Here is a 70,000-nt window from a genome sequence, read left to right as displayed (position 1 = left end):
TTGTTCAGGAAACACTTCAACTAGCACTTCTTTCTCTATTTTTTGCATTTATATAAATATATATATAAATACAAAAAAGGTTTTCATTGTAACTTTGAACAATGTTTTAAACTCATGGTATCTTAAGTATGTAACTTAGTGAACCAGCATTAATGTATCCAATGTTAGAGATTTAAGCACTTATGTACGTCGCTCTGGATAAGGGCATCTGACAAATGCTGTAAATATAAATGTAATGTAAATGCTTTGCGAACAGAATCAGGGGATCTCTCATCAGAGCCCACTGAAATTCGCAAGCAGACAGTAAGGTTCTACTCGAAGCTATACAGCAGTGAGCGGTCAGAGGCACAGTTAGTGGAGGAGAGATTCTTGATGGGTCTTCCAAAGCTCTCTGAGCAAGCAGCCAGGGAGCTGGACAAAGAGCTGACACTGGAGGACCTTCACAAGGCTCTTGTCCTCTCATGCTGGATGTCCTAAGGGACAGTGTGAGGGGAGGTAAACTCCCTTTGAGCTGCAGGAGGGCCATCCTGACACTACTGCTGAAAAAGGGAGACCTGATGAACCTGAGGAACTGGTGCTCGGCGTCGCTATTGTGCACTGACTGTAAGCTGCTCTCAAAAGCATTAGCCTCGAGATTGACCAAGAGAATGGAGCAGCTCATTCACCAGGACCAGACATACTGTGTATCTGATAGGTCTATATTCGACAATGTACATTTAATTTGTGACATTTTGGACATCTCCAGACTATTGGGCTTAACTCTTCTACAGACCTCAGGTCAATTTGACCCGGATGGAAAGTTTAATGTGTCATCACTTGAGTTTCCTTCCACACATTTGTCTGAAATTTTCCAGGATTGTTCCAAATTATGAATTTTGCAAGAAAAATTAATTTTGTCTATTTTCGTTGAACTTATGTGTTCGTAAAATCAATACTTTCCTCCTCAAGTCATCCAGGGCCAATTTGACCTGGCCACATTTAGTGGGGCAATAGGTCACACTTTTGCCCTTTTCAGCGCAATGAACATACATACAGACACAAAAACGCACACATAAAATGTCCACTAACACACGCACCCAAAACACACACTTACACACCACACACACACACAAATAGGGCATTGCATTTCATTAGGCCTCCAGAAAAAAAAAAGCTACACATTTGTAAATATTTTACACTTTTGATATGCCTTTGCCTAGCAGAGGGCAAATATGATCTACCGAAATGATGCTACACACACATGCACACACACACACACACACACACACACACACACACACATGCACACACACACACACACGCACACACACACACAAGCATTGGGCATTGCATTTCATTAGGCCTCCAGAAAAAACAAAAGCTACTCATTTGTAAAGATTTCACACTTGTTATATGCATTTGTACAGCTGGGGGCAAAATCTGATCTACCAACAAGCTTCACACACACACACACACACACACACACACACACACACACACACACACACACACACACACAAGCATTGGGCATTGCATTTCATTGGGCCTCCAAAAAATATTTCACACTTGTTATATGCATTTGTCCAGCTGGGGGCAGTATCTTCTCTTCTCTTGTGTGTGTGTGTGTGTGTGTAATGTGATCAGATGACATCTGGTGGGGAAAATAGTCATTAAAAGTGCAAAATGTTCACAGATGTAAGGCTGATCACACAGAATGGTGATAATTGTATAATTTTTGATTTATAAGCATTCAAGTCAATTTGACCTGGAAAACAAAAAGGCTTTATTTTTTGATGACATTAAAAATGGTCTTAAAAACAATCTCCTGGCTTTGAAATATACCAGCCTGTAATTGTGCATCAATTTTTGTGTCTCTATAGTGAAAATAATTTTTACTAGAAAATGAAGCATTTTGCATATTAATGAGGTTTTCTTATACCAAATATTAAAAAAATCTTTGCAAAATATATGTTAATATGTTGGTAACAAGTTAGACTAAAAAGATGAAAAAAAGGCTATCATATATACTTCATTTTGTATAAGCAGTCAAAACAGAATGGTCCTGCAGAGGAGGAACACTTTCCACAGCCGAACATTGCTCCTGACCTTGATGGATGTGAAGGTACCCTCCTGGAGTGCCGGGGTGAGAGGGAGATGAACTTTGGGACAGTGTCGAGGAAGCTGCTCTACAGAGTCTGAAGCTGAGTGGGAGGGTTGACACCCCATGGAGAAATGTTTTGGGTTTTAATGCTGATAATAAACCAGAGTGGAGGGCACTGTTACCAAAAAGAGCTGCCGACCTCCAGTGGAGTGTTTTACTATTGTATTATCTCTGTGAACTCTTTTATTTCTGTTTTAAACCCTGATATTACACACGACTGTCCTTTTTGTTCACAGAGAGAAACAGTTTTTCATGCTTTTATTCACTGCTCCAGGTTACAGTCACTGTTTGTGTTTTTACGGAGCATTTTAAGGTTGTTTTATGTTGTTTTTACTGTTCAGTGTTTTATTTTTGGTTTAAAGTACGTTAGGAAACACAGGTTCAGGTGCCAACTGGTCAACTTTATCCTCGGTCAAGCGAAGATGGCAATATACCTGAGCCGGAGAAACCAGATTGCACAGAACGCTGACTGTGAGGCCACAAAAATGTTAAAAAGGCTGATAAAATCAAGAATTATAATTGATTTTAATTTTTACAGAATTATAAACGATGTAGATGTGTTTAAATGTGTGTGGTGTTGCTTTGTGCACTGTGGAGGAAGGAGAACTAAACTTTGCACCAGAATTAATGTGGTCATTTAATGTGGGGGATGTGGTAGCTCAGTGGCTAAGGCGTTCGACTACTGATCTGTATGTCATTGGTTCGAATCCCAGGTCCCCCAAGTTGCCACTGCTGGGCCCCTGAGCAAGGCCCTTAACCCTCAATTGCTCAGGTGTATAAACTGAAATAAAAATGCAAGTCACTCTGGATAAGATGCTGCTGTAAATGTAAAATTAAAATAATACCTCATGTTTTACCATAAAACCATCTTAACACTTATTTATTTATTTTTTTTATTTACTTGTGAAAATAAAGTATTGTAAAAAAGTTTTAAAAAAAAAGTCTCTCTCTCTCTCTCTCTCTCTCTCTCTCTCTCTCTCTCTCTCTAAATAAAGCAGATATATGTGTTTACTCAGTGTGGATGGTAACAGACAGAAAACCCCTATGACAGAGGTGACATGAAGGTCAGAATGTGTTCCTGTAAAACCATGTGCACTGTGTTTCACACCGAAACAGAACACACTCTGTGTATTTATTCAGGAAAAGAAATGAGAGAGAGGAGATTAATTGGGGAATTTTAAGATAAATATTGCTATTAAATCTGAAGAGAAATCTCACTAATGCCAGAATCATCAGACAGCAGGCTGAACCCTGCAGATAAAACTCATTACCTACAACTCCTGCTGATAAAGTCACTTCCTCCCAAAATAAACTCTTTGTTTAAAAGAAACCTCGAGTAAACTCGTTTATCTGGTCATCACTGCTGTCCTGATATCTGTTACAGGACAGATGAGTGACAGAGAAGAGAAAGACTCTGAGAAACTGATAGTGTAGAAGTCTGAGAGATGACAAGAGGAAACATGAGACACTGGGAGAGTCTGAAAGTTGATAAATTATGCTTAAACACACAGGAAGAGAGATGCCGTAAAAATGGTCTGGTGTGATGCGGTGTGAGATGTGATGACATGCTTTTAAGGTGTGATGAGAGGGTAATTCTCACTTTAACATTCACAATCTTTTTTTTGCAGACATTATAGAAGATTATTGTATCTATAAAACCAGGTTTCTCTATGTACTAATCTCTAATCCCGATGCAGGCTGCAGTGTGCTGTGGAGGCCAGCAGAGGGAGACTCTGATCTCAGTATGATCCAGGCTGATCTGATTATAGCTCATGGTCTCGCTCATTCCTCCAGTTTTCAGTGGATATCAAACCTCCTTCATTTCTGGTGGTCAGTGAATCCCAGCCGTGTCTGATTCATTCAGCAGCAGGCAGCAATTTTAGCACGTCTACAACGATTTAAGTCCAGACTCTGATCGCTGTGAACATCTGAATGATCTCCTGTGTAATGTGACCTCATCACTGTGTCAGGGGTCGCAGAGTGATGATGTCATACCGCACAGACAGTGAAGGAACACACAATGTCCTGATTAACATTGTCATGCATCTCAAAAGCAACTCATTACCAGTTATTCTGGATGTAACACAGATTTTCCCGACAGAACATGGGACTGAAGTGGTGTGTTTGATTTTGGCCCAAAAATAAATAGTCAGTGTGTTGAACTGTGTTATAACTGATAATGTGCCACACAATTCAAAAAATGACTCAGCAGAAAGTTATTTGTGGATGAGGTTAGATTAGACATCCAGTCAGACATTTTACACAGAGTTTTCATCCTGATCTTTTCAATGTCTTATTCTCCAAGCAAAAAAGATTGAATTCATTTGGAAACAGATGTGTAAACACAGGCACGGGTTAAAGGTTTAAAGAACAACAGCCTTTTATTTACTCCATAAAACCAACAGAGAATTAGTGAAAATGACAGGAGTCCAGTTCCTCCCAAAATAGATGGACTTACAGAATGGCTTCTCATGCAACTTCAGTTTCTCCAACTTTTATATCCATTTGTCTTCTGAGGATTTATTTTTTGATTGAAATCAAGTCAATCCGAAATTCCTAACATTTCGCTTTCGTACTCTGGTGTGGATTTTGATAAACTCTGATCAGCTTCAACCTCCAAATCAACACCAATTAATGCACAACCTGATGTACACTTAGCCACGCCCACAAAACTACAGACGTAAAAAACTCTATAAAGGTTAGGGTTTTGAATGAGCTAAATATGACACAGTGGTGTGTAAATGGTGAAAGTGGATCTCCAGATCACAGCATGCACTCGGGTGTCACCCTGCAGTATCAGGGTGTGGTGTTCAACTGATCAGCTCACAAACCGACAGGATTTATGTCTTTATCTTGTTACAGCTTGTATGTTTATCTCATCTTATCTCATCTCATCTGGATTTATGTTGTCTTACCTCATTACAGCTTACCTGAATTTATTTGATCTTATGTTGTCTTGTTTTGCCTCATGTCACCTCGTCAGTGTATCGTCTTATTCTCATCTTATTTCATCTTTTCATCTCATCGGCTCGTCTCTTGTCTCATGGCATTATTGAGTAACACATCCCACATCTTCTCTGGTTGCATTATTTGATCTTTTTGCTACGCAGCACATCTAAGTTTCTGAGATCCACATTGGGAGATTAGCAACACTCACCACATGTCTAATGTCTCATCTGAACATCAGACTGGAACATCTCAAGACACAGTTACACACACACACACACACACACACACACACTGCAGGAGAAGGAGGTCAGATATGAGCTGTTTCACTCGTCCTGCAGTCTCACTCTGTTCCACATCAAAGTCCTTTAGCCATTAGTGCTAACTAACAACCCCTTCTTCACCCCTCCCCACTCATCTTTACCTTTCTTACCTCCCTCCACCCCCTCAGATTTGCTCCGTCTGACATCGAACCCCCACGAACACTCAGACGGCTAAATTGAAGGTCTCTGGGACTCTGTCTATCATTTCAGAGAGCAGATTTTAGGGGACATGGTGACAGATGGAGAAAAATTAAACTGCAGCCTGATGGCAATGGGACAAAGTGTTTGGTCTGATTGTCTGATTGTCTGATTGGCCCACACAAGACAAAACACACAATTTCCCAGAATTCTTTAAAGGTACATGATGTGTTTTAAACCACACTTTTACATCAGAGTCAATTTCTTTATTTATATATAAAACACATTAAACTCTGATATCAACAGGTTCCTGCTTATAGACTTGTTGCTATGGTTACCCCTGAGAGGTTGTATGTTGCTAACGTTGTCTAAACTATTCCTTTCTGTGTAATTTAGGTCATTCGTTTAAGTGTAATTACTGGTCTAGACCAAAGTGTTATTCATGAGCTTTGACATGGTTACCGTGTATCAGGATCTACATTAGACATCAGTAAATAACACACACCTGTCAGCCAATCAGAAACAAGTCTAATAATAATAATAATAATTCTAATAATAATGATAATAAACTTAATGATGTCAGAGACTTGCTGCTGTTCCAGATGTTTATAAATGTGTCCAGTGCTAATGAGTACCTATAATCCTGTGTGTGTGTGTGTGTGTACATGTGGGTGATCTCACTAAGAAAATAACCCCTAACTAAAGAAAATTACAAACCACCATTTCGACGATTGCTTTCAAACATTTAGCCCTTTTTCTTTTCGTCTTCTTTTTTCTTCCCTCAGCTTCGAGCTCTGAGACTTTTTTCACAAACAGTTTCCCCGCTGTTTAGTTCATATTGGATTTGACCAGCAGATGAAAAGATCTAAGGCTGTTTTGTTAAAACATCTTCAATGTTCATCAATTTGACGACGGGAGAATAATAGGAAATAACTCCAGCAGAGATTTGACATAAATCTTAGAGGAAACGAGAAAATGTGTTTTGAATCATGTTCAAAAGTGTCATGAGGTTAAATTACACACACACACACACACACACACACACACACACACACACACACACGCACGCACACACACGCACGCACGCGCGCACACACACACAATATATTATATATATTATATATAGTTTAAAAAGTTTACTGAACAAATAAAAGTTATTATTTTACGTTTGTTATTTTGCTCTGAGACATTTTATTTTTTATATTTTTTCTTGCCATGATTAATGTAAATAAGTGTTATTTATTTTATTATTTTATTTATTTATTTATTTATTAGAGTTTTTTTCATTTGTTTCAGAACTTTCACATGGTGATTTTTCAAATTCAAACTATTATTTTACTTTTTATTTAATCCATGTACTGTTTATGTTGTTATTTTTATTATTTAGTTTTTTTTGTCCTAAATGAAATATTTATTTACATTTAGAAAGTTTTGTTTGATTTATTTATTTTCATTCTTTTTATATTTCTGTCATGTTTTAATATCGATCCAGATAAACCTGCCGTTATGAGCCCAGTCATCATCCAGTATAAATGCCACGTGGTCCATCGTGACTGATCAGTATCAATGTTTTATTTATACACTGACTGATAGAAATCGTAGCCACGGTTACAGTAAACTGAAACCAATCTCAGAAGCTTATGGTGTCGCTACTTCACCTTCATTAGAAGAGTAAGTCTGAGGCTCTGAGTGTGAGAAGGAGCTGAGAGAGGAACCCGTGGACTGTCTGAGTAATATTTGCTATAAAGCTCTTGGTCAACATGTGATAAACATTAGCGTGTGTTTAGCGTGGTCCACAGGCCTGGTCCAGACCACAGATCCCTCACTGATCTGCTGGAGGACTCGGTGAGATCAGGGCCATCTGTGCCTGTGGTGGAGACGCTGCAAAGGAAGTCTGGACTCTGTTGGCTTTATTTAGACCTGCATAAAGCTGGAAACCTCAGCAGGCCTTAAAGTCCTGTCCAATGACCGGGTTTACTCCATCACTTATCAAACCCCGAGTCCCACTCTGTCGTCCTTAATGAGGAACAGCGCAGCAGGGTGAGTTACTGGCTGAGAGCAGGAGAGATGAAAACACTCAGGTGTTATTCATTAAAAACAATAACAGTCCAAACTAAACAGGTTCCTCTTCAGAGAACGAGGCGATTATCCTACAAATATTGTCTACATCAACAGTGTTTGCTGAAGTTTAGGCGTAGAAGCTCCGCCCACTAGATACAAAGTGGCAGATATCTTCAGTACACTTTTCTGGTCTCGGGGTTCAGGACCCATCAGACTGACTGTTAACTCGCCAGTTTCACAAAAGCTGTGCAAAATCTTCATAAAATGACTTTCACAGGAAACCTTTTAAAAATGTCTTAATTATTTTTCACATTTATTAGAGAGTTTTGTGTATATGAAAAACTGCAAACTCTCAGGTTAGAAAGAGTTAGAGTCTGTCAAGTCAGTCTGCTTTCTCTGGAAGCTGCTGTGTGATATTGTTAAAAGTTCCACAGAAATATCAACCATATATTAATAACAGGACGGAGTATTTTTGTTCTCTTTTGGTTTCCATGACGTCAGCTGATAAAAGAAAGGCTTCCTTGAACATCTAACTTGATGTAGTTTAAAAGGTGAATCCAGGCTCAGTGAGTTCCAGCAACACATCTGAAGTGCAACTTAATTCCACTAAATCACAGCAAAACAACATCACGGTATATAATCAGGTCTAACGGTGGAGTGAAGATACGGTGATGTGCGCTGATGTGTATTCGGCCCAAAGAGTAAATAAATCAGAATTAATCTGCTTCATACATGACGATGTAACGACGAGTACATGATGATACATGACAAGTTCTTTGGATTTATTAGGGGGTCACGGTGTCTTAGTGGTTAGCACGTTCGCCTCACACCTCCAGGGTTGGGGGTTCGATTCCCGCCTCCACCTTGTGTGTGTGGAGTTTGCATGTTCTCCCCGTGCCTCGGGGGTTTCCTCCGGGTACTCCGGTTTCCTCCCCCGGTCCAAAGACATGCATGGTAGGTTGATTGGCATCTCTGGAAAATTGTCCGTAGTGTGTGATTGCGTGAGTGAATGAGAGCGCGTGTGTGTGTGTGCCCTGTGATCTGTTGGCACTCCGTCCAGGGTGTATCCTGCCTTGCCACATGCCATTAAATCATCAGAATTTAATGCTAGTTATAAATGAATCATATTAATGTTATTGATCACTTTTACTCAAACTTGAAGTTTTAATTTAATGCAATTTATAATATTCTCATGAGTAACTATTTTATTTTAGCAGTTCGTTCCCTTAATGGTCTCTCTCTCTCTCTCTCTGTCTCTCTCTCTCTCTCTCTCTCTCTCTCTGTCTCCCCACCTCTCTGTCTCTCACTCTCTCTCTCTCCCACTCTCCCCCCTCTCTTTAAGTTAACAATACAAACATTTCCAGCTTGTTATGTATAATACTGTGAGAAACTTCCAGCTCTCCCTCTGACTGAAACACAGTGCTGACACTGGAGACTCCTTCCACACATCATACACACACATTTCTCCTCACAGAAATCTTTACCATATCAACAGTTACACACATATTTAATCCGATCATGTGGACCAAACACTCTACATGTCCCTGTGATTGTACTACTTTGCAGCTCCACTACATTATAAATAAATAATTAACACATTCTGACCCTTCAGAGTTGAGTGCAGTTACCCCTGGGCACATGGCTAAAGCCTGCTCTGGACTGTAAGAAAGGCTGCTGCTTGACGGTGGAGGTTTTTCGCAGGAACACGTGTCATTCTTTTCATTCCGTTGTAGTTTTTAGAACAGTATTCTATTTCAACAAACATTATAACAAGGCAAGGCATGATGTTCAATAACATCAGCTGGGAGCACTAATGAACCGGTGAAAATGTGGAGATGAATGAAATGTTCTGCTGGTGTTCTGTTTGGGGTTGGTGTTCTGTCATCAGTGCCAGGTGATTAATAAAACACTTGCCAAATTGCCGAAAGCGTTTCAGTTTGTTCAAATAAATCTTTCAACTGATAACAATTACATTAACCACCCAGTGCAACATTCTTCACACACAGCCAAAGTATTAACCTGATCAACGAGATCACAAATATCTGAGCTTTTAACCCCTTCTCAGTAGTGTTAATTTCGTCACCTATATTTAATTTAGTCTTAGTCTTAGTCTTGTGCCAAATGTCCTTGTTAGTTTTAGTCATATTTAGTCATTCACATATCTTTTTTTGTTAGTCAAGTTTTAGTCGACTAAAAGTCTTTTAATTTTAGTCTAGTTTTAGTCAAAAAATTTGTACAAAAATTGTACAATTTTTGTACAAAATTGTAGTCTTTTTTTTTAAATAACACATTATTACTGAGATTATTACTGATAAACATTTCAGTAAAAAAAGTGTTTCACATCTGTTTCACTCGAACTTGACCACACATCACATTTTTTACTTTATTGATACTGCTTTTAATCGTAATGCAAAGACCGGTCATCGGGACATAAACTGTCATGTACAATAAAAGATCCTGTGCAGCGACAGGAAATATAATTTAACACAAAAAGCCTAGACCAGGGTGGACTTGCGCTCGGACGAATTGTTTCTACACACACACTAAACAGCGCGAAGCCGCGAACTCGTGCTGAATATTTTAAAGGCGTAACAGCTGATGAAAAAGCAGAGACAATTGTAGACGAAAATGAAGAGAGATTTTATCTTAGTTTTTATTTTATACAAAACATTTTCGTCTCGTCTTTTTTCGTCAACAATAATGCATGTTAATTTAGTCTTAGTCAGCGTTTTTGGACAGTGGTGCAGTCTCGTCATCGTCTCGTCTTAGTCATGAAAAAAAAGGTTGTTGACGAACATATTTCGTCTCGTCTCATCTGACGAAATTAACACTAATTCTGAGCTGGATCAGTGTTCCTTAGCATGATTATATAAGGACTAAACCACTTATATAATCATGACTAAGGAAAATTCCCTTAGTTGTTATGAAGCACATAGTAAGCAGCCTTGCACAAGATGGAAATCGATCACTAAGATTCCTCAAACCCACAGTGCTAGGAATTCCTTGGTTAGCCACCTGTAAGTCTTCTGTTTCTCGGACAGAATGCGAACCCTGCTGTCATGAGCTCTGTAAATCCTTCCTGTGTCTCTCTACCTGAATTGAATTCCAGAAGTGGAAAAGAAAATTTTAATTTCTGCTCTCTATGTAAACTTAGCCTAAATTGTGGTAAGGTCAAGGCATCTGAATTATCTCCCCTCAAGACAATGTTGATGTCTTTCCTGGGAGAACTTCCACTCGTAGCATAGCCACAGTAACAGAAAACTGAGCCATGGGGAAGTATGCTGTCACTTTGCTGCTCTAAATCCCATGTTGTTTCATTATGGAGAATAAAAAATTACTTAATGGAGTTACAGTCAAGGATCATTACCCATTACACTCATAGCCTGAATGTTCACAATACTTAATAGATTCAGTGCCTATATCCTCATCAGGATAGAGAGTGGGATGAGTAAAAGATAGTGTTTATTAGTCTTAACAGTATCTTTTATTATGTCCTATTGTTTGGTTTACACACCTTTGGCAATCTAAGCCTTCATAAATGAGTTACTTTGGGAAATGTTAAACCAGTTTGTTATTGTCTATATAGATAGCATCCTCATTTCATCTTGCTCATAACGTTAACATATAAAGCATCTACATTGGAATGTAAAGAGGCTCTGAGATGAGATGAGATGAGATGAGATGAGATGCAGCAATGTCAAAGACAATAAAGGGACTATGCAGACAATATTACAATAGATATAGGGGTTAAGGGAGAATGCAGACTCAACAAAAGCACACAAAAATACATGTATGAGTTTATATTTATTTAGCTGCATAAGCAAATAGAAGGGGGGGGCACGGTGGCTTAGTGGTTAGCACGTTCGCCTCACACCTCCAGGGTTGGGGGTTGGGGGTATGGGAGGCTACCCCATAATCAATGAGTAGCCTCGGTGTATTTAGATTCCAACAAGAGAGCAGAAGGGGTCAAGAATACTTGAAGCATGAAAAAGCTCTGCCCCCTGCTGTAGCCTTTTGTACTTGAGGTACTAACACAAATAGCCTGCACCTTTTTATCAAAGTAGGTCATAAAAAAACAAAATATCTCTCAGGTACTGTGGTGTGAGACCATTAAGTGATTCATAGGTTAATAATAGTATGTTATAATGAATGTGAAACTTGACTGGGAGCCAATACAATGAGGATAAAATAGAGGTGATGTGTTCATATCTTCTGGTTCTAGTTAGGACTCTAGCTGCTGTGTTCTGGACTAACTGGAGCTTGTTTATGCTCCTACTGGAACATCCAGACAGTAAAGCATTACAATAATCCAACCTAGAGGTAACAAACACATGAATTAGTGTTTCTGCATCATGTAATGACATCATATTTATTATCTTAGTAATATTTCTGAGACGAATGAAGGCTACCGTTGTGGTATTATTTATGTGAGCTTCAAATGAGAGACCGGTATCAATAATCACACCGAGGTCTTTTACTGCTGCACATGATGTAATAGAAAGACCATCCAGAGTTACTCTGTAATCACTCTGTACTCTTACTTCTGGCTGTCTGTGGTCCTGGTACAAGAACTTCTGTATGTCAGAGTTAAGCAGGAGGAAGTTAGTAAGAGTCTACTGTCTAATGTCCTTCACACAATCTTCAATCTTATTAAACTGCTGACTCACATCTGACTGAGCTGAAACATATAGCTGTGTGTCATCAGTGTAACAGTGGAAGCCAATACCATGATTACCAATATTTACACCAAGGGGAAGCATATATAGGGAGAAAAGCAATGGGCCTAAAACAGAACCTTGTGGAACACCGAACATTACTTTAGTTTGTTTAGAGCGGTCACCATTTAGATCTACGAACTGATAACAATTTGCCAAATAAGACCTGATCCAGGAGAGAGCTGTCGCTTTAACACCAACAACATGTTCTAGCCTATCAAGTACGATAGAATGGTCAATGGTATTAAAAGCTGCACTAAGATCGAGTAACACCAGCAAAGAGTCACAACCCTGATCACAGGTCAGTAACAGGTCATTTACCACTTTAACCAGCGTTGTCTCTGTGCTATGATGAGGCCTAAATCCTGTTACATTTCCTGAATATTATTCCTATGTAGGTCTGAACATAACTGCTGAGCTACAACATTTTCTAGGATCCCCGCAATAAAGGGGAGGTACGATATTGGCCTATAGTTGGAAAGGTGGCTTGGGTCGAGGTCAGGTTTTTAATGAAAGGTTTGATAACTGCTAGCTTAAAAGATTTCAGCACATAGCCAGTGCTAAGGGAAGAATTGATTATCTTTAGAGTGAGTTGGAGAGCTACTGGTAATATCTGTTTAAAGAAACATGTACCATAATTAATGCTTTGTAATTAATGCTGTATCTAAAGAAACAACACTCTTTAAAATAAAAAACACAGAGGAATTCTGAATATGGCCCTAGGGGTCTGTAAATAACTATTAAAGGAACTGATTTAGTAGACTTTAGTAGACTATTTATATTGTGTTTGTATAAAGAACTGTGAACATGTTGAATTGATATTTGTGTTTTTGTGTGACACGTTATCATTATAAATCATTATAAATCACTGTGACACCTCCTCCCCTGCCTGTTAGGTGACGATGATGTACTGTATCTAACTATATACCAGTGGACTTCATTTTATTCTATGTATATATGTTCTGTTTCTGTTGAACACAGTAAATTATAGTACTGATCATTTATAGTTTCGACCCAGGGTTCACAATATAGAATTTTATAGGAAGAAATCTGAGCCTTTATTCTACCTGGATGTTTTCACTTATTATTTTGAGTTTTTTTGTTGTTAAATTAATTTATTAGCAATCACAAAATTGACATACTCATGTACTAAGTGATCCTGGAGTATTAGTATTCTACAGCTCCACCGGTTGACAGTGAAATACAGTATGTACGGTATGTCTGAGCCTCTGTAAAACACAGGAAGAAGACAATTTTCCACACTATAGGCTCTATGGCATCCTTGGGGATAAACTTTAACCAGACGGCTGGTGATTTTAAATAAAAAAGATGATGGTAAAGAGACAACCTGAGGCCACAGCACTGCTACAACAAGAGGTTGAAAGGGAAGTGTCAGTTTAAGAAAATGCAGCAGTCAGACGCCTGCATTCCTGAACAAGGTGGAAGATCTTGGCCTAGGGCGAGAAGGTTGTGCATGCTTTATCACCCGCACTGTTACACGATACACTCCATTGTACAGTGACAAAACATTAAACACATACACACACACACGCAGAATGGTGATTGCTGTGCTGCTTCTGTAACTGCGGAGGGTCTGAGTATATGATGTAATATTCTAAAGTGCAATTGAAATAGCCGAACATTTGGAGATTGTGATGGAGGGTGTATCTCTCATGTGGATGGAAAGTCCCCTGTGCCGTAGGGGTCGAGACACGCCACTAGCAGCTGTGTGCCCACATGAGAGAGGAGTGTGTGCAGATAATGAGAGCCTCGCCGGCGTCCAATTACAGACTTTCAATGTCTTTCCTCCCCATGTACACTGCACACACAGTCTTTCAAACACACACACACTGGCATGCGCACATAATCATTTACATACACTCATTCATTAATTTATTTACATCTCTTAGAGGAAGACTTAGGTTACGTGTCCTCTCTGTGGATAAATTTAAACAGTGTCTTTGACCTTTACATTTGACAGACCACAAATAATGGATTGTTCAGAGAACATGTTTATATAAAAACTACTACTACAAATTATTATTATTATTATTATTATTATTCATTCATTCACTCATCTTCTACCGCTTATCCGAACTACCTCGGGTCACGGGGAGCCTGTGCCTATCTCAGGCGTCATCGGGCATCAAGGCAGCATACACCCTGGACGGAGTGCCAACCCATCGCAGGGCACACACACACTCTCATTCACTCACGCAATCACACACTACAGACAATTTTCCAGAGATGCCAATCAACCTACCATGCATGTCTTTGGACCGGGGGAGGAAACCGGAGTACCCGGAGGAAACCCCCGAGGCACGGGGAGAACATGCAAACTCCACACACACAAGGTGGAGGCGGGAATCGAACCCCGACCATGGAGGTGTGAGGCGAACGTACTGTACTAACCACTAAGCCACCGTGCGTTATGTCAACTTTCACTTTTACTCCACTACATTTCCTAGATAAAATGTAGACTTTTACTCCGTTATATTTCCACTAAGCGTCTTCGTTACTCGTTACTACAAAATAAAATCAGAAGAAATGTGTGCGACTGCAATAAGGGAGGTTTGGTGAATCACTGCTCCTAGATTACATTACGCTCCACACGCTCTGTTTCAGCGTAATGTTGCCAAAAGGAGGCGGAAACACAACTGAAACCACCATGGAAGCTGTCTATCTTAGACTGATGTAGTGTGATAAACGAGTGCAGGAGCTCATCCCCTTATCTTCTTTGTCCGACACATCAGAGCGATTTCTCCATCAGTCAAATGATACACAATCATTGAACATTCTCTGTTGTGGTTTACACCTGTGAAGTGAGAACATATGTGTGTGTGTGTGTGTGTAAGACAACACAGTGATGTCGTCACCACCCCACAACAAAGCACCATGTGCTCCAGATGTCTTTCTTTATTGTCTCATCTCACTGGCAGCCATTACAGCATTACATTTGGAACACACTTCTAAAGGGAGTTCACAGCATCAGGATTAACACCACCTCATCCTGCTACCACATGCTAACAAGCTAGCATTATACAATTACTTTGTGTAAATAATACTTACACCCTAACCTTTAAACTACAGGTATATTTTATATGACCTTGTGATGTGTGTTCAAACAGGTGAGTTTTTATCTGATGGACTGTTAGGATTGATCCTGATATGAGCATCGCAGGGATTCATGATAATACACGTGCTGTAGAGATTTAGGTGCTAATAAATAAATAATAGAGCAACTTGAAAGAAGTCATTGAAGAGACTTTGAGGAGTAAACGCAGTACTGCATAAAAACTAAGGTCTTCAGATATTTACAGAAGGGACAGAGAACTTGTACAACTACTGAGGAACCACTGAGGAACGTGCAAAATGCACTGAGGTTGAAGTATTTGCTGATCATCACAGAGTTTTGAATTTGATTTGTACTGAACAGGAAACTTTTAATGTTCCTTGGTATTGGATTCAAATATGAAAATTTTGAGTGATAAATACCAGAAAGTCGCAGTATAATGAATGATCTGGAGAAGAACTGGGGTATATGAAGAAAGACTACCAAGAAGACAGTTACAGTGATTTCTAAAAATAACAGGTTGTAAAGAATAAGTTGAGTAAAGATGATATAAATAATATAGATGAGTAAATCCTGTGGTCAGAAACAATCAGATTCAGCTGATGATGTGAAGAAGTTGTGGCGTTTTCTTCTGAGTACCATTTGACCGTGTAAAGCCACCTGTTGCAGAATTACATCATCACTTTTACCAATTTTAAAAAAGGCCTGCAAATGTTTTTTAAGACCACATTTACATAGTTAATGACTTCTGAAGCCTGTGGGGTAACTTGCCTATAACATTTAGCAGGTCTAATTTCCAGACAAAACATGCTGATCCTATTTTATCTATGTTCAGTGGTGTGAATTACATCATCCGTCTCATTTTCTTTGTCATGACATAGGGACCATAGAAACGGGCAGACAAAGCTGACCCTGGGACAGGTAAAAGCACCAGCACCTCACCACCAAGCACAAAACATTGCACCACCACCTTCTGGTTAAACTGGCACTTTATGCCTTTCTGCACAGTGGGTAGGAGGTCTTCCGAGTCCCCTTTAAATCCCCAGCAGGAGACTATTGGCCACAAGCGTCGCAATGCCACAGAGGTTGATGATGATGATTAACAGCATTGCAGGCAAATCTCACGGACATATTTTATTTACGTTACATATATGTATTTGCGTCTTGTTGGGCTTGTTGATGTTTGTTGAAGCAGAAGGGTCAGTCATGTGACCCCAAGTGTGAGGAAGACCTACATGAATTAAGGACATTATGATCAAGCGTTAGTGTTATTAAAGCAGCTAAAGGCTGAGTGCAGATGAGTGAGTGATGGTGCAGCATTGCTCTGTCCTGAGCAGACCTGCGGTGGTGTGACAGGCTGAAGGGGAACGAGAGGAGGAATGAGAGGAATGATTGTGGAGCTCAGAACTGCAGGTCTGTGCAGAGAGGTGGCCTGAGGCTCTTACACTCGCTCACCAGTATACTAGCTATTATTAATATCTGACTCACCGTGGCTAACAGTGCAGGAGAGGAGATCACAGAGTCGGGGGAATGTGGGGAAACTCTCACTTACAGTATGCATACACTTACACCCCTTCAGCAGTTCAAACACAGTTCAATTCCACAAGAAAACCACAAACCTGCATGTGGTAACACTGTAGCAGAGAACGAACTGGGAAGAAATGAATATACCTGGTGAAGTTGGACACGAGAGTGGATGATCAACTTTTGGTACAGTAGATCTCTTAGCTCTGAACTTTGTCCTCTTGAGCTTACAGATACATCACAATTTCGGAGGTGTGTGTTGGGGGATTTTGAGGTAAATGTTCTGTATACAGTAAGTGTAAATGTGATGAGTGAGTGAGGTGTGTTTGTACAGCATATACACACTGACAATATACCATTACTGAATGAGAAACCTGTACACATATGCTTAAGACAATTATTTAGAAAGCCGTTTATCAGCTTATCCTATATCCAATAATGATTCAGTAACCTGTTTGACTACACACACATATCCATACACTGAGTTGAGCTCTAACCCACGGTTAGGTGTGGAGATTAAATGGCCTTTCAATACATTTCTCTTTCCTCTTGGTAAAGATCTCCTCGTGTATGACGTGCCAATGTAATGTGCTCTAATAGAATCTGAATTATGACAGAGATTAAGACTTGTCATCAAATAATGCTTCATGAAATACCAGAAATACCATTTTTGTGCTGACGAACTATTTAGGACATGCTTTAAATAGCATAATAAGTGAAACATCAGCTGTGTGTGTGATCAAGAAGTGAATTTTCTATTTTATTTCACAGCTAAATGTAAAGTAATCATCTCTCTATCAGAATACACAGTTTATAAAATAACACTTGATCCAGCACAACTATTCATTTGTATTTCACTTCATGAAGTCACAAAATAACAAATTGAGACCCACAATGTTGTCCTTGTATGGGACATCAGAAAAAATGTGAAGGATCATCTGACCAAGCACTGAACCTCTACACTTCAACTTCATTTGTGGTTTTATCCGTAAAATTCACACATAATCGTCGTCACTGGTTACGTTGTGTCTCGTCTAATCTGCTCCATTAACTCAGACATCGTGTACGTTTTGTGAGCAGGACTAAGTGTTGAAGATTTATACTTAAATAATAATTCTTTTAAGGAGCTTAGCGACTGGAGTCGAGCCTCACGAAGTGGGTGGCACCTGTTAACTGTATTCATTGTAGTAGAAGTGAAAACCTCTAATTGTTAACTCTTATAATTACTCAGGAGGGATTCCAGGCTTGTTATGATGACTGTCATGGTCACAGGTTTGTTTTCACACAAATAAACTTCCGGTTCATAATGAAACCATAAACAGGTGCTAACATGACAAGCAATCATGTTATCGGACACCACACCCTACACACCGACTGCCTTCACACCAAGTTGATGAGCACTTGACATACACGGAACACAACACTATTCTGACACATGATTTACTTAAAACACACTTACATTTCAATATTATATGTGTTCATGTTAATGTGATTCTGTTACACTGTGGAGCTTCTGTACTAAGACAAAATCCTTGTATGTGAAAACATACCTGGCAATAAAGATCTTATAACACCTGAGACTGTTCATATAGACCATGGATTAGGTCTCCTACATCAGTACTGCATCTCAAAGTAGTTCACCATTATTTAAATCAAAGTCCTTTAATCTTCTAGACATTTTTATGACTGTTCCTAATAAATATATATTAACGGATTTTAACTACACATGTGTAATGATGCAGGACAAAGGCGAGTGAGGATCCAAATGCAGATTTTAGAGTTTTAATAATCCAAAACACAAAAGCAGCTGAACAGACAGGCAGACAGAACAAGGCAGCAAACAGGGCTAACAAGAAACGGGAACAGGCAGGCAGACAGACCAAGGCAGAGCACAGAGCTAGCAACAGGGACAGGCACACCAACATCCAACATGCAAAAACGACCAACACCAGGGAAGTGAACAAACAGTATAAATAACAGACAGGAACCAATCACAGCACAGAAACAATCAGAGACAAAGACAACATACCTGAAGGAGAGATGGAGTTCAATTAATGTCTGTGGTAACCAATGAGTGGGCGGAGCAAACAATTAACAGGGAAAGACAGCAGACAGAAACCAGTCCGGGAGGGCGGAGTGAAGGCGCAACAGGGTGGAAGGGCGGGTCGAGTTCGTGTTGTGGTAAGGCCGACTGGGCAGGTGGCCAGGGCGGAGCCGGCAGAGCAGGAGGCCAGGGCGGAGCCGGCAAAGAAGGAGGCCAGGGCGGAGCCGGCAGAGCAGGAGACCAGGGTGGAGCCGGCAGAGCAGGCGGCCAAGGCAGAGCTGAAGGCCAGGGTGGTGCCGCAGGCCGAGCCAGAGACCACAGCGAAGTCGGCGGCCAGGGTGGTGCTGCAGGCCGAGCCAGAGACCATAACGGCGTTGGCAGCCAGGGTGGTGCTGCAGGTGGAGACAGAGACCCGAGCAGAGCTGGAAGCCTGGGTGGTGCTACAGGTCGAGCCAGAGACCATAGCAGAGTTGGAAGCCTGGGTGGTGCTACAGGTCGAGCCAGAGACCATAGCAGAGTTGGCGGTCAGGGTGGTGCTGGAGGTGCTCTGAACCTATAAGTAGGGACAGGAGAGGGAGAGACAGCAGACAGAAACAGGGAGACAAAACTAGGGACTGACCGAGCAGATCAGCAGAGCAGTTTGGTACCAAGCCCTTCAGGCAGGACAGAGAGTCTACGGGGCTTGGGCGCAACCATACTCGCTGGTTCCGTCGACCCGGTCGGTTCCATCGGCCCGGCGTCTCAGCGGGTTCGGGTGCGTCGGCGGGTTCGGGTGCGTCGGCGGGTGCTTCAGGGATGCTGGTCGCCCGAACTGACACCATCGGGGTATTCGCCAGGTTGGTGATCCGCCGGTTCACACGGACCTCGACTGAGCTTTCCGGTCTGGCATCCACGTGGACAGGCTCGGTCACCGGCGTACACAGGCCTGGGTTGGGCTGAGGTACTGTAGGGGTTTCAGGCGTGTGTGGCTGGCCTGGCAACGTAGCCCATGGACCCCGATGCCTACCCCCCCCCCAAAAAAAATATTTAGGACCGGTGTCTGTCTCTGCCCTGCACATGGCTAGGGAGGACCTGCCCAGGAGCAATGCGAAGTTGGCCAGGTCTGTGAAAGGCCCCCACCTCTCAGCCCAATGGCATTAGGTAGTGTATCGAGTCTCGCAATCCATGCCGGAACATGTCCTTAAGGGCCCTCTCCCCAAAGTCCACCTGATTACACAGGTCCAGGAACACCTCCACATATTCCTCAAGTGGGGAATCCCCCGGACATAAACAGAGCAAGATTTCTGCTGGATCCATTTGTGCTTGTTCATTCTGTAATGATGCAGGACAAAGGCGAGTGAGGATCCAAATGCAGATTTTAGAGTAATAATCATCCAAAACACAAAAGCAGCTGAACAGACAGGCAGACAGAACAAGGCAGCAAACAGGGCTAACAAGAAACGGGAACAGGCAGGCAGACAGACCAAGGCAGAGCACAGAGCTAGCAACAGGGACAGGCACACCAACATCCAACATGCAAAAACGACCAACACCAGGGAAGTGAACAAACAGAGTATAAATAACAGACAGGAACCAATCACAGCACAGAAACAATCAGAGACAAAGACAACATACCTGAAGGAGAGATGGAGTTCAATTAATGTCAGTGGTAACCAATGAGTTGGCGGAGCAAACAATTAACAACAGGGAAAGACAGCAGACAGAAACAGGGCAGAAACACAGACAGACTCATTACAATATGTTTAATGTTTGTCAATAAGGAATAAAGAAAAAAGAAAAGTGGACGGTGCAGAAGGACAACGGAGGATGTGATCATTTGTCCCCATTGCAGCAGATTGTTGGCACTAACACACTGGTATTTCAGACAGCAAATAAACACTGAATTATCAGTTCTTTGTTCAGTTATGTGGTCATGTCACCTCAGATAGAAACAGTGAGCAGGTGAAAATGGGGTTATATTTTAAAGTAAATGTACGAACTCTAACACACTAACTTGGTTCTGTCCCTCGTGTGCTGGGGATTAGTATGAGATTTTCAGGTTTGTTATGTCTTTCAGTGCGTCCTCGCATCTTTCAGTGCGTCCTCACATCTTACACTAAACTGTAAACTGCCTGGAACTTTTCCTTTTTCAGGTCATACCTCTGTGTGCGAGTCTGGCTGCAGCTCAGCTGTTAGCCACAACGTTCATCACTGCTGCGCTCTGTGATCTGGGAGCGGATGCAGCTCTGAGCAGCTTGTGGCCTGTGTGGGTCAGCAATGGACAAAAAAACAGTAGAGAGAGAAAGAAAAAAGGGCGCAGAGAGAGGAAGATTAAAGAGATGAAGCTCCTGAATGCTCTGAGTTATTAATGCTGGAGAGACTAATTACACCGTCCACTTCTGAAGAGAAATTTAAAATCGTTTAGCAGAGATAACTCTGATCAAAGGGAGAGAGAGAGAGAGAGTGAGAGAGAGGGAGAGAGAGATAGAGAGAGAGGGAGTGAGAGGGAGAGAGAGAGAGGGATAGAGAGAGAGATAGAGAGAGAGATGGGGACAAAATAATTCAGTATTAAAGATAGTGATTGAGATGTTCTCCTGCTCAGCTGAACCCTGCACTACACCAGCATTCCCCATCTCACTGCAGAAATGTGTAGTTGAGGCTGCGGCGTAGTCTAGCAATGGTTTGTTAATGGAAGGCGGAGCCAGGAAACACGAATGGAAAGAATATACACCTGTGCAGGTTTGCTTTAAGTTTTGTTCAGTGTTTCAGTGAGTGGCAGCAAGGATAAAGTGGGGAGGGATGAGTGGCACAATAAAAAGCCTGGGAGCATGCAACTGTGTGTAAAGTACAGTCACTGAAAACAAAGAAAAAAGAAAGAATCCGTGGCCTGCCTCATGTTTCCTCTTTCTCTACTCAGTCCTGGACTCACACAGGTGCAGAAACAGGACATTGTACCACTTGGTGAGAACCTTTGCTGCCATCCACCAGGCAACACCGGGCCCTCCTGGAGCTGTGCACAAAACAGGAGCAGCGGTCACGGGCCCTGCTCCAAGCTCAGTATTCAATTCAATTCAATTCTAGTTTATTTGTATAGCACTTTTTACAATAGACATTGTCTCAAAGCGCCTTTACAGAACATAAACATAGAACAAAAGGTTAATGTAAAGAATAATATAAAGATTAATATAATAAAAAATTCAAGATTAATATTATATATATTTAAATGCTTATGTATTTATCCCCAATGAGCAAGTCTGAGTACTGATGGGTTCTCTAGAGCCTGGACCTGGTAGCCTCTGCAGCCCAGGCCTATGTCATGATAGCCAAAATAGGACAGTAGGATAACCTGGATGTGTTCAGGATATTTGAGCGTGCCACAGAAGTGTGAGGCTGGACAGCATCACAGCGGGCAGTCCAGCTGCTGCAACAGCTTTTAGGCACTATAATGCTAAAGTATGCAGACTTAAAGCAGACCATTTTGCAACAGGTTGGCCACACCCCCAGACAGCAACATCAACATTAGGGTTCTCAGATGCTTGCTAAGCTCAGCTGCCACCTTGCATTCACCCAACAGATCCGGGACACCAGATAAAGGTGGCTGCTAGCATTTGGGCACAACGACAAATTCGCATCCCTCATAAAATCTGTGCCAATATGTACAAATATGTGAACCAGATGATCGTCTGAGGTGACCCCTGAAAGAACAACAGCATTATTGTTATGTCCATGTCAGTATGTGGGTATGTCAGGGGTATGTGGTAGCTCAGTGGTTAAGGTGTTGGGCTACTGATCGGAAGGTCATGGGTTCGAACCCCAGGTCCACCAAGCTGCCACTGCTGGGCCCTTGAGCAAGGCCCTTAACCCTCAGTTGCAAGTCACTCTGGATAAGGGTTTCTGCTAAATGCCGTAAATGTAAATGAGCAGTTGGGGGGGTTCAGTGCCTTGCTCAAGGGCACCTCAGTCGTGGTATTGCCGGCCTGAGACTTGAACCTTAGGGTTAGGAGTCAGACTCTAACCATTAGGCCACATTTTCCCCATTCACTGCATCTTCAGCCAAACACGTCCTGAACCTTTTATTAAGTGGACATACAGTATGTCCCTCAGGTACATCACTACTATCTTCTGTAGCTGATTCGCTGAAACAATGCAAAAAGACTCACTGATGAAAATATTTCATTTTGAATATGTTTGTGATGTGAAGAACTGTGAGCTGTGGTGTCTGAAGGAAGGACATGAATCATGGATTGGTGAGAGAGCTTTTTATTCAAAAACAGCAGCTTAGCTAAATTTAATTTTCTTTATGTTAAATGGTTCTCATTTCACTCCACACAGGGTGGCCACGTCCTGTAGGCTAATAGCTAATACATTACGATTCACAAGCCAGTAAAAAACATTGTTCTTAAACAAACAAACAAACAAAAAAGCAAAGAAACAAACAAACAAACAAACCAAAAATTTTCTCTTATTGTGAAACACCTCAAAACCATTCAATAAAATCAAATCATAAAACTACACATTAAAATTCATTCACTCATTCATCTTCTACCGCTTATCCGAACTACCTCGGGTCATGGGGAGCCTGTGCCTATCTCAGGCGTCATCGGGCATCAAGGCAGGATACACCCTGGACGTAGTGCCAACCCATCGCAGGGCACACACACACACTCTCCTTCACTCACACACTCACACACTATGGACAATTTTCCAGAGATGCCAATCAACCTACCATGCATGTCTTTGGACCAGGGGAGGAAACCGGAGTACCCGGAGGAAACCCCCGAGGCATGGGGAGAACATGCAAACTCCATATACGCAATGTGGAGGCGGGAATCGAACCCCCAACCCTGGAGGTGTGAGGTGAACGTGATAAACCCCTAAGCCATCTTGCCCCCCCTACTTTGATCATGATTTTTGAAATTTTTTATGGATTCTGTAAACTCTAGACACTGCTCAGGAGATCGTAGTCAGGACTGAACTGCAGAGATCAGGACTGTGGGCTGCTCAGTGATCTACAGCTGAAGAACAGGGTCCAGGTTTTGGTGTAATGTAATGAAGGTCGACTGGATGGTGATGTGCCGATAGATGATATAATATTTTGGGCTAATTATTTGATGATGGAAACTGCTAGAATATTCAGGAAGTTTATTCAGGAGCTATAAATAGACCTCTATAAAAGTTAGTGTATATTTTTGGTATTTCTTCCTGCATTCATCGGCTGCCTTTAGTTCAGTAATCCGTATTGAGGAACATGTTTAAACGTCCTGCGAAGAAGGAAAAAGCTTTAGTGTTGAGTTAGATCATAATTATGCTGTCGCACCAGTTTAAGGACACAATGTTCCTGTGAAGATGCCACAGGTGCTGTGAGGACAGAATCTGAAACATGTCTCATGCACTATTCAGGAAGTGGAGTGTACTTCAGATCCACAATACGGAGCTAGCGTCTGTACGCTCGGGACTAGCCGCCATTTACAGCACACATGACGAGGAAATATTTAACCCCACTGATCAATATTTCAGCATTTTATCTCGTCTCTACTCTGCTTGAGTGAAAATGGAAGAGCTGGGCATGGTGTTAAAAGCACATTTTTAATATTTAATGAGGGCAACAAGAAGAATTAACCCACCGTTCTCCTCGAGCTCACGCTAATGCTAAGGCTATGAAATAATCAGAAGGATCAAACTGGGATGTTAGCATGGATCAAATGTTTGTAAAGGAAGCTGAGAGTGAGCAAGCTACGAGACCTCAAACAACCTCTTGTGAAGTTTTTTTATCTGAAGAAAACAAGCACTGATTCTCTGAGACACACATCAGAGGAGGATGATGCGATACCTTAAAACAGGAGCAGAGCCGTGGATTATGTAGACGTTTAGACAGAGAGGATAACTGTACAGCACAGGATGCTGGGAACAAAGTACAAATCAAGTCGTCACACCGCATTAAAGTGATGTGTAAGAGTGTAATCTGGAGCTATAAGTTGGAGATTAAAGTGATTAAAGCTTGCTGTGTGTGGCAGGGTTCTTCTGATCAGACCATGAAGGATCTATCGTTCCTGACTGTGGCTTATCTCAGATCTCCATAGCTTTGGCTCACTGAACTCCCATTTTCGCTTTGATAACAGCAAAAAGAAATGCAACATTTAACGGAAAGGAAAAAATATGCCGAAAAACCTCAACTAAAACGTGTCCTGTTGAAGATCTGAACACTGTCACAGAGCCTAAAGATCTGGAACTGAACACATCTAAAAAACCACTAACACAGAGCTAAAACCTACAACCTGAAATAAATCAACGTTAGTCAAGAAATTTGGCTGAAAAACTGAAACTGTTGGAGTCTGAATCCACTGACCTCATCTCTCTATCTCTGTCTCTCTGTCTGTCTGTCTGTCTGTCTGTCTGTCTTTGTGTGTGTGTCTGTGTGGATCTGATTGTGTGTCTGTGTGGATCTGATTGTGTGTCTGTGTGTGTGTGTGTGTGTGGGGGGGGTCTGATTGTGTGTCTGTGTGTGTGTGTGGGGGGGGTCTGATTGTGTGTCTGTGTGTGTGTGTGGGGGGGGTCTGATTGTGTGTCTCTCTGTGTGTGTGTGAGTGGGTCTGATTGTGTGTCTGTGTGGATCTGATTGTGTATCTCTGTGTGTGTGTGTCTGTGTGTGTGTGTGTGGGGGGGGTGTAAGTGTCAGGATGAGGAGACAGTGGAGGCTCCTTTTAACACTCAGCTCTTGGTAGTTCAGGGCTTTGTGACAGAAGGACAGGGACAAGGACAGGGACAAGGACAGGGACAAGGACAGGGACAAGGACAGGGACAAGGACAGGGACAAGGACAGGGACAAGGACAGGGGGACACTTTATTTCATGTGTTCCCTATAATTAATGGCTGCTTTTTGGATATTTAACTGTAACTGCTCCACATACAGTTTGGAGCTTTTCTGTGCACCTGTAGGATGTTTGTGCAGAACCCTGTGCTCAGGATTTCAGTTGGATGTTTGTCCCATTTTGCCCAATCAGTGTGTGTTCGTGACCCCACACCTCACTGCCATATAGTGCAATGTTCAGTTAGGGATTTAATATTTTGATCCAGATTTGAATTAGAATTGTTGTGTAAAAATCCTGTCTTTCTTTATCTCCGAGTTCATTTACAGCCGTGCAGACGTTTCCTGTGTTTGTGACTGTGAGCCTAAATATGTGGATTTGTGGATTCTTCAGCAGGATGGTTTCTGATCATAAACTGGTGCTGATTTCTCTGAGATCTGGGGCTTTAATCAGACACCAATATTTTGGCTTTTTGGTGGTTGACTGTTAGAGCCCAAGTCTGACAGAAGCAGAGATAGTTGCTGTTCTCTCTCTCTCTCTGTCTCTCTCTCTCTGTCTCTCTCTCTGTCTCTCTTTCTCTCCCTCTTTCTCTCAGAGTTAAACACACAGTTGAGATGAAAATACTCTTCCCTTTGCTGAGTTTTTAATTTGCGGCCGGTTTGAGGCTTGCTGTAGGGTCAGGAGTGGGACAGCAGGACTCCTGTTTACTGTCCAGTCACTGAATAACATCTCTGATCACACACACACAGACACAGACACACACACACACAGACACACACACGCGCAGACACACACACGCGCAGACACACACACGCGCTCAGACACACGCAAACACACACAGAGACACACATGCAAACGCACACACAGACACACATGCAAACGCACACACAGACACACATACAGACACACACAGACACACATACGCAAACACACACACACAGACACACACACGCAAACATACACACAGACACACAAACACAGACACACATGCAAACACACACACAGACACACATGCATACACACAGACACACAGACACTCACAGACACACTCACAGACACACACACTCACAGACACACACATGCAAACACACACACAGACACACATGCAAACGCACACACAGACACACACGCAAACAGACACACACACACACACGCAAACACACACACACACACACACACACTCATGCATACACACACACAGACACTCACAGACACACAGACACACACACTCACAGACACACTCACAGACACACTCAAAGTGTTTAGAATAGAGTGATATAAATCTGTTTGTATCTAAATAGAATTGTATTTAAAACTTTAGTTTAATACATTTTTTAAAATGTTTCAGAATTTAAAAAGAAATAAATTCTGAACTATTGTAATTATTTCAGTCATCTTCACTAAACCTTTTATCTTGTTCAGGGTGGATCAACGTACACTGGGTGTGAAGTGGGAATACACGCTGGATGCCGGTACACAAACACACAAAAACACACTCTCACACACTCATTCACATTGTAATGAACACGGAACAGAGCGGACCCAAACGCAGGATAGCAAAAACAAACAGGGTTCAATCCGTCCAGACAGTCCCGACGGGTCTGGGAGGGGGGAGCAAGGCACACGGCGAGGCAGGTGGGCGGGAAGCAAGGCACATGGCGAGGCAGGTGGGGGGGAGCAAGGCACATGGCGAGGCAGGTGGGGGGAGCAAGGCACACGGCGATGCAGGTGGGGGGGAGCAAGGCACACGGCGAGGCAGGTGGGGGGGAGCAAGGCACACGGCGAGGCAGGTGGGGGGAGCAAGGCACACGGCGAGGCAGGTGAGGGGGAGCAAGGCACATGGCGAGGCAGGTGGGGGGAGCAAGGCACACGGCGGCGCAGCCAGAAAGGGCCGAGCGAGGTCCACAGCCGAAAAAATGTAGACCGAAGTCACCAAACGTGCCAAGACCAGGTTACCGCTATCCCGCTGGGTCCTAATGTGGCGGCATCTTCTGTAATGAACACGGAACACAGCGGACCCAAACGAAGGATAGCAATAATAAACAGGGTTTAATAACAGAAAACACGAAACATGACACGGACTAGAGACAGGACAAAACCACAGTAGATGCCGCTCTGCACAAGGCAACGCGACACAGTTAAGTAGACAAGGTAATTACAATGGGGAACAGGTGTGTGGAAGCGGGCAGGAAGAGTCAAGGGGCGGGGCAGACACGTGACGAAGAACATAAACAAATGCACGTGGCCAGAGTCCGGGCAGAGTCCTAACACACACCTTGGGGCAATTTAACTCAGTCAATCTACCTGCCAGTGTGTTTTAGGAGGTTAGAAGCAACCTGACAGAATCTGGAGGAAACCAAAGATCCTGCAGGAAACCTATGGGAACATGAGGAGAAACATCTAACCCAGGACTCTGGAGCTGTGAGGCAGATATGCTTATTATTATTATTATTATTATTATTATTATTATTATTATTATTATTTAGTAGTAGAATTTGCTATTCTAATGTATTTATTTATTTATTTATTTATTTATTTATTTGTTTGTTTGTTTGTTTGTTTATTCACTCCATTATTTAACCCATAATATAGCCTAATAAAACTTTATGAATGTATATTTAATAAATAATATACCATTTAATAATATAAAAAAAATAATAGTCAAAGATACAGTATTTAATATGCTGCAATATAAATAAGAAACATAAATAAATTATTTATATAAGTTAAATATTAAGCACAAAAATCTTTCTTTCTTTCTTTCTTTCTTTCTTTCTTTCTTTCTTTCTTTCTTTCTTTCTTTCTTTTTGCTTTCTTGATATCCAGATTATAATAATATCTCCTGAATGATATTTAGTTTATAACATTTATGTGATATTAAGATTTCTCATCTAAATATTGCTATTTTTTCCTGACACCATAATGCAGGATTTAATAGTATTTAAATTTCATATTTAAATGTTTAAAAATATTTTGTGCATCTGTGACATTTTAAAGTCTTTGTTGAAAATTAGGGAGAGTTTAGCCCTGTGATGGGTTGGCTCTCCGTCCAGGGTGTATCCTGCCTTGATGCCCGATGACGCCTGAGATCCCCGGCACAGGCTCCCCGTGACCCGAGGTAGTTCGGATAAGCGGTAGAAGATGAATGAGTGAATGAAGAGAGAGTTTATGATGTCAAGTCGACAAGCATGTAGATGCCTAAAAGCACAATTAGGTCAGACTTTAGGACCCTGCAGCTTCAGACTGGAGTCGGTGTCGAGGATTTCTCTGAAGTTCCTGACAGGGAATCTGAGGACTGAGTAAAGCAGGAACATCTTGTTGGTGTTGGAGTGACATGAACTTTGAGGTGAGATTATATGTGAACACTCTATAAGGAGGAGATACATTTTCAGGTATCTGATATCATTCTGATTATCTTTCATCATCACTGAGCCACTTAGCGTAATGACTCTGATGGAGAATGAAGCACGTTCACAAGCTGGAGAAACATCTTACTTCAGTATCAATGACCTCATCACTGGTTAACCAATCACCACTCTTCTAATGTTCTGTTCTTCTAATGTTCTGCCATCCATCTATCAATTCCACATTACTCAAAAAATGTTTTATTTGGTTGGTGACACTGGAGAGTGTGTGAGAGTGTGTGTGAGAGTGTGTAAGAGTGTGTGAGAGTGTGTGAGAGTGTGTACGAGTGTGTGAGAGTGTGTGAGAGTGTGTGAGTGTGTGTGAGTGTGTGTGAGAGTGTGTAAGAGTGTGTAAGAGTGTGTGAGAGTGTGTAAGAGTGTGTGAGAATGTGTGAGTGTGTGTGAGTGTGTGAGTGTGAGAGTGTGTGAGAGTGTGTAACAGTGTGTAAGAGTGTGTGAGAGTGTGTGTGAGAGTGTGTAACAGTGTGTAAGAGTGTGTGAGAGTGTGTGAGAGAGTGTGTGAGAGTGTGTAACAGTGTGTAAGAGTGTGTGAGAGTGTGTGAGAGTGTGTGAAGTTTTAAATGAAAGTCTACTGTATGAAACTGGAACATTGAGTGCAAAAGCAATTCCAATCCTAAAGCTTTCAAAGGAAGAACATCTACATCCTTCAGCAGCAGTGAGCATCTCCAAGTGACTCCAACAACAAGCATCTGGATGAATCAGCTAAATCTGTAGATCCATTCATCCATCCATCCATCCATCCATCCATCCATCCATCCATCCATCCATCCGTCCATTCAGCAATCTATCAGAAATGACCACAAGTCACACCAAATCTCTCTCTTACTTTATTATTATTATTATTATTATTATTATTATTATTATTATTATTATTATTATCTTAAATCTTAAATTATCCACAAAATAAAATAACTTATACATTTCAACTTAAAACATTATACAGTTTTAAATAATAAAACAAAACTACAAAAGAAATGTGTATAATGTGTGGAGGCAGAAAGTGACTTCAGTCATGTACGGAGAGCTGAAGCTGCTGTGACTGTGCAAACAGTTCCACTGAGGATGACACGGTTCACGTGACAGAACAGAGGACAAACTCAAATCCTTCTACTTTTGTCCAGTGAACCATGAAGAGCATGTGTGTGTGTGTGTGTGTGTGTGTGCTTGTTTTCCCCAGCAGAATTCCCCTCTGCATTAGGACGGGTTTCCCCACTGGTGCTCGGCGTGCTGCAGGTTAAATTAAGAGATTAACAGTGCAGCTAAAGAGTTGAGGATTAGAGATTCATCCAAGGAGGAAAGATGAGAAAGATGAACTGCCCTGGAGAAAGTGCTCCTGTTATGTTTATGCCTCCTGTTTCCATAACTATGAAGCTACCTGAAGGCGCTCGATGATTTGATGAGTACAGCTGTGTCATAATATCATTATAGTACAGAGTAATAAGAACCTACAGCATCTGAGTCCCGAAAGATTAAACTGGACTTCTTATCTGGGTGCCAATATTTATAGGCAGGTTCCAAACACCACATTGAGGTGTGCTTAACTCTGGTTTCATATGATTGTTAGCTAGGATAGGAAGTTAGTGAGAAAATGGTATCACTGGGGCTTCCTCGAGTCTCAAAGAACTCTTTAAGGGGGTTTTATGGTAGACACGATTCTCCAGAACTTCCACTGCGTGGGGTAAACTACACCACAGTTAGATATGTGGAGAAGATCCTCATCAATACAACATCAAGCTTTCCATGGTAAACACTGTTAATTACTATGGCAACACTAATTATCGGGTGGTACAAACATTCTGGTGAATAAAGATACCGTGCCAGAGGGCGACGTTTGTCTTAGCACCGCTTTAATGTGTCTTACAGTCCGGAAAATCCAGTAAACACCAGCAAGTGTGTGGAACACCAACTAAAGTGTTAAGACAAATAAAGATGTACAAGAAAACCCAAGGCATTGTGAACAGTGGATAAATCTGCTGGATCTTTTTTGTCTTCTTTGAGAGAGCCCCTGACGTTCGCTTCCCCTGAGCTCAGATATTTAAAGGTTAACCATGTTACTCAGTGCTCTCTAAAGTTCATCCACAATCCTTATTTTATTAATAATCTTATTTCATTTAAAAACACTTTTGTTTCTGAAAGAACAGTGCAGAACTACTGTGAGTGGACTTGTGGTGTGAAAAGGTGGTCACGAGGGGGCAGAAGTGGGCACGAGGGGGCAGAGTTACACAGTGTACACCAGGTTTATACTCCAACAAGTGTTTCTTTACTTTCTGTTCCATTACAGAGAACAGAATACTAGCAGTCCCTTGGTTAAATGTCTGATCATCTCTCGATCGTCTTTGTCCTGCCCTTGTGTCTCTCCCTGTCGCTGGATGTTTATATATTTATTCGTTTATCCAAGTTGTAGCTGTTGTCACTTACAGACGCTGACCCACTCATTTACCCTGCACTCCTCACACACCACGTAGCAGCACCAGTGGAACTTGCAGTTGCAGCGTTCACGTCGTGTTTGCTGCAGGATGTTGTGTCCTCGCCCACAGCACAGACTCTCGCAGTTGTCCATGCCTTGGCTCGTCTTGTTGCAGATGCGTCCCTGAGTCCCTGCCGAGTCTGACTCGATGTCCCTTTCGCAGAAATCTGGAGACTTCTCAAAGTAGACAAGCTCGTTGGCGTTGTTGCGTCGCCGCTGGTGCTGCGGGGGATGGTGGTGAAAGTGGTTTTGATGATTGTGATGATGATGATGATGATGGTGCTGGTGCTGAGGTACATGCTCCACTTGGCCTGTGTTGCGGTTGTGTGTTTTGATAAGTGCAGCGAGGTTGAAGCGCTCCTTCAGGAGCGAACCCACCAGCCGAAAATCAGGGGTCACCTGCCAACATGTCTTAAGCTGGCAGCTTCCCGACGTGCCGTGACACTTGCACTTCCGCCGCATGTGATCCAGCACCACCTGCAAGACAGGAAACAACAATCAACTGCTGAGAGAATGTCCAGTGAGACGGAGCTAGATCATGGACTAAAATCGGTAGACATCACACATGAAACAAGAAACTAATCTAAACTACTGCTCGACTGTATTGAACTGACACACGTTTAAATATATAAACTATTAGAGTTTAGTGAGGTTTAAAATGTCAACAGGAAACAGATTTATTTCCTTCCCTTCAGATCATTACAGCCACATCCAGCTCAACTTGCGCTAATGAAAAACTTCTACGTAATCAGGTATAATCGCAGTCTAACGACATGTCCAGCCCTGATAACACAGAATGTGTGTGTGTGTGTGTGTGTGTGTGTGTGTGTACATGTTTAGTCCTCCCTTCCTTCATCTATCAGCTTCACTTACCAACTCTCAGATTCAATTACTGAAAGGAAGTGAGGGCCACCCTCATACTGACAGACACACACACACGCACACACACACACACACACACACACACACACACACACACACACACACACACACACACACAAAGAGCTCAGCAGTCCAGTACTGCTGCATTGTTCAGCTGCAAATAATACATTTTATTTACTGTATCTAAACTACCTAAATTATCACTGTGGCAACAACTAACACACACTTATAATATGCTATTGTAATGTAATGGTGTATAATAAGAACGTGATATAAATAAAATGATCCTGAGCTCAACTCCTTCCTAATATAAATAAAAGTGTAGCACACATAATGCCAAGTGTGCATGTATGACTGAGGGCTTGAAGAATACAGGAGAATTTAGGACACAGCCAGTCTGCAGTGTTACACAAGAAATGTCTCATTTTTAAAAGTGTCCCACATGTAGGGGACAAGGAGAGAAGTGTAAAACCCCTGCAGCCGTGTAGGAAGTGGACAAGCCTGCTCACATCCTGTGTGATCAGAGAAAAGGCAGAAGCTGTGATTGAAGCACCTGGAGGCTCAGGGTGTCGGACCCAAACAGGAAGTGATGTGTGGAACAGAAAGTACGTCTCTAGTTCTGTGATTTTGAGATCACTGCAGTTTGGGACACACACACACACAGTGGACTAGTGATGGTGTTTGTGTGTCCTGCAAGTGAATAGGGAATGAGGTGCGATTTCAAATGTGTATCTGTTCCAGACTTTGATGTGTGTGTGTGTGTGTGTTCAGCCCTATTAAAGCAGCAACACCAGCTGAAAAATTAATCTAGAACCCACTGATGGTGAGGGAACAGGTTAGTGACATCCACACACTCAGCCCTGAGTCATCTCTTTCTCTCTCTCTCTCTCTCTCTCTCTCTCTCTCTCTCTCTCTCTCTCTCTCTCTCTCTCTCACACACACACACACACACACACACACACAAGATCAAGCTAGGATCCTGGAGGCTTTCCAGTTCTGTTTTGCCAGAGGATAATAAATCATAATTATTATTAGTAATAGTAGAAGTAGAAGTAGTGAAAAAAGATACAATGTTCACCCTAAACATTGTGTGTGTGTGTGTGTGTGTGTGTGTGTGTGTGTGTGTGTGTGTGTGTGTGTGTATGACCTGTGGTCTGAGTGTGTTCCCAGCGTGGTGTGTTTGATCTCAGTGTGGTGCTGCTTTATAGAAAACCCGGCTCCTCTCTCCTGCAATTAACTGTCCAGATGTTCTTCTGCTCTTGCTCTGCACCAATCAACATGCTATACACTCCTCAACACACACACACACACACACACACTCTCTCTCTCTGCAGACTAAACCATATAGATTTATGAGCTCCTGTATGTGTTAGTCTCTGAGTGTTTGATGTACACATGCTGTTTTATTAGAATGAATACTTCCTATAGTGCATGAAACACACACACACACACACACACACACACACACACACACGATCTTCTTTTAAAAGTGTTCCTCAGTAATCAGAGAGTAGGAAGGTGAAACCTGTTTAACTTCCCAACGTATTTGAAGTGTAAAATCGTTTGAAGTGTCTGTGTGCCTGTGTGTGTGTGTGTGTGTGTGTGTGTGTGTGTGTGTGTGTGTGTGTGTGTGTTTCATGCACTGTAATCAGGTGTGTTTAGTGTGAAGAACTGAGAGTGGGCATGAAAAGGCATGTAAACCCTAACAACCACACGGCATTCCTCACTTCCTGACAGAGGGGCGGGGCTTATCATCTTCTCTTATTCTCTAATTCCACATGTCGGCCATCTTTTACCCACAATCCTCTGCAGTCAGGACATTTATTAGTTTAAAGACTAATAATAACTTTTGTTTTTGCTTTGAGAAACTGTTATCAACATTAATGTATTAAATTGATGTTACAAATTAAATACATTTATTAGACAAATTTGCATTTATATTAGAATTTATATATAATATTTTAAAGGTAAAGATTATTTATGTGATTTTAATTGTTTAATTGTTTTAATAAAAAAAGACATTTTATTTTAATTAAATTACATTCTTGATTAAATAAAGACGTGAAGTTACTGTGTGAGGTGGAGGTGAAAGGTGGGGGACGTGGTTAAGGTCCACTGATGGCACTTAACCCTTAATTGGTCAGTGAGGTCCAATAAAACAGTTGCATCTGCCAAATGCCCTAAACAGAAAGGTAAAGTTAATCCTGTGAGGTGGAGGTGAAGCTCATGGTTACTGTGTGGAGGTAAGTTTATGGCAGTAAAAGCTGAGGTCATGATTGCAGGATAGTGAGGTGAGAGAAGACATGTGACAGGTTGATGATCCTCCTTTCAGCAGGCTGAACTTGTTAAGCACTGATCCGTGATGCAGCATGAGCTCCTGCTCCTCCAGCGACCACCTCATGTGTCTATCTGCTGTTTATTTCTCTACTTTATCTCTTCTCCCTCTTTCCTCCTCTCATGATCACGCTCAGCCAAATCGGCTGCCTTGTTTATAAAAAACATCAAAGCAGTTACAACTCATTTCAACTCTTTTATTTTCTCTCCAACACAAACAGTAACATATTAATCACATGACAATGACAGCTCTGTGATGAGCCATCAATCAATCACTGTAATGAGCCATCAATCAATCACTGTGATAAGCCATCAATCAATCACTGTGATGAGCCATCAATCAATCACTGTAATGAGCCATCAATCAATCACTGTGATAAGCCATCAATCAATCACTGTGATGAGCCATCAATCAATCACTGTGATAAGCCATCAATCAATCACTGTGATGAGCCATCAATCAATCACTGTGATGAGCCATCAATCAATCACTGTGATGAGCCATCAATCAATCACTGTGATGAGCCATCAATCAATCACTGTGATGAGCCATCAATCAATCACTGTAATGAGCCATCAATCAATCACTGTGATAAGCCATCAATCAATCACTGTGATGAGCCATCAATCAATCACTGTGATAAGCCATCAATCAATCACTGTGATGAGCCATCAATCAATCACTGTGATAAGCCATCAATCAATCACTGTGATGAGCCATCAATCAATCACTGTGATGAGCCATCAATCAATCACTGTGATGAGCCATCAATCAATCACTGTGATGAGCCATCAATCAATCACTCTGCAATACACAACACTGAAACATGACCTTAAAGGTCCTAATACTGTAACTAACACACTGTAACTCACACACTGTAACTAACACACTGTAACTCACACACTGTAACTAACACACTGTAACTCACACACTGTAACTCACACACTGTAACTAACACACTGTAACTCACACACTGTAACTAACACACTGTAACTCACACACTGTAACTAACACACTGCACTGTAACTCACGCACTGTAACTCACACACTGTACTGTAACTAACGCACTGTAACTCACACACTGTAACTAACACACTGTAACTAACACTGTAACTCACACACTGTAACTCACACACTGCACTGTAACTCACACACTGTAACTAACACACTGTAACTCACACACTGTAACTAACACTGTAACACACACACTGTAACTCACACACTGTAACTCACACACTGTAACTAACACACTGTAACTGACACACTGTAACTAACACTGCAACCAACACACTGTAAATCACACACTGTAACTAACACACTGTAACTGACACACTGTAACTAACACACTGTAACTAACACTGCAACCAACACACTATAACTAACACACTATAACTCACACACTGTAACTCACACACTGTAACTCACACAATGTAACTGACACAATGTAACTGACACAATGTAACTGACACACTGTATCTGATACACTGTGTCTGATACACTGTAACTCAGATCAACAGATTAACCCCAGACTGACATGTCATAGCTCAGATCAAGACATTATGATGAAGATGAAGCTCTGTGTTCGGAAATATATAGAAGGTCATTTCCTGCTGTCCAGACTTTACAGACTACTGGATCTTCTAGGTAATGATTATAATATTATAATCAACAATAAGGCTACTATCATGTCCCACCTCAATCTGTTTGTGTGTAATAGGAAAATAGCTTCATGGCTCATTTTCTGTCCAGCATGGATATGTCGAGTATTATTTATTTTGAATCTGTTCTTTACAATAATACAACTGTTCATTTTGTATCTGTATCTATCATTATGAGTTAGCGCTCAGAATGCAACTGAAACATTGAACATACTGAAGCATAAAAACTGGGCTATAAAAAGCTGAACAATGAAGAGGACTGACACACAAACAGTGATGTGAACAGCTGTGTGTATGCACATAAGGAAATAGTTACATGGCTCATTGAGTGTCCGGAGTGGATGACCGAGTAGTTCAGAAGAAAAGCCACCCCAATGATCTCACGTGTGTTTTGTCTGAACAATCAAGCGGAGCAGAAATGGACTGATGGAATGATACAGGGAGAAATTATGCAGAAGGGAAGCAGCAAACAATGAGTAGTTTCCCACAGTGGGAGCGAGCTGGGCACAGACACACCACGCCTCTGCTATGTCCTGTATAACACAACATCACTCTCATCTCAGAATGTCTCATCATATTGTTATAACCTGGATCTATACCTTATAGTCCTGACCAACATGTCATCAACTTAGCATTTAAGAGCACATATTCAACAACTCATCATCCAGACCATCACTGATAACAGAGCAGCAGTGCCTGAGGCAGCACACTGGTCATTTCCTCTCACTCTCCACAATGAGCAGAGTGGATGTGTGAGGTCACTGGCCCTCATGTCATACCCAGACACCTGCCCCAGGACATCCTCAACTTGTCTCTGGCCCAGGTTACTGTGCCCACATGCCTGAAGACCCCATCATCAAGTTCCACCCTGTTCCACTCACCTCATAGCAGACCTAACACCTACACTGGATTTCCACCAGTTTTCTGGAGATGGAACAGGTTGTCACATCAGGTGGAGGAAGACAGACCCATACGCAGGAAAGCTTCAAATAAATAGGTTTAATAACTTAAATATACACTGAACAGGAACATGGACGAAAACTAAACAGGACAAAGGAAGAGGAAAAACAACATACACTGACGATGATTCCGCGCTGCCATCGGCAACACTGCACGGTTAAATAGACAAGACAATGAACACATAGGGAACAGGTGTGCAGAGAGGGGGAGGGGTAAACAAAGGCGGAGCAGACACGTGACACGAAACGTAAACAAACGCACATGGCCAAAAGTCCGGGCTGAACTGTAACACAGGTCATTTCTACTGCTCTTATTCAGCCCTCACCCAGCTGGACAACACCAAGACATAAGGATGCACATCACTGACTTTAGGTCTGCATCTAACTCAGTCATCCCCACTAAACTGATCACAGAGCGTATTGAACTCAGCATCAGCACCTTTATCTGCAGTTGGACTCTGAACGTCCTCACCAATAGACCTCAGTCTGAAGGTTTGGGAATCACACGTCCTCTTACCCTCATCCTGAACACAGGCGTACCTCAGGGTTGTGTGCTAAGTCCATGGACTTCAATGACTTCATCAAGTACCAGACAATCTCTCATTTTCATCAAAGTGCAGGATGAAGATTTTTGCTGTACTTTATTTGCCGATTGTTATATCTCTATTTACATTTATTTCTTGCTGTACTAAACTCTTGCTTAACTAGAAATAGCTTTGATCATTTATCAGCATAACAGTAGTTTTAATACATCACACACTGAAACCCACCAACAAGGACATGACAAGGAACAGCATGCACTGGTGTGTGTGTGTGTGTGTGTGTGTGTGTGTGTGTGTGAGTGTCAGGGAGAATGCAGATGTTTGCTTTAGCCTAAGCCTGTAATTGTGAATGTGTTGCTACTGGTTAAAGCATCTGAGGGGGATTTCAGTGCAGATGAAACAGACTTATGCTGCAGGTAATTGAGCATGGATAAGGTGTGTGTGTGTCTTTGTGTGTGTGGGTGTGTGTGTATGTCTGTGTGTGAACAAGCCCTTCCTGATCATTTACACAGTGCAATATGTCTCTGTGCTTTAGATTAAACAATCTGGAGCACATAAACACAGATACGACCATCACACCAAGTGTTTAGTGTCCATGAAATCTGAACATCAAAGTCAGAGCAAAAAGTGTGTATGTGGTGTGTGTGTGTGTGTGTGTGTGTGTGTGTGTGTGTGTGTGTATGTGTGTGTGAATAAAGCAGAGCTCATCTTTGAAACATCACTTTAACACACAATGAAAAGAACAGAAAGCTGATCCACCTCCCAGAGTACTCAAACCCTTAGACTGCTGATTCATACACACTACATGCTCTCTGTGTCTTGTGTGTCTGTGTGTCTGTGTGTGAGTGTGTGTCTGTGTGTGTCTGTGTGTGTGTGATTGTTACATATATGAAACACCCACATGCTAAATTTTCATATAAGACCTTAAACACACTCCCTTATTAACTTCTTGTTAATATTACTGTTTTGTGATCATCATCATCATCATCATCATCATCATCATCATCATCATGCCAGATCTGTTCAATGCAATACAGCAACAATATTCAACTGAACAAAAAATGAAACAATTTTAGGGAAAAACGTCTAAAGGAAACTGTTTTTACAGACGTACACATGCTGGGGCTCAGAACGCAGCAGCAGCAGTGCAATGGTTATTACAGCAGTTGTCTACTCTAAACATCACATATACATTACACTGAATCATTCTAACACATACCATTTCTATAGTAACAGATCATTCACAGGGATGTGTACAGCTAACAGTTCTAATAAGCTCATGTCTGAGTGGATCAGAATGATGTATTGTCCAGTGAGCACTAAACTTTTATCCCACTGATACATTCAACTCGAACCTGAAGTCCTGAATACATCGTCTGTGCAATTAACTAATCATTAACTCATTCAAAAATAATTATCACCCACCGGACTGTCAATATCACAGACAAACTTCTCACAATAACAAACCACATGGAAAGATGTTCCTGTCTGATTAGACCAGGCTAGAACTCATTCATTCATTCATTCATCTTCTACCGCTTATCCGAACTACCTCAGGTCACGGGGAGCCTGTGCCTATCTCAGGCGTCATCGGGCATCAAGGCAGGATACACCCTGGACGGAGTGCCAACCCATCGCTGGGCACACACACACACACTCTCATTCACTCACACAATCACACACTACGGACAATTTTCCAGAGATGCCAATCAACCTACCATGCATGTCTTTGAACCGGGGGAGGAAACCGGAGTACCCGGAGGAAACCCCCGAGGCACGGGGAGAACATGCAAACTCCACACACACAAGGTGGAGGCGGGAATCGAACCCCCAACCCTGGAGGTGTGAGGCGAACGTGCTGTGCCTCCCCAATCATTAACTAACTCAAAAATAATTATCACCCACTGGACTGTCAATATCACAGACAAACTTCTCACAATAACAAACCACATGGAAAGATGTTCCTGTCTGATTAGACCAGGCTAGAACTTTTTGAACTAATTCTAATTCATAGGTTTGTGTTAAGTACAAAAAACAAAACAAAGACGTTGTGGTGGCAGCATCACACTATGGAGCTGCTTCTCTTTGGCTGGGATTGGAGCTCCAGTCAGGATAGAGGGAATTGTTCATGGCTCCAAATTCAAACTTCCTGTATGATAACATCCCAAAGCACAAATCCTGGTCAAAGGAACAGCTTCAGAAGAATTAAGGTGTTTTGGAACCAATCAGAGATCGTAAACATCCCACTGAAAACTATTAGAATAAGCTGAAGTTTTTTTTTCCCTTTTTTCTTTTTTTTTTTGTTTTTCACTTGAATTTTGTTGGTTGCTAAATAACACTAAAAGTGTGAAAGAACATAAATATTTACACACACAGAGCTACACACCTGTCGTCCTACACGGTTGTTGTGCAGTCTCATCCGGGCGTGGATGTCTCTGTAGGTCTCTCTGGAGTCCAGGAAGTCTTTAGAGAACTTCTCCCCAAACTCCACATTGGGGCTGCATCCCCCCCACTCCCACTCCTCAACAGCTCCGCCACCATTGGCTCCCCCATGGTCCTCCAGGACACCCCCTCGCTCCTCCATCACGCCGTGGACCATGCCCTTGCCACGGTGGATGGCCTCAAGCTGCAGCCGGTTCAGTTTCTGACGGAAGACCTCTTCGTTTCCACGCCTCTTCTCATCACAGCTGCAGGCCTTCAGTTTCCCCATGGAGCAGGCATTAGAGACGGAGTGTAACACTCCTGCTGCGGCGATAGCATATGCAAACGCACTCTCCCTAAAACCTGGAGTACACACACACAAAATACACACTCAGCTCTTAGAACAAAAATCCTCCTAGTCATACTCGTACTCTGTAATCAATTAAATAAATTACTGATGTAGTGCTAGTTTATGTCAGGACCTCAGAAACCCAGTAAACCTTAAAGCACTGGCACTGGAAACCTCTTCACCACAATACATAAACATCTCCTAGCACCTAACACAGACTGCACACTTTTCTGTTTATTGTCAGTGGATCGTGAGCTGTACACATCCCTCTGAATGAGCCGTTTCCATAGAAACAATAAGGTATCATAGTGAGGACATTAATATAAACCTGCTGTTAAAGAGAATTAATCAACACCTGACCACCAATCAGACTTCAGAACTCAGCAGCACATCTGAGATGAGATGGTTATGAGTTTAAATCCCAAGACTGTGAGAGAATCACTGCTGACCTTCAACCCCTAATGCTCTTAACACTGCATCAGAAGTTCCTTCATGGAAAGAAGAACGTTACTCTTTCAGTAAAAATATAAACTGACATGAAGGTGAATGGTCACAGGTTTAAGAATCTGAATGAACTGGGTTTAAATCCCAGTCCAGACCAGACGAGTTTACAGAAGAATGTTTGTCGCTGCTGTAACAGAAATAACAACAGAGAGTAACCTGTTACAACAGGACCTTTCTGCAGTGTTTGTAGTTTTTATTCATGTTTCTTCATCATTAACTTTATTTACCTGAATATGCTGTTGTGTTTAAAATTCTGGTTTTTTTTTCTACAGACCTGTAAAGTGAGTATCAGTGGAAAACAAATGGCTGAACATTCGCACTTTCCTGCTTTCACATTTAATTAAAGACATTCCTCCAGACACAGTAGTGAAACATTACAGCACTGACTTACTGAACATGCCTTTCTTTTCTTCTCTTTTCTTTACAAGGAATAGAGAGAGAGAGAGAGAGAGAGAGAGAGAGAGAGAGAGAGAGAGAACACAGAGAGAGAGAGAGACAGGTGACCACAGGGGATCGGGAGCAGCTAATGGTCTCAAACAATAATAACCGTAGAGCTCATAAAAGCTGCTTGACTTGCTAAATCACTTTTAAGGGCAGATGGAGAATTAAATAAGGACATGAAAGAGCGACTGAGAGCTAAATAGGCTGCAGTTCCTCAGGCCTGCTGGAATCAAAGGGTTTTAACAAGGGAAAGAGGGAAAGAGTCGCCGCCGCACGTAAAACACTTATTTTTGAACTCGGGGAATGAGAAACACTCGGCTAGATGTGAGGATAAAGTGTGTTTAAGTGACATCAGCCTGCTAAGATGGTGTTCCTCAGCTTTCATCTGCTGTTAGTATACAAGAACCGAGCAAGACATGCTGTGTGATACTGTAGTCTTCTGCATTATCAGAACTGTGTTAAATATTCTATATTTCATATTCTATAATTTGAAGAAAAATGTCCCCTTATTTGAGTGGGCAGCATTTTAACTTAATATTCATATTTACTGCGGATCCCTTTCTCAACACCAACCCTGATCATTCCAGACTAGCTAACAGTCTCACAGAAGAATCTCTTCAGAAGATATTTTAGAATCTCACAGGAGGTTGTTCTCACAGCTTGTTTTCAACCTGCCTGAGTTCTCCACACCACCACACTGCTGCGATCCCTCTACTGGCTTCTGGTAGCTGCACGCATCAGATTCAAAACACTGATGCTGGCCTACAAAGCCAAAACCAGACCATGTCCCTCTTACCTCAAAGCCCTCATCACTCCTCACACTGCACCTCACACCCTCAGATCTACAGCACTGGTTCCACCATCTCTCAGGGTAAGAGGTAAGTTTACTACAAGACTCTTCTCTGTACTGGCACCAAGGTGGTGGAATGAACTTCCCCTAGAGGTCCGGACAGCTGAGTCACTGGATATTTTCAAGCGGCGGTTGAAGACCTACTTATTCAGGAAACACTTCAACTAGCACTTCTTTCCTTGTCTTTTGCATTTAAAAAAAAAAAAAACATTTGACACTTTTTCATTGTAACTCTGAACAAATGTTTTAAACTCATGGTATCTTAAGTACGAAACTTAGTGATCCAGCGTTAATGTATTCAATGTTAGAGATTTAAACACTTATGTACGTCGCTCTGGATAAGGGGGTCTGTCACATGCTGTAAATGTAAATGTAAATGTAAATGTAACAGCTAGCTAAATATCTGGGAATGAGCTCACGATCTACTATACATCATTAGTAAGGAAACATTAGATTACAGTAACTGTGGAGGGATTAGAGCTGATGTCTGAGCTGATCTCTGAACACATATGAATGTGACAGACTCCAGAGATGAGAGAAATAATGAATAGAAAGGACAGTCTTTCTGGGACACTGAGAGACACTGAGGGACACTGAGAGACACTGAGAGACACTGAGGGACACTGAGAGACACTGAGGGACACTGAGAGACAGTGAGGGACACTGAGAGACACTGAGAGACACTGAGGGACACTGAGGGACACTGAGGGACACTGAGAGACACTGAGGGACACTGAGAGACACTGAGGGACACTGAGAGACACTGAGGGACACTGAGAGACACTGAGGGACACTGAGGGACACTGAGGGACACGTTAGCTAACTGATCAGGACTTGAGCAAATATCTGTGGAAAGCTTGTATCTAAGAAAATGTAGGAAAAAGAATATCATTGGAAGCAATAAGAAATAAAAATGTATCAGACAGAACTACTGAGATGTCAGACAACTGGCTAACGCTCGAACAGTTAACGCTGGTCACTGAGCAGCTTCTGAAGCACGGCACGTGAGCTCTTAATAGGGTTCATTCAGAATAATATTTACATCCAGAGCACACAGGTGTGAATTAGCAGAAAAGCTAAAAAAGAAGAACAGCTAATAACTCTGATGAAGTAGGAATGCATTAAAATGAAACATAGGTGATTGAGACCTCAGTGAATGCTAAAAGCGCTCCTTAGAGCACAGAGAAGAAGGTTATTTATAGTTATAGAAACAAGCGATTGACTTTTTACTTGCTTACAACAACAGACATGTTTATAACAGTGCTGAATCGAATTATAGGATTCCCTATAATACAGGCTCCTAACCCCGGGTCTGCAGAACCCTGTCCTACACATTGATGTTCTCCTGCTCTGAGGACGTGCTGTTCATTAGCTGGCGTGTGGTGGAGAAGTCCTGCGGTGGGAACTGTAGTAGCTCTGATCCAGTCTCATTTACATTTATCTGAGTTACATAGCTGAGCAGGTGAGGGTTAGGTGGGGGTCAGGTGAGGGTCAGGTGAGGGTCAGGTGAGGGTCAGGTGAGGGCCAGGTGAGGGTCAGGTGAGGGTCAGGTGAGGGTCAGGCCCTCAAGCTTCTAATCAGTAGCCCCACATCTTACCTGATGAGTTTCACTGACCCTTGATGAAAATGAGGCACTTTTCATATGGGACCTGATATTGTAAAAACATACCTACATCTCTGATGAAAGGAGTGATTCACCTTTTTATTTGCTTTAGTTCACAGTTGTGTTTGCAACGCTTATTGAAACAGAATTTTGGACTTGTGTAAACTTGCAACTCGAACGTGCTGGAATGGAGCATGTGCTCGAATTTTGCAAAAATGTGCCAATGAAATTTATGAAAATGAAACTTTCCTAACTGCAGTAAATAACATTATAGTATGAAGGACACTGCAGTGCAAAACACTGAGACCCTCCCATGAACATGGCTTGGCTGATCGAGTGTATCTGATGTAACCCTTGTGCACACATTCATCCGTGTTGCCGTGCAGAAGGTGCCGGAGTGCCGGGCCTCAGTCTGGGCTCACCGTCAGTCAGAAGGTACGCCGCTTACAGATTGGGACTTGTCCTTTTCAGTAGTGTCTTTTTGCCTCTGCGTCCTGTTTGGTCTGTGTTTAAATAGTGACTAACGAATGTAATAGCTACGAGGTGTGAAGCCGCCAGCCTGTGGAATGCAGTGCATTCAGGAGAGTGCATGTTGAACCACGTGCACCCTCGGGGAGGGGATTTGGTACGAAATACTTGAATGACACTCAGTTATCATTTCAAACCTATTGACCCGATACACACGCACATGCACAAAGAGAAAGAAAATCCCACACACACCGATTCACACGCCAGCTTTTTCATGCTAGGATTCCGCAGGGGCTGGAGGACGGATGGCACTTTACTGCAGGATGCTGTGGAAGACATGGAAATGCTGTTTCAGGCTCCCTCCAGAGCTGATGAGTGCAAATCAATCAAGCGAATAATTTAGAGTGTGAGCCACGGCCGGCTGCACTGATGGCACAGGAAGTGGGAAAACAAATTAAAGTTTGAAGGAAAATGTCACTGCAGGTTACGCAGAACCAACTAAACGGGTTTATGCTGTCGCCCGCTGAGAGTTGGGAAAGTGCTGAAAGCAAATTCACAGTGCACACACACACACACACACACACACACACACACACACACACACACACACACACACACACACACACACCTAGCTGCACAGTGCTGATACTTCTCTCGTATCGTACCTGTGTTAACTCTCCATCCAAACTATCTTGTGCACCCTTAAGCTACCTATACACACACGTTAGCTAGCTACATTAGCAAGATGACTGGATTCCAGGGAATGTGTGTGTTCAGCTGTGGCTTCAGCAGTATGCATTTAGTCATCGCTCTCGCTAGCATCACACGGTAAACTAGTAAATACACGAGTATGCAAATTCACTAGCTATGAAATAGAATAGTTTCAGGACTTTGCTCTTGTGCACAGAGAAAAGTCACACTTCACAAATACACAATTGCTCTACACACACTACAAGATGTCAGCATCAGTGTGCAGATGAAAAACAAATCAATCACAGCTATATAATATATCTTCTGATGATGTAACAATGTTGTGCTGAAGATGAAATCTGAACAGCTGAAGCTGAGAGAAGAAGAGCGCAGCGTGGAAGCTCATGTCCTTCAACACCACCCTCCTACACCCCCATGACTCTGACTTCCTTAGACAGAGCATGTGATGTCTACAGGAGCGCTCGAGAGGTGTGAGACCGAGCCAGCATCCTGATCAGACTCTGATCTGTTTGTGTGGAGTTTGATAGTGACACACAACCTGCGGCTCAGTGTGGGAGTGAGATTAAAGAGTCCCACACATCTACACATCATACAGTGAGGTGATGTGGACATGACTTCACAGTACTTCATCTAATCGCCAAAACAATCCATATTCATCTAGTGAAAGTATCACCTCCTTAATCTATGGACATAATACAGTATGTGTACAGGCAAGATACCTTCATTTACTTTAAACGTGTTAAAGAGTTTAGTCCTCAGCTGGTCTGCTTGTTATTGGACTGTTCTGTTCCTCCAATGTTCATAAACCTAATTAAATCTGACACCTTGCACACGACCACAACTCTTGTCTTTTCTCCATCTTCAGAGGAGGCAATAAAATCTTTCACTTACACGTCACTCAGACATCGTTTTCATGTCTGTTCGACGCCTGTGACACTGGAGACTTTCATGAGGAGCAGGATGGTGAGGCAGTGACCACATTATTCATCATACACTAGGTGAGGTCATGTCTAGCAGCAGTAAGTCAAAGTGACTGGACTTGTAAACTTGAAGACGTTTCTCCTCTCAGGTTCCTCACTGGTTTCCCAGCAGGCTGAGTGAATGAGTCAGCTCACTTTCACGACGTCATGACACTGAGCATACAGTTAGAAGAACCTTAGATGAGCAGAAGACAGGTGGTCAGGAGTGGAGATATCTCAGCAGATCTTCCTGACCACAAGCGCTTCATCAGGTACGGTGCTCCTCAGATGGACTTGTGTCTTGAGTATGTTCCTGGTCAATTCTCTGTTACTCCACACACCTCATAATGATATAACTGGATTGTTTTCATCTTTCATATCACATCATGTCCAACATTGTCTTCAATCTCAAGCGTCTTTTTCTACATTTTGTTTGTATCGCATCTTATCATTTAGATTGTTTTTCTTGTGTACTCTGAAGCAGTCACTGGCAAAAAAAATAAAAAATCCTTCAGGATTTATAAAGTTCGATCTTATCTTTATTATAAATGTGTGTATTATAAGGGCATGGCTTAGCATGAGTAAGTCACATGACCACAACATGTCTGTAATCTCTTTTATGTCCCACAGGATATCTTGTGATCTTTACCAGTTCCCTTGAGATGTTTCTTACCTGGAGTTATTTTTACTGCTTATATAATAAAGTTTAACTCATTTTCCCCGAGTCCTGCACTCACAGCATTACTGACATGACGACTAAGAGTAAAATCCCTGGGAATAATTACATCAACCCACAAACACGTGTAAAACTAATCACACTGAAATAGAATCAGGTTTCTACCCTAGCAGGCATCTGAGTCTCACCTCGGCTGAACACGATGCTCTCGTAAGGAATCTTGTTTCGTGTCTCGAGGCTCGAGCAGTTCCAGCGATGCCCCCTGAACTGGTGCTGACACTCGTGGATGGCGATTTGGATGCCCTGGATGGCCGAGGCTGTGACGTCTGGGTTTCTCATGCACATGTCCATCTGCCTCTTGGTGAGTCCCGGGAGTGTGAGACACACCGTGTTGGCATTGAGGATGGGCTCCATGTGTTTAGACAAACCAATGATGGCATTCGAATCTGCCCTGGAAGAGAAGTGAGGGAGAGGGAAAACTTTCAGTAATCACGAGCAAGAACGTGACAGCTATGAAAAAAGAGATCTCATTAATCTGGCTTATATTCTAAGCTTCCACAGGAGTTGTCGTAGCAACACATCTGAGCACATTGTCGTATACGAGCGCTCATTACATGTGTACAAAATGTTATAAAAAACAATAAAGCTTGTAAGTAAGTACTCATCTGATTTGTACCAATCATTTAGCTCTAGAAGCTACAGTAGATTTATATAAACACGTGTGTCATGTCCTGTGTCATGTCCTGTGTCATGTTGTGTGTCATGTCCTGTGTCATGTCCTGTGTCATGTCCTGTGTCATGTCGTGTGTCATGTTGTGTGTCATGTCCTGTGTCATGTTGTGTGTCATGTCCTGTGTCATGTCCTGTGTCATGTCGTGTGTCATGTCCTGTGTCATGTTGTGTGTCATGTCCTGTGTCATGTCCTGTGTCATGTCCTGTGTCATGTCCTGTGTCATGTTGTGTGTCATGTCCTGTGTCATGTCCTGTGTCAAGTTGTGTGTCATGTCCTGTGTCATGTCGTGTGTCATGTCCTGTGTCATGTCCTGTGTCATGTCATGTCGTGTGTCATGTTGTGTGTCATGTCCTGTGTCATGTCATGTCATGTTGTGTGTCAAGTTGTGTGTCATGTCCTGTGTCATGAGTGTGTCATGTCGTGTGTCATGTTGTGTGTCATGTCCTGTGTCATGTCCTGTGTCATGTCGTGTGTCATGTCCTGTGTCATGTCGTGTGTCATGTCCTGTGTCATGTCCTGTGTCATGTCATGTCATGTCGTGTGTCATGTTATGTGTCATGTCCTGTGTCATGTCCTGTGTCATGTCATGTGTCATGTCCTGTGTCATGTCCTGTGTCATGAGTGTGTCATGTCCTGTGTCATGTCCTGTGTCATGTCCTGTGTCATGTTGTGTGTCATGTCCTGTGTCATGTCCTGTGTCATGTTGTGTGTCATGTCCTGTGTCATGTTGTGTGTCATGTCCTGTGTCATGTCCTGTGTCATGTTGTGTGTCATGTCCTGTGTCATGCCCTGTGTCATGAGTGTGTCATGTCGTGTGTCATGTAATGTGTCATGTCCTGTGTCATGTCCTGTGTCATGTCCTGTGTCATGAGTGTGTCATGTCGTGTGTCATGTCCTGTGTCATGTCCTGTGTCATGTCCTGTGTCATGAGTGTGTCATGTCCTGTGTCATGTCCTGTGTCATGAGTGTGTCATGTCGTGTGTCATGTCGTGTGTCATGTAGTGTGTCATGTCCTGTGTCATGTCCTGTGTCATGAGTGTGTCATGTCCTGTGTCATGTCCTGTGTCATGTCGTGTGTCATGTCGTGTGTCATGAGTGTGAATGCGGGTGTATTAGCTGCTTGATCAATAAACTCTACAAACTCTCTTCATTTATAACTGCGAGGGAAACTTGTTCTGTGTATTTATTCTCATGCTGTTACTTGAGTGTGAGACAGTAACTAAAGACCCACAGGAACTCTGTTCAGTTGTAACATCATCACCACAACTGGAACCAGCTTCAGCCTACACCATAGTGTCTGATTGGTGGTCAGCAGCTCTGACTGTAACTAAGGTTTACATTAATGTTCTCACTCTCTGATACCTTATCGTTTCTATAGCAACAGCTCACAGGGACGTTTTCTAAATGTAAGTAGATGTGTGCGTGAGTATGTGTGTGTGTGTGAGTGTGTGTGTGTATGTGTGTGTGTGTGTGTGTGTGTGTGTGTGTGTGTGTGTGTGTGATGTAATGAAGGAGTCTCCAGTGTGAGCTCTGTGTCTCAGTCAGAGGTGAAGCTGGACCTTCTCTACATCTTCAGGACAGAGGAGTTTACGCTGTCAATAACGTGAGGCTCTGCTATGATGTATGAGGTCCACTTAACTTTAATTGGAGAAAAAAATACATTTTGTTCTGGATTAAATACAAAAGTACATGATTGGCTAAACTCCTCTCTGCATCAGTGTGAGTGCATCAGTTTATTCCTTATTGTGATGAAGTTTCACAAACCAACAGAGAGCATGACGACCTGTAGACGGGTCCAGACCTCGGTTTATACAGTAGTACGGCCACAGTGACTGAACAGCACTTCTGTTTTATATTAATGTGCATGTAAACATGCAGTTTAACAGAGACGTCATTAAAATCTCATCTCTTATTGACGCCGTCATGCCGTACAGCAGCACTGAAGCTCAGCACATGTGGCTCGCACTGCGGGCAATGGGATGTGAAACAGGACCAATTATCTGTGTGTGTGTGTGTGTGTGTGTGTGTGTGTGTGTGTGTGTGTGTGTGTGTGTGTGTGTGTGTGTGTGTTTAACGCCTGGCCACAACACACAGCCACTCACATTGCTCAGGATCTTTGAAGTGGAGTTTAATCTTTGATGTATAATTCCTGTAATTCTGTTATTTATTACATTAGCCCATGTTTTTGGTCTCAGAGCGAGCGCCTGACATCTGCAGGTCATTTCCTACAGCCTTTGTTTGTCTCCACTGTGAGGGAGAACTCACAGCTCCACCAGTTAATGATCAGATCTTCACCAGTAACAACTCTTATACCAGTCTCATTCCACCGGTTAAGAAACTATACAACGATGTAAAAGATCCTCTCTTTAGATATCACTCAGGAATCTGCATGCTCTACATGCTACATCCTCATGCTCTAGACATTTAAGAAGAAAGCATCTAATTGGTCTAAAGGACTTGAAAAAGATTCTAGAGCTTTATTATAACCAAATGGCAGAATAAATAAAAAATGACTAAATCTTCTACCTCAGGACACCTGAAGCTTCTGTCTCATCACTAACCTGTAAAGAGTTCATCAGAGTCCTGTCTGATCTGGAGAGGAATCTTTTCTGGATCAAGAGCTGAATGAAGTTAAAGTTTGTGTAGCAGATGAGTGTTGGGTGTGGGAGTGTTGGGTCAGATTATCCTTTATGAATTAACACCAACACTGAGTAGATTTGATTAATTTGACAAAATAAAATCTCCTCGTTTTACACACGTCACCACGTCGTCACCTCCTTTAGCGCCTCATGGCTTCGTTACGCTGCTCTTGAGTAACTGAGCAGGAACATGTGTTAGTGTGCTGGATCAAGTCTCTGTTCTCTGTGCTGTGATATTAAACAATCCACTGAATAATGAGATCAATACTAGGACTAATCATGCAGCTGTCAGGAACTTCAGAGAGTAAGGTGTATAACGGCAGTCAGCACAGGGGTTTTGGGATCGTTGTGATTGTTTATATAGCCGTCTCGGTCGGGTACCGTCCGGGTCTCAGCCTCACTTCTTGCCCGGTTTGACCCCGTGTTTTGACTCTCGCTACAGAATAAACATAATCATCTTCCACACACAGATCCATATACTGTAGAATAACAGAAACCCCTAAAGCAGCGGCGTTCACACCGAAGAGCTTCAGGAACAAATCATGAGTTTTATCAGTCATTCTATATCGTTGTCTTTGTATAATACTGTATTCCATCAGCTGAAGTCATGTACAGATCAGAATCTGATCCGAAAATCTCTCAGGTTGAAGTTTACAAACAGAACCGGAATCAGAGGAGGAGTTCCTCAGGGTTCAGGGAATTTCTCCTCCAATTATATCACGTTTAAAACTGAGCACTGCTTCGAATCGTTTTGTACCACAGTACGTTTTGTTCTGTGTGTCTAACGGAGTGATCGCAGCTCCACAGCACAGTACAGTGTTTAATGATATGAAAATAAACGTTAATGTTCAGGAGAGATGCCTGCGGTGTGGTGTTGGGGAAAGGTGGGCCTGATAAACCTGAATGAGGAGCAACATGACCAGAAGAATCTGACATGCATCGTTATTTATTAAAGCACAAGAAGAAAAGACTTCAAAATCAGACAAAATAAACAATCCTTAGCTTTTTTTCAAAGCAGTTAGATAAACAAACAAATAAATAAATAAATATTCTCTCATCTGAGCAGTTGGTTGATGTTTTTTTAGCCGCACTGAAGATCAGAGTAACCAACAGTTTTTTGGTGCTCGTACTGAAAGCTCCTGAGTGTAAAGTGACTGAACCTGTTCCATCATCTGGAGCTGCACTTAAACTTAATTGTGTGTTTATTCTGGGCTTGTTTTCATTCAGTGATGATAATAAGTGTGTTATTATTCAGGGCAGCGAAGGTCACGCTGCTGAACACTGACTGCTTCACACTCGCTCTACTTACTCATTTATTCACAAGTGATGAAGGAATAAAAACAACAGAATAATGAAGCAGCATACAGTGAAAAAGCAGACGGTCTTCTGAAACGGAAGTGTAGTGGAAAAAAGAGAGAATGGACAGAATGAGAGAGGAGAGGAGAAGAAGAAAAGGCCAAAATTTTAAGAAAGGATATGTAAAAGAGCATCTCACTGGAGGAGGAGGAGAAGAAGAAGAAGAAGAAGAAGAAGAAGAAGAAGAAGAAGAAGAAGAAGAAGAAGAAGACTGACGAATAAAGACATGGAAGAGAAAAAGACAGAACAAATTTTGAAAGAGTGAGAGAAAAGCAGAAATACAAGATGTAAAGAAGGTCAACAGCCTACGAAGAAGAAGAAGAAGAAGAAGAAGAAGGAGACAGAAAGACAGAATGAGAAGTTTTAATAAGAGATGAAGTGACTAAGAGAATGAGAATAACAAATAAAAAAGAGACAACAAAAAAACAAAGAGAAGAAAAAAAGAAAGGAAAGACAGAAATGGTGTAAAGAAAAAACAATGAATAAAATAGAGGTAAAAGTTAAGGAGAAGAAGAGAGAAGAAATAAACAGAGATGTTAAAAAGGGGAAAAATAAAAGATGGAAAATAACAGAATACATGAAGAGGAGAGGAAGATGGCAAAATGAAGAGGAGGAGGAGATGTAGAGACAGAATAAAAAGAATAAACAATGAAGAAAAAGAGGAGAAGAACTTACTTGTGTAGGAGAACGGAGAGAAGGTGGAAGAGGAGGAACGCTCTCATCCTGAAGCTCTCCATCGAAAAATATAAGAATAAAAAAATAAAAAGTACAAAGTATAAAAAGTGACTGATCCTGTGGAGTGTTCCAGTAGGGTTTCAGCTCCTGCTCCTTAAGATCTGATCACAAGATGTTCCTCAGATGTGGTTCTTCTGTAAGATTGCTGTTGGAGAACTCCAGCTGTGTTCCTGCACGAGATCAGACCTACTGCTGGAGAAGAAAAAGCTGCAGCTCGCCGTCTTTCATTCAACACTTTCGTCCAGGTGAGTTCCTTCTGCACCTTTATGATGTGCGTGTGTTTGTGCGTGTGTGTGTGTGCATGTGTGTGTGTGTGTGTGTGTGGCAAGCAGCTGGTGCAGAATCTGTGTAGGATCACTCTCTTGTGTGAGTGTGTGTGTGCGCGCGTGCGTGTGTGGTGAGCAGCTGGAGGAGAGTATGAGCAGGAAAACTCTCAGTGTGTGTGTGTGTGTGAGTGTATTAGAGTGTGTGTGTGTGTGTGTGTGTGAGAGAGAGAGAGAGAGAGTGTATTAGAGTGTGTGTGTGTGTGTGTGTGTGAGAGAGAGAGAGAGAGTGTATTAGAGTGTGTGTGTGAGAGTGTGTATGAGAGTGTGTGTATGGGGAGTGTACTATGAACCTCGTGCTTGTGTTGATGGTCGCATTCTAAGCCTCGTGTAGTGCATGCAGCTTCTCCAGCCCACATCGTCAAACACACACACACAAACACACACAAACACACACATATAAACACGCCCCCACGTGCACACACACTGGCAGTGCGGGCAGTGACATGCACAGGGAAGAGAGGAAAAACCCCTGCGGAGGAGGTGGTGTTTTCTCTGTGTGTGTGTTTGTGTGTGTGTTTGTGTGTTTGTATATATGTGTGTTTGTTTGTGTGTAAAGTGTTTTATATGTTAATAATTAAATTTCTAATTAATATAATAATGAAAATAATAATAACTTTAATAATTAAAGTTTGAGTACGAAAAGCCAGAAAAACACAGAGAGAGATTAAAAGTGATTTAACTGATTAACACGTAACTAATGAGGTTGGAAACCATGTTAGTGTGTGTGTTAGTGTGTGTGGCTTTTAGTGTGTAATAAAATGTGTTAATGTGTGTGTTAGCATCTGTATTAAGTGTGTGTTAGTGTGTGTGGTTTTTAGTGTGTAATAAAATGTGTTAGTGTGTGTTAGCATCTGTATTAAGTGTGTGTTAGTGTGTGTGGCTTTTAGTGTGTAATAAAATGTGTTAGTGTGTGTTAGCATCTGTATTAAGTGTGTGTTAGTGTGTGTGGCTTTTAGTGTGTAATAAAATGTGTTTGTGTGTGTGTTAGCATTTGTATTAAGTGTGTGTTAGTGTGTGTGGCTTTTAGTGTGTAATAAAATGTGTTAGTGTGTGTTAGCATCTGTATTAAGTGTGTGTTAGTGTGTGTGTTAGTGTGTGTGGCTTTTAGTGTGTAATAAAATGTGTTAGTGTGTGTTAGCATTTGTATTAAGTGTGTGTTAATGTGTGTGTTAGTGTGTGTGGCTTTTAGTGTGTAATAAAATGTGTTAGTGTGTGTTAGCATCTGTATTAAGTGTGTGTTAGTGTGTGTGTTAGTGTGTGTGGCTTTTAGTGTGTAATAAAATGTGTTAGTGTGTGTGTTAGCATCTGTATTAAGTGTGTGTTAGTGTGTGTGTTAGTGTGTGTGGCTTTTAGTGTGTAATAAAATGTGTTAGTGTGTGTGTTAGCATCTGTATTAAGTGTGTGTTAGTGTGTGTGTTAGTGTGTGTGGCTTTTAGTGTGTAATAAAATGTGTTAGTGTGTGTGTTAGCATCTGTATTAAGTGTGTGTTAGTGTGTGTGGCTTTTAATGTGTAATAAAATGTGTTTGTGTGTTAGCATTTGTATTAAGTGTGTGTTAGGGTGTGTGTTACAGTGTAGTAGAATGTGTGTTAACGTGTGTTAAAGTGTGTGTTACACTCCAACACACAATCTTACACACTCTAGCACACACTAACACACACTAACACATTCTAACACACTCTAACATACACTCTAAAATACACTCTAATACACACTCTAACACACTCTAACCTACACCTTAACACACTAACACATTCTATCACACTGTAACACACACTAACATACACTCTGACACAGACTCTAACACACTTTCTAACACACTCTAACACACATTAACACAATCTAACACAATCTAACACACTCTAACACAATCTAACACACACTAACACACTAACACAATCTAACACACTAACACACATTATAACACACTCTAACACACACTAACACACTTCAACACACAATCTTACACATGCTAGCACACACTAACACACTCTAACACACTCTCTAACACACTCTAACATACACCATAACAAACACTCTAACACAATCTAACACACTGTAACATACACTCTAACACACAATCTTACACTCTAGCACACACTAACAGACAATACTGTAACACTCTCTAACACAAAATAACACACTCCAACACACAATCCTACACACTCTAGCACACAATAACACACACTAACACATTCTAACACACTCTAACATACACTCTAAAATACACTGTAATACAACACTCTAACACACACTAACACACTCTAACCCCTGACTAAGGCCCTTAACCCTCTCAGCTCCAGGGGCTCTGCATCTTGACCCTGGGTTCTGACACAAACCTCTGCATCTGGATGTGTGATGAAAGAGTTTCAGTGTGCTGTGATGTGGATGTGACAAATAAAGGCTTTTGTATAATGGTGTTAGTTCCTGTGTTTTAGTGAGTTAGTGTTGAGGAGAAGATGAATGTAGAGTTTTTTGGGCAAATCCAAGACCCTGAGGAGTCTGAGGTCAAGCTGGAGACAGAGGCAGGAGCATCGAGCATCAGATGTCCAGACAGCTTGGAAACACAATGTACCATCAATAAGAGGAGACAGAAGATCTGTGCTGAAATACAGACCATCAGCACACAGTAAAGAGAATAAGCATCAGTGAGACCACTGACTCTGCCCAGAAGCTGCACTGTTGTACACGTTTGTGGTGGTTTCTTTTGCTAGCAGTGGATTCATCACTTCATCTCACCTTCCTTCATCCCAGGTGTGTAAGCAGTATGAAACTCTGTAGCACACTAACACACCAGACAGGTCAAGAAGCTTTCACTGTCATTTCAACAGATATGTTGTGACTCATGTGTAGTGTGTTATAACTGTTAGTACTATTACAGTTTCTGCTCCTCATTAACACTTAACGAGTCCCTAAGCTGCAGAGTTATAGGTGTGTTAGATTACACCATTTATAAAGCAAACAAAACTCAGGACATGTTCTACCTCAAGGTTGAGGTGTGACAACCAATAAAGAGTTCCTATATGATTAAACAAACCTGCATAATAGTGACATAATATCAGCCCAACCCACAGGAGCCATTTACCAGGGTGTGTGTGTCTTTGTATGTGTGTCTGTGTGTGTGTCTGTGTGTGTGTATGTATGTATGTCTGTGTGTGTATGTAAATGTGTCTGTGTGTGTGAGAATGTGTGTGTGTCTGTGTGTGTGCCTGTGTGTGTGTGTGTCTGTGTGTGTATGTATGTATGTCTGTGTGTGTGTGTGTTATAAATACTGTATTTAAAATAATCTGTAATGTAAATAATGACATTATTTCCTCATTGTATGTTGCAGATGATGATTGATTGCTTTGTTTTTAAAGGTCAGACAGATTTTTACAAGTCTTAGTCTTATAACAATCCAACACAGTAGATCATCTTCTAAAGATCAACAATAGGATAACGCTAAACATGCGATGCAGTTGTATATGGGAAAAACAAGTCTACAATAAAAGGAGAGGCTTGTGGGGGAAGGAGGTTAAAGAGCTGGTTTTACACACTTTATTCCAGAATGATTCCCTGAGCTGATCTAATCAGCTCTACTGTTCTCTTCTGGAAGGTTCTCTACTAGATGTTGGATCGTGGTTGTGTGGATTAGTGATCATTCAGATACAGGAACATTAGTTAGATCAGACTCTGATGTTGGGATGTTAAGGAGACTCCAGTTCCAGTTCATCCCAGTGTTGAGTGGTGTTGAGTCACAGTCAGAGATCTTCCACTTTCTCCAAACTTCACCTTAACACCATGTCTTCATGGAGCTGTTCTGTGCTCAGGGACATTGTCATGTTGGAACATAGTTTGTAGTTCCACTGAAGGGAAAACTGGACTTTTACAAACAATTTCAAAGTTACAAACATGAGCTACCAACATGGGTATTGTACAATCTGGATATGCGTCTGAACCCTGCGCCATTAGGAAGTATTTTTATGTTTAAAAGTAATGAGCTGATGGAGTGTCGAATATGAAGTGATTTCTGATTGTATTCTGAGGTTTCTGTGTGGTGTGTGTATTGTGTGTGTATGATGTGTGTGTATGGTGTGTGTATGGTGTGTGTGTATGGTTTGTGTATGTATCGTGTGTGTGGTGTGTGTATGGTATGTGTATGGTGTGTGTGTCTATGGTGTATGTGTGGTGTGTGTATGGTGTGTGTGTGTATGGTGTGTGTGGTGTGTGTATGGTGTGTGTGTATGGTGTGTGTGTGGTGTGTGTATATGGTGTGTGTGCATGGTTTGTGTATGTATCGTGTGTGTATGGTGTGTGTATTGCGTGTGTGTGTATGGTGTTTGTGGTGTGTGTATGGTGTGTGCGTATGGTGTGTGTGTGTATGGTGGGTGTGTGGTGTGTGTATGTATGGTGTGTGTGTGTGTGTGAATGGTGTGTGTATGGTTTGTATGATTTGTCTAAATACCTGATATAATTACAGCCCCTCCCCCACATACATATACAAAGCTACTGCTCTATATGTGATTTGTCTAAATATCTAATTTGAGTAATTACCACCACCACCCCACACACACCCTGCTTACACTGCCACACACATACACTATATATATATATATATATATATATATATATATATATATATATATATATATATATAGATAGATAGATACACACACACACACACACACACACACACACACACATATCTCCCCATATCACTTCAACATAATGAAACATAATTAATGTATATGTAAAAAACATTATAATCTGTATGTTGTTAGTCAAGTTGTGTGAATTTAAACATATATGTGGTAAGAAAATCTGTAAGTTGAATAAAAAGTAGTTTGTATGTAGTAAGTAAATTTATACGTTTCAATAAAGTTGTAAGTACAGATGTAAGTTAAAAATAAAATTGTTATTAAGTTGTTAAAAGTTGTTATTAATTTTAAAGGTAAAGCTTTAAATAAAATCCAAGTTGTAAGGTTTTAAGTAAAGTGGTGATGTCTGCTGTAATTTATGTTCTATATTATACATTTTTTTTTTAAAATGTTAAGTTTAATTTAATTTTAATTGTTTAATTGATTGAACATGTCAGTTATAAATAAAATTCCATGTTGTATGTAAAGACGTAAGTTAAATTTTTACTGTAAAGTTATTTGTTTGTTATAATTCAAGTTGTTTGTTCTACTTTGAAAGTAATGTTGTATGTTTTAAGGTTTTAAAACCTAAATAATTCGTATTTAAAGGTATGTTTTATCATTTAATTAAAGTAAAGTTGAAATTTTTATGTTGATATTAAAGTCTTACTGTATGTTCTGTAGGAAGTTATAGAAGTTGGAAGCAAAGTTGTTCTAGTTCTTTAAAAGTATAAATACCTCCTCAACCTATCTTTTTAACATGCTTATTTTTATTGATCAGTCATCACTCACAGCAATCAGAGTTAATCCTGATTATAGTTTATGTTTCGATCAGAACAGAGCTTTAAACTGGAGTCCTTGTGGTGCTCTGGCTGATTGTTGTCCCACAGACATTAGCAATCATGGCGGGAGAAGAAGGAGGTTGTGTATGAGGGTGATGGCTTTTTGAGAAGCTTGATGTTGTAGACATTGGCTTCTAAAACACAAGAAGGACAGAAGAAACATTTTACGGTTCGAACCTCCCGGCATGAGCGACCTCAGAATGCATTAATCGTACAGTTGATCAAAACAATTAAATGATGGTCTTATAAATGAAAATATTTAGGGATTAAGGTGTGTTTGATTTTATACTTGATTGATATTTGCTATCTTAACAACACAGATTAAAGCCTTTCTGATGGTGCTGAAGGAAAATATTTTCATGGTTTTGATAAAAGCTAGTTAAATTCACGGAAATCAACAGTTACATGTTTGTGTGATGAGCAGGAATGAGCGGATTCCCTTGAGGCATTCCTGTTATAAAATCCTGATAATCACTTTGTTTTTCCCTTTCTATCTTTACTGGCTCAGCTTGTGCATATCTGGCTTCAACAAAACCCTGCAGCTAATTTAATGCCTTCACAACTAGTTCCAGAAGCGATACATTATCCACTGAAGACCTTTTGGTGAAAAGATTCACTTTCCTAACATGCATCACTTCAGGCAGGAAGGATTACTTGTTATTCATACTGTTATCAATGGCTTACATTTGCTCTAAAACAAAAACTTTGAGATTTGAGGACCAGAGGAATTTGATCAAACATGTTTTTATATATTTTTATTGTTGAATAAACCTGAAAAGATCATCGAATCCTGAAAAGTGTATTTTATGTCTAAACACGCGCTATAGTAAAGAAGCTGCTTGTTGTGACAGCACCAGTTTGTCATGAGCGTTTGAGTAATGCTGCTAAGTCTGGGGCTGCTGAGTTCAGGTGCTAACCAAGTGCTCACCTTATTGTTAGGAGAATCTTGATAGTGCCTTGGGCAAGACAGCAAAACTGCCCTAGACTCAGGGTAGGAAGGAAGATCTTTATCCTCCCCGTCATGCAGGGTGACACTAAGCCAATCACCGGCGTCTGCTAGCTCATGTTTCCAGAGTAACTCAGTTTGCTCTCTGCTCGCTGTTCAATAGATGCAGTGATTGGCTTCTCATGTCTCGCAGGAGAAAGCGTTAGGCTTCATCATCTCAGATATATAATTGTTGTGTTAAAGGGATACCGAGCTAGTCCAGAAGAAACATATCAACATTTGGGGTGGATCCACTGTGAAAGAGCAGTTACTATAGAAATGGTAACGTGTTGGAACAAGCGCATTAATATACTTTAAGTAGTTGTTTCAAATTTTAATTAAAAACTTTCTGACCAATCAGAATCCAGAATTCAAGAGCACTGTGGATTAAACTGTTTATCATCTGCTTCCACTATAAACAATCAGACCGTAAAACTATACAAATAATGACTCCATCAACAGTGATGTCATTTTCAGCACAAGATTGAGGAATGTAGAGTTAAACTTACGTTGCAAATATTTGGGATAAATGAGCATGTTGACTGTTACACTGCAGCAATGAGGAATAGATTTAAACTGTGCCAGGAAACCTCCAGTAGCTTTGATATCTATCGCTTAAGAGATAACACCACAAGGCTGCTGGAGCTGATACACTGATAGGTGCCCAAGTACCTGCTCAGCGGTGGTCCGACTCAATTCACACAACACACACAATTACTGTTGCACTCACATCATTACACAAAAGCACTGTTTCCCTAGTTATCAATGCTTTATATTCACCCTCCGGTTCCTGGCATGCAGACTCGTTGTTAATGTGTGTGTGTGTGTGTGTGTGTGTGTGTGAACACACACCTGCCTGCTGTTCCCTCAGAAACATGTACTGGACCGAGCAGGTGATTTATGACTTTAATTAGAGACACCGACTCTGTCAGAACAGGCTTTAACACTGCACTTTATAAACCTTTATGCTGTTAAACACAGAGGCTGAAACAGCTTTAACCCTTTCTCGACCTGCTGGGTGACAAATTCCATGTTATTTTAGCTTCTTTGCATGCGTTGGGTCATAAATCCAGCTAGTTGTTCCATCAACCTACCAAACAATCTGTGGTTGTATCTCACTTAATCCAAAGAATTGATCAAGAATGAAATAAAATCAAAATAAGTAACCCCAACCCCAACACTAACCCCAACCCCAACACCAACCCTAACCTCAACCCTAACCCAGTCCCCTATTCCTATCCTGACCCCTAACCATAACCCAGTCCCCCTCCTGGTCTTGGCCCTGGCTAAACTCTGACTGCCAGTCTGATATCTGGCCCCAACTTGAGTCTAAATCAATATTTAATTATTTCTTATAATTTCTTATATTTTCTTATATGGAAACTTAAGTGTATAAAGGTAATATACTATTTTGAAAAATCAATAGAGTCTGTGCCTGTGCTTCCTCTACTCCTTTTGGAGTAGGGATGAATATCTCCTAAACTAACCCCAACCCCAACCCCAACCCTAACCCCAACCCTAACCCCAACCCTAACCCTAACCCCAACCCCAACCGTGTTAAATATTTTCCCTTCTCCAAATGTTTGTATGTAAAACTGATTAATCGAATACATGCACAGAAGAATCTGATTACTGATCTATATCCAGGTGGATTTATCAATATTCTTACTTCACTTATTGGACTGTGATATTTACAATGAAATAATCAGATAACAGCCAAAATCTGATTATTACTGTGTATGTAAAAGTACTCAACAGCTATATTTACATTCTAATAATCTGATTTATTGGAAAATCAGAATAAAATGTTTTTAGCATTGATATAATGTTTCTTCAATATGATTAGAAAGTGATTAGAGCTTCATCCAGGATCATGAGTTTGTGGTTGTCATGGTAACACTGATACTGTTCAATTTTGTTTTTCAGAGTGATACGATATGAATTTGAAAAGCAATAATGCTGGTTCACACACACACACACACACACACACACACACACAGGGTGTGGCTGTGATTAATAATCTATCATTAACATTTAATCACTAAGTTTGCCAAATGATGGAGGGTGTGGGTTTTTTACACAGAGACAGGAGCAGACGTGGCTCCTGTTAAGGAAGTGCTAGACATGTGTACACACACATACACTCATACACACACACTCACACACACTTTCTGACTACACACACGATTGGGATCTTACACCAAACAACTCACAATGTACTGCAACTCACAGCAAACATAAGTACAGTCAGGTGTGTGTGTGTGTGTGTGTGTGTGTGTGTGTGTGTGTGTGTGTGTGCTGAACATCTGATTCAGTCTGTCTGCTTCTTGTGGCAGGGTAGAGCGAGTGACCTCTATGTGTGTGTCTGTGTGTAATAGAGAGAGAGTTTGTCCACCAGCCCCCTCACATTCCAATGCTTTACATCATCAAAGAAACTTTGGTCCACCACATCAGGCCTGAGCTCTCTCTAACTCTCTCTCTCTCTCTCTCTCTCTCTCTCTCTCTCTCTCTCACACACACACACACACACACACACACACACACACACACACTCTGCTGAGACACTCACTAGTGTGTGTTTCTCTCTGATGAGTCACTTCTTGCTAACCGGGCCACACACTCCCGTTCCTTTCACACATCTCAGGAGAACTGACTGAAGTGTATGTGTTTATTAGTGTGTGTGGATTCATTGTGTTTAATCTTACTCTACTCTACACCCTACACGGTACGAGCGTTAATTGTGTTTACGGCCCTCACGCTGATTCATCTCAATAACACACCCTGAGGTTAAACTGAGGTGCTGTGATATTTTATTTTGGTTTGATGTTGTGTGTAGTGTGAAAATGATTCTAGTCAAAGAATTTTTTTACTGTTTAAACACAAACTTTTGCAAAAATTTCCAGAATATAATTTGCTAATTATCACCAAACATATCTGTGTTCCACTTATATTATGGTCTGCTAATTTTATTTATACTTTTACAGTTATAGAGCTCATGCCCATGAAACCGTAGGTCATAATCAAATACCAGGATGTAGAGTTTAGGAAACAGGAAGTACACCAAAATTAGATGGCCACTTAATTTACTGTTTCCGGACAATGTGAGTAAACAACAAACGAGAGGAGCGTCACATGACCACTGAGTGGCACAGGCAGGGGAAGTGGAGTGAGTGGACATACAGGGAGTGGACATACGTAAGGGTCAGTGTTACTTTTGGAGGCAAGTGGACAGAAAGATAGATTGCCAAAACATTTGGAGGCAAGTGGAGACGAGCATGTGACATCATCCGAATACTCCTGAGGAAGTTCCCCTCATTGTGCTGAGTGTTTTGATATATCACACGCCCATTTTGTGCAAATTTTTTTATTTTCACGTGACATCATGTGACATCATCAGAATACACGTGAGGAAGTTCCTCTCATTGTTCTGAGTGTTTTGATATGTCACATGTTCATGTTGTAAAAAATGTTATGGAAATGTTATGGGCTACTAACCAGAAGGTTGTGAGTTCAGATAAAGGAACTGGTGCACTGGTATTTGTCTCAACATCATGTTTGACAATAATGTGTATTATTATTATTATAACCTTTATTTTACCAGGAAAGAAGCACATTGAAAATCTCTTTTACAAGAGCGTCCTGGCCAAGACTAACAGATGCGAGCACGTTTGAGTTTAACAAATAACATCCAACAATACATAAACATACACACACACACACACACACACACACACAAGCAAATCCATCAAATTTCAATATCAATAAAAATCTAATTAAAACACCTACAGCCCGATGTTTCATTCTCCAAATCATGTAAAAGTTTTTTAAAGATGTCCAACTGAACCAGTGTCCTCAGATTTAATGCACTTTGCAAACAATTCCAGACAGAGGGAGCAGAAAATTTAAATGCCTTTTTCCCACATTCAGTACGTACCACTGGAACAGAAAGTCAAAATAATTCTTGTGACCTGAGGCTATAGCTACAAGCAAACTTTTTACAGATGTATGTACAAAGATATGATGGAAGTAAACCCAGGATAGATTTATATATAAAAACATGGCAGTGTTTTTGTCTTCAGATGGACAGCGCAGACCAGCCAACCCGAGCATACAACACACAGTGATGAGTGAGGGTTTTAAGATTTGTTATAAACCTCAATGCACCATGATAAACAGTATCAATAGCATGTAAACACTGTGAAGAAGCATGCATATATATAACATCACCGTAATCCAGTACAGACATAAAAGTCGCTTCAACAAGCCTCTTTTTTGCCTCAAAGGAAAGACAGGTTTTGATTCTAAAATAAAAACCCAATTTTACTTTCAATCTTTTCACCAGTTGCTCGACATGAGGGCCAAAGGAGAGAGCGTCATCAATTAAAATCCCCAGATACCTATATTGAGACACAAACTCAATTTCTAAACCTTGAGACGTAGTAATAGGCAGAAGGTTGTTCTTTGAGATTGGTTTGGATTTAGAAAACAACATGAATTTTGTTTTATCAACATTTAAAACTAATTTTAATTTAAACAAATTACGCTGAACAAAATCAAATGCAAACTGTAACTGCGAATGAGCCTGATTTGGTGTGGATGCAGAACTATAAATAACTGTATCATCTGCATAATAATGAAACTTTACATTATGGACATTATGATCAATATTATTTATATACATAGTAAATAGAAGTGGTAACATTGAGTGAACCAGATATAAAACCTTCTGCCTGTACACATTGCGTTCTGTTTGAAAGATAGTTATTAAACCAACCAATTGTATGTTTAGATAATCCAATATCCATAAGTCTTTGTATCAGTATAGTATGATCCACAGTATCAAATGCTTGATCAATGATCAAATGATAGATCAATGAATAAAGCAGCACAGTGTTCCTTATTATCAACAGATTCAATAAGATCATTTAAAACCTTTAAGGCTGCCGTAGTTGTGCTATGTTGTTTTCTAAAACCAGATTTTTGGTTCTAAAATCAGTCTGAAAATCTTGAAAATCAGACATGATATTATTAAAAGACAAAAATTCTTTTAATTGATTGTTGACAAATGTTTTGAGGACTTTGGCCAAGACTGACAGTTTGGAAACGGGTCGATAATTATTTGGGTGTGTGGGATCTCCACCTTTAAACAGGGGAAGGACAAAAGCTGATTTCCATATAACTGGAATTTCATTCAAGTCAAGTGACAGGTTAAAAATATAAGACAGAGGTGGGGCAATAAAATCAGCTGCTAGCTTTAACAAGTAGGGTTCTAAATTATCAGGACCTGCCGATTTCGAAGCATCTAAAGATTTAAGGGCTTTCCACACTTCAGAGACTGTAATTGGTGAAAAGTTGAAAGATTGACCAGACAATACGCTCTCCGACTGAACAGTCAAAGGGTTCACATGAGCATCATTAACTGAATCAAACAAAAAACCAGAAGCTATGAAGTGTTCATTAAAACAATTAAGCATATTTACTTTATCAATAATTATATCCGATTATTGATGATGGAAGTTCAACACCTTTACTATTTTTAGTTAATGATTTAACACTTTTCCAAAATTTTGTTGAATTATTTAAATTGTTAGATGTTTGTGTAAGAAAATGTTCAGCTTTAGCTTTTCTGACTGCAACCGTGCATGCATTACGTAGTCGCCTGAAATCAAGCCAGTCTGAATTTAGATCGGTTTTTCTAGCTTTTGCCCATGCCAGGTTTCGCTCATGAAGCATATTTGATAAAGAATGAGAAAACCATGCATTATTCCGACCCTTGACCCCGTATCTTTTGAGAGGAGCATGTTTGTTGACTAAAGCAGAAAGATTTGTATTAAAAAAAATCCCAGGCTATTTCAAGGTCAGGAATTAAATGTAATTTTTTTAATTAAAATTTAATTAGATTATGTGTAATCTAACCCTAGTATTGTACATCACAAATTCCACTTTAGATTTCTTTCATCTCCACACTCTCACCATGTGGGAAGCAGAATCATTTCATCTTTCCTAAGTAACCTTCCAGCTTTCCTCCTGCAAATAATGAACAGATCCTACTCTCTGGAGTTTCAGTTAGCCAATTAATGATAAATATCGCAAGTTGTCTAAACATTTAAAAGAGAAATATTATCAAGAACATAAACTAACAGCATGCAAAAATGCTGTACTGATTTATTTCTGATTAAAATGTATCTGCATCTTGTATTGTTTGGTGCACCTGCATTTAGTAAGACGCCCAATCACATGTTCATGAGTGATGGGATCATAATAGCTTTTTGGACACCATGAACCATCTCTCTGACATTTATTAGTGCTGAGTTCGTGTCAGAAACCCTTTTCTGATGTACTTTACTAGATCCAGTTTTGACTATCAGACATAGCCAAAGCTAGGAGTGTGTTCTGGGTTTGCACAGAAAACACTCTCTTGTTAGACACTTACTTAAGTTAGTAAATAATCACTTGTTAAATCATATGTAATACAGAAGGAATGATTCAGAACATGCATGATATTGTGATCCATGATCCTTAACATGGGTGTAATATTTTAATAGAAGTGCAATAATGTGATGAAAGGGTTAAAATGTACAGTATGTGTGTTGCAGTACACAGAAAACAGTAAACACACCACATCACAGTACACAAGCCAAAATGGAGACAAGATGTGTTGAGTTTATTGGACTAACAGTGAAACGAATTACTGAGTTTTAACAAACAAAGGGACATTTACTGCATTTCTTTAACTCTACAGTGTTATTGCTGAAGTTGTTGTTGTTGTTGTTGTTGTTGTTGTTGTTGTTATTGAAGCTGTGTAAAGTTTTTGGAAAGAGTGAGTCATGTTACTTCACAATGGCATTATGGTGAAATGTCTGTGTAGAAAATGTCAGTTAAATGATGATTGTCATGACATTTAGATGTTAGACACTTACAGTAAGACCTGTACACACTAGACTGTGACTAACACAATTTCAGACACATTTTAATGAGCTGACAAATAAATCATCCAATTCCACAGAATCTCAAACACATGACTATTCAAATGTCATGTGTCTCACACACTGTATATAGTCTCATCACATGACTATACAAATGTCATTTCTCTCACACACTGTCATGTCTCTCTCATCACATGACTATACAAATGTCATGTGTCTCACACACTGTATATAGTCTCATCACATGACTATACAAATGTACACAACACAGTTTTATGTAAAAATTATAATGTTTAAAAGGAAGAAAATGAATGTATCTGTAATCCTGCCAGTTAAAATGATTAAAACAACCACTAACTCGATCAGCAAACATGTTAAATGGTTATAAATAGATCTGTAATCAGAGGGTGGAGTGATCAGGGTTCTGTCCACACTGACCACTGCTTTATCTACTGCACAGTAAAGGCCATAAAAACTATAGACTCCTCTCTGTGTTGTGGTCAAAGAAGAGCTTCTGCTCTCTAACAACAAACAACGAGAACAAGGAGCATCATCCTGCAGGTCATTCAGGTCTCAACCAAACCAACACTTAGACCTGGTCCTTTTATGGTCCTTTTCTGTCCCTGACTTCCATATCAGATTTTGCACGGCACCAAAACTACACATGATCTTCACTCATACGAGTCATAATGTAACTCTTGCCACCAATCCGCATCCATATATACAGTAGTACACTTATATTTCTCAATATATATTTTTCCCTTTGCTACCTCACTCACTCTCACTCATCTTCTACCGCTTATCTGAACTACCTCGGGTCACGGGGAGCCTGTGCCTATCTCAGGCGTCATTGGGCATCAAGGCAGGATACACCCTGGACGGAGTGCCAACCCATCACAGGGCACACACACACACACTCTCATTCACTCACACAATCACACACTACGGACAATTTTCCAGAGATGCCAATCAACTTACCATGCATGTCTTTGGACCGGGGGAGGAAACCGGAGTACCCGGAGGAAACCCCCGAGGCACAGGGAGAACATGCAAACTCCACACACACACACCCCCCCCTTGCTACAGGCAAATTGTATTATAATTCTATTTCTATAATACACACATTAGTAGCATGTCATACTGTGTATGTTTGGGTGTGTATGTATATATATATATATATCTGAACCTGTAATTTCATGGTGACTATAAAGTTAGGACTGTGGTTCACACGTACCTTTAATGACACTTCATTCACATGAGTTCTAGCTTGTTACAGTTCCTATAATCTCTTTATTTTAATATCAGCCAGTAATTCAGCTTTAATACTCATTAATTATAAGGAATGTTTATAATCAATTATTTAATAGAACCATAAAGATCACAAGAGTTCCACTTGTAGGATCCCATACTGCAGCTCAGCCTGTGTGTGTGTTAAATATACCAGTATGTGTATCACAGTGCGTTGTGGTGGATGTGTAGCTCAGCGGCAGTGGTGGTGGTGGAGGTGGAGCTGGTGTTATGGTGATGGTGGACGTGCACACAGCTGTGCTGCTGATGTTTCCAGCAGGCGAGCGTGAGGATGCAATGGTCGCTTGAGGTCAGTCGGTGTGGTGTGTGTGTGTGTTTGTACAGGGAGGGAGGAACACACCCTCACTGCGGCTTCTCCTGAACTCTACACACACGGGAATATTAAAGAGCCGCTCGGAGCTCGGCTTCACTGCTGCAGCTTACTGGCCGATCCGGAGCCAGATACGACCGCAGCTCTGAGCACTCGTTCATTCTGTACTACTGAGACATCAAATCTCATCAAAACAAGTTCCACCACAACACATGTGTACTTCATAGTCTGTGTGTGTGTGTGTGTGTGCGTGTGTGTGTATGTGTGTGTATGTGTGTGTGTGTGCGTGTGTGCGTGTGTGTGTATGTGTGTGTGTGTGTGTATGTGTGTGTGTGTTTGTGTGTGTGTGTATGTTTGTGTGTGTATGTTTGTATGTGTGTGTGTGTGTGTGTGTGTGTGTGTGTGTTTACCAGTTGTTGTGTTTTTTTAATTTTATTTGACCCCAAAACTGTGCACTAACATTCTGGACTCTTATATTTTCTAATTTGATGTCACCTCATGTACTTTATACACTACTTGGTAAACTTAATTATTCTTCCTCAGCTTTTTCTCCTTCTCAGTTAGATATCACTCCACACCTCATCTTCTTCTGTCCCTTTTCTCTCAGTTGGTCAGAAAAAGCAGAGCCGTCTAAATACATTTATCTCATCAGTTGGTGCTGGTCTTCAGTAGAAATTCTGTCTGTCCACTGACTGGACCTCCTACTTCTTCTTCTAAGACGTGAACCTTCCTAAGAAGACCATTGTGGAGTTCAGTAATAAGTTGTGGTTTACTGAAGAAGTGAACCTGCTCAGATCCAGTGAGGACCAGACCTGCAGATATGTCAACGGTAGGATTTGCACTGTATGAAACAGCAATTCAACATGGAACCTGGAGCAGTGAAGGCCAGATATAGGGAACAGCTGGAGATTTTGTGAAAGACAACAATGGGGCTGTCAGGGCTGTGACTTTGAGCAGAAACCCCACAAGCTCCTGCCTCTCTCTATCTGGCAGAACCAGTTTAAGCCAAATTCAACTAAAGGTCATATCTTCTCATTTTCAGGAAAAACTTGACTGGATAGATTGATGTCAGCTTGATCTCACAGCATGAACAGTTTACAAACATATTGTCTGCATCACAGACTACAAAAACAGAGAAGCACATCAGTGTCAAGCTCAGACTTCACACAGAGTTCAGTTGAATGCAACAGTAGTACCATCATGGAACCCTTCATACATGTCCTACTTCTACATCAACATCATCTCTCATCACTCCTGAACATCACAACACAGAGCATCATCAAAACCATCACATATGCAGATGACACAACCTTTGAGTATCACCTGCACCAAAGTTACAGAACCTACCTACAGAAGTAGGTAGAACCTACCTACAGAAGTAGGTAGAACCTACCTACAGAAGTAGGTAGAACCTACCTACAGAAGTAGGTAGAACCTACCTACAGAAGTAAAACATCTAACAGGATGGTGTGCTCAACACAAGCATGACCTTAATGCTGACTTCCTCAAGCATCCCTCTACCTGACCATCAACAACTCCAAGGCTGGATCCTTTCAGTTTTCTGAGGATCACCATCACCCTCTTGATGAGTTCAATGAGCCAACAAAAACACTATCCTGAAGAAATCGTAGCAAAGACAGATCTTGTTGCACCAGCTCAGCTCAGTGAGTCTCCTCAGTCATTATGGAGCGTGAGCTCACTACCTTCATCACAGTTTGTATCTTCAGTCCAGAGTGCAGTGTGTAAGCAGAGTCCATCACTGGCTGAACCACACCACACCAGCACAGCTTCTGTCTGGACTTGTGTTAAGACACTACAGTTTATAGCAGCTCTTAGTGTTCAAGCTCTCTGGACTCCACACCTCCACCCATCAAAGACATGCCCCACTTCATCACACCATCAGTCGCATTTGTGTTCCAGTCTCTCTCTCTCTCAGAAACGTTGTCAGGCCTGAGCGAAAGCTGAGAGAAAGCTGAGAGAAGTTTTTACTCACTGACATCTGGAGAGCAGGTGTGTGTGTGTCAGAGGCCACAGTGAGGGATGGAGATGAACTCCCTCTACAGGATACACAGCACCGTCACACACCACCGTCAAACACCACCATCACACACCACCACCATCACACACCACTATCAAACACCACCATCACACACCACCATCAAACACCACCACCATCACACACCACTATTAAACACCACCATCGCACACCACCACCATCACAGACCA

General features: G+C 41.3%; 1 protein-coding gene across 1 annotated transcript; it reads right to left on the bottom strand.

The window, feature by feature from the left end:
- Nucleotides 1–30,084: 30,084 nt before the first annotated feature.
- Nucleotides 30,085–53,142, bottom strand: wnt10a (wingless-type MMTV integration site family, member 10a). Its single transcript, XM_060877136.1, has 4 exons — nt 52,403–53,142; nt 47,188–47,450; nt 40,404–40,801; nt 30,085–32,118 (listed from the first exon to the last, which is right to left on the bottom strand). The coding sequence occupies exons 1-4, from the start codon at nt 52,462–52,464 to the stop codon at nt 31,585–31,587; spliced, it is 1,257 nt and encodes a 418-aa protein (XP_060733119.1). The 5' UTR covers nt 52,465–53,142; the 3' UTR covers nt 30,085–31,584.
- Nucleotides 53,143–70,000: the final 16,858 nt, after the last annotated feature.

The sequence above is a fragment of the Tachysurus vachellii genome, chromosome 8 (genome assembly GCF_030014155.1).
Source record: "Tachysurus vachellii isolate PV-2020 chromosome 8, HZAU_Pvac_v1, whole genome shotgun sequence".
Lineage (NCBI taxonomy): Eukaryota > Metazoa > Chordata > Actinopteri > Siluriformes > Bagridae > Tachysurus > Tachysurus vachellii.
Note: the sequence above shows the minus strand (reverse complement) of the source record. Positions and strands in the feature narration are given on the sequence as shown.

Excerpts from the sequence above, each read along its gene's own strand:
- wnt10a (XM_060877136.1), bottom strand. The coding sequence starts at position 52,464 with ATGGAGAGCTTCAGGATGAGAGCGTTCCTCCTCTTCCACCTTCTCTCC. Across the intron at positions 47,451-52,402 it reads CTCTCCGTTCTCCTACACAA|GGCAGATTCGAATGCCATCA; the intron begins GTAAGTTCTTCT and ends CTTCTCTTCCAG. Across the intron at positions 40,802-47,187 it reads GAGCATCGTGTTCAGCCGAG|GTTTTAGGGAGAGTGCGTTT; the intron begins GTGAGACTCAGA and ends TGTGTACTCCAG.